This window comes from Glycine soja, chromosome 19 (assembly GCF_004193775.1).
Source record: "Glycine soja cultivar W05 chromosome 19, ASM419377v2, whole genome shotgun sequence".
NCBI lineage: Eukaryota > Viridiplantae > Streptophyta > Magnoliopsida > Fabales > Fabaceae > Glycine > Glycine soja.
The window spans coordinates 6,865,831-6,937,919 of NC_041020.1; the positions used below are offsets into that span (position 1 = coordinate 6,865,831).

Consider the following 72,089-nt stretch of genomic DNA (forward strand, 5'->3'; position numbering starts at 1 on the left):
CTAGTTAAGATAAGGATGTTAGGCAATAATTCTATTTTATGATCAGTCTGCAGCCACACAAAAATTTTGTTCACCTTGACTCCTTGAGCCTTTTGAAAGTATGTATCTCATTTATGTTTCTGTACAATGTCTTAGTAAAAGAGGGACATCATGTTCAATCCCCTAATTTATCTTTTAGAACTAAATGTTTTCATATTTAATGCGTGTTATGTATTTCCGAAATTTAAGATGAGTCTTATACTTAGAAATGTTGCAATTTGATGAACCTTCACAATTTTTTAGATTAAAAGACATCCTTATTGAATAACCAAGGTTAAGGAAAAAATATCCTGATTAACCTCAACAACATCTTGATTAATATTATTTATCAAAACCTTGTGAAAGAAAGAAAAAGCTTTGAAGCAGGGGAGAGCGGCAAAATGGAGGCAGGATAACAATAGAATATAAACAAGGCTTACTTTAGTGTTATTATTTTCTTTAAAATTTATTTTAGCTTACGTGGCTTTTGTTGTACGTTTTTTTTGTAAGAAGCGTTAAAGCATTTGTTTTGTACTAACTTCTAAGATATTTGACATTCAAAAAGAATACTAATTTAGATGACAATTTTTTTTTTATAAGAAATATGAATTTATATTATAATGAAGGGAGCACTAGGAGTACTCCAACCCATTACAAGAATGTCTCAGATGAGATAGTTTCAAACTTTACTACATAGAAAAGGTGAATTCCACCAATCTGAAATATTCGATCCAGTTACCCCTCCTACCTTTCCCATGAACCAGGCCCAACATATGTGCTTAATTTGATTGATAGTCTTGGGAATGTCTTTTTCCTCCTCCTTGAAGATGCTATTATTGCGCACCTGCCAAATGATCCACAAAGTAGCCAACCAAAACATAAAGGGCACCTTGTTTCTGCTAGTATTGTATTTGAGGAGCCTATCATATTCCCAAAAATGTTGAACTCCCCCCACTGTTATAACATCGACAATCCCAATCCAGCTCAAAATTTCTTTCCAAATACATTTAGAAAAATCACAGTGAAAGAATAAGTGTACAACATTTTCATCACAAGAATCACATAGAGAGCACCTACTATTATTAATGACCACATTCCTTCGAATTAAATTATCATTGGTTGACAATCGATCCAACAATAACCGCCAACAAAACAAAGCTACTTTGGATGGCACAGGAACTTTCCAAACTATAGATAGTATATCCAGTATATCGCTATTCATTTGTGTTTGATTTACCAAAGACATGGCAAAAGAATAGCAAGAACTTACAGTGAATAATTTGGAGTTGTGTAAGGACCACTTCCACCTGTCATGAGATTCTGCCACTAGATGCACATCAACCAGAATGGTCTCCAAAGAGTGAAGTGACTCTTCCTCATTCGGATTTAACTGTCTCTTCCAAGTCAAGCCCCACGTCCATTGGTCTCTCCTCCATGAACCAGATGACAATTAATTTTGATACCCTAAAATTTACTCAGTAGATATATGTAAATCTAAAGTCATGCTCATTATCCTTATTTTAATAAACCTAATGGATACAATATCTCAATATACTGTCTATTAAACTAATAGCACGTCAATGTTATTAAAATACTAATATTGGAAAAATCAATAATAAAAAGAACAATTATTAAAATAAAAATATATAAACTAAAAAACTTACAAATATATTCCAAGCTTGTCTTTTGGATATGGAAAATAAACTTCAATATTAGAACACATATAATGTTAGATATTAGACGATCCATCACTAGATGACTCGGACATCTCTTAAGGTGTTAATTAAAACAAAAATATAAATTTGTGTTAATCATTCTCTTATATGTAAGTCCAACATGTTTGGTGACTCGAAGTAATACCAGATGAGACTTATCTAATAATGGATACCTCGTCCAATGAAAACAAGAAGTACTTGTCTAGTTCACCTGTAACATCCCATTTTTTTTTCATAAAATAAATTAAAAATGATTTTATTTAAAATAAATAAAATTTTAAGAAAATAATAAGCTTTTTGTAATTAAATAATTAAGAGAAATAGTTTTATTAATTAAAATAATAGTTTTTAGATAAATAAAATAAATATATGTTTTTAGAAAAAGAAAATTTATTTATTCATTTGACAGGGAGTAAAATAGATTTTCTTTATATAAAATGATAAAATAAGGAAAAATAGAGTAAATAATAGGCCTAGGGTACCTTAGGTATAAATAGAGGCATGTCACTTTTTACATTGTGTCTACGTTCTCTCTTTCTCACATCCATTTTCCTTGTTTCTTCTCCCAAAACCATCTCGTTTTCCCGCATATACTCAAACCTGTCTTAGTAAAATGATCATCCCAAACTCATTAACCGTTGCATTATCGTTAAATTTGAACACGAGGTTAGGAACTTATTTTTGCACATACCCACCGTTGGAATTTTCGAGATAATGTTTGTGGTAGAAGAAATGTCCCTCGCACTGAACTTTCTCTTTTCTCGTATACACCCAAACTTGTCTTAGTAAAACTACAATCCTGGACTCGTTAAGCGTTGGATCATCGTGAAATATGGACACCACCTTCGGAAACCATTCTCTCACATTCTCACCGTTGGGATTTTTAAAATAATGTTTTTGCAGAGAGAAATTAGTCTCGCACGTTGACAGTGAAATGGAGGCTACAATCTCTTTTCCTTCTCTGTAGTACTTTGGAAATCCTAGCAGAACAATCAGAGGAAAAACTTGAGGAATCTTAGAGAACCACTAAAGATGTCGCTATCACTACCGCACTAGACACGTGAGCTCGCTTAAAAGTAATGGATGAGTTTATCACAATTTGGGTTAAAATGAACATGTGTAAGGATCCTTAGAGGACCAAATTTGGGTTTATTTTTGGATGTTTATTGTATTGAAATTCTTCCTATATGATTATGTGAAATTGTTTGAGGGGTTTTACTCCCCATGTTATGAAAAACATTTCCGTATAATTTATTTATATTTTGGACAAGAAGTACTGGATTAACATGCTAAATTGTTATAATGAGATTATAACATTTTTGTTGAGATTGAGCATATGTACAAAGTTGAACATGTGTTAATTTTTTAGATACACGTAAACATGTGATGATGGATTGTGACGTTGTGATATGTTAAAATTGTGGATATGAAATTTGGTTGTGAATAAGTGTGTGGTTAGCACTTGATGTGATAATACTTTATGTTGTAAGCTGTGAATTATATAATAACCCAACTAGTGTTTACAATGAGAAAAGTGTTTATGCGTAATGTTAAAGGAAAAGTGTAGGATTTCTAGTTAGAAACCCAAAGTGTTAAATTGTAACACAATGTGTTAAACGTGTTTGAAACATGAGTGTGAGGTCATGGGTATTGTATAATTCAATAGCAGTGTCTGCGTGCAAAAATTATTTTAGGGGTTGGACCTAAATCAAGAAGGTGAGACCCTAACGGATTCTTCGGAGTCTAGGCCTTGGGTATTGTATAATTCAATAGCGGTGTCTGCGTGCAAAAATTATTTTAGGGGTTGGACCTAAATCAAGAAGGTGAGACCCTAACGGATTCTTCAGAGTCTAGGCCTTGGGAGTAAAGACACTCCGTTTGAGTGCTCCTTTACGCCTATGTTGATCCTATATGATTGGAGCATTCTCGCAAAACAGAGTGACCCTGATTGGTCACCTTATGATTTTACTTAGTGAGAGTGACCTGACATACACATTATGTGGTGTGTCTTGTTATGTACTTTAAACGCTTCAGTGTAGTTTTTCACTGACAAGATATTACATTTCATATAGGCTTGAGTATTAGTATAATTGTTGCATAACATATGCTAATTGTTTATTATGAAGTTGGTGAATGTTATTACGTCTTGACCCGAGTGTGTGATTCATGTGTAATGTGATTGGTGATTGAAAAATAAATTTTAAATGATAAAGTGGTGAAGTGACGTGGATTGTATTAAGTTGAGCTATGTTATAAATACTTCTATAATTTATTTTGATCATGTTTTTGTTTATTTGTACTTTTTTTTAGAAATGTGATAAATCACTCCCTATATGTTATTTGTGCTTAGATTTTATGATGATCTCGAACCTTGTGTTTATGGGAGCAGATGACTAGGTAGATGACTTTAAAGAATCTCGTGCTAGAGGACGCTGGAACACAATGCTCTGATAGGATGTGATATTGGGGATGAATTTTATTTTAATTGCATGATGTCATTTTATTTTATTTTACTTCACTAATTTAACAAAAATTTTTTTGTAAACTTTGATGACCTTGTTCTGAGTCGAATATGTTTTTAATAAATTTTATTTGATAATAGTGAAGTGAATGTGAACTTTTTATCCACATGAATTTGTTTATTAGTATTTTTATATGTTTTATTTATTTATATGTATGTCGGGGTAAAGGATGTCACATCATCCAAGCAAAAATTGGAATAAACATTCCATTTGAATTATTAATTTATTCCAGTTCATATGATTTTATTTAAAAAGAATATATTTGCGAACCTATCTTTAATTTCCTTTTATATGTCTAATGATCATATTGAGTTATGAAAAATAAATATGGAAAGTCTTGATTCTATTAGACAAAAATGCACAATATCATCTTATTTCAAGAAACAAGATCAATATGCATAACAATCATATTATTCAATTTTGAAGATACTCTCCATAATTACGAGCTTCTCCCTACCTATAAATATACCATCAAAGATTGAAGAACGATGACGAACAAGAATAGAAAAACAAGAGTCATGAATCAAGAAACAAGAGAAAACAAAGACATTAGTTGAGAAATACACTGAGCATAAGAGAGTCAATTCTTTGTAATACACAAAATACTTGTGATAGATTAGAATCTTATTGTTAATTTACTAGTTGAGTGTTATAAAGAATCTCTGATTCTATATCAAACTTTTGTTTATGAATGTTAGAAGTGACTTAGTGACAAAACAATACTTGTGTATTCTTAGATTCAAGGAAAGTCTAAGGGTCGTGTTAATAGTAGCCTTGAGAATAATTGTAAGACAAGAGACACAGAAAAGAATACTTGTTGTAATCAACTTTGATTAGTGAAACCCTTTACCGGTTGGTAAAGGAGAATCGGACGTAACTCAAGTTGAGTGAACCAGTATAAAACGGAGTATTTTTACTACTCTTTTTTAGCATATCAATGTATTTTAAAGTTCATTGTTGACACATTTAGCACACAAGATTTTTACTAAAAATAAGTTTTATACATAACTAGACGACAATTCACTTTTAGTCATTGGACGAGAATGCTTATCAACTTGTTTATTATAACATCTTTCATTTTGAAAAAGTTTTATATTTTGACTAACACACTATTCAATCCCCTTCTGGTGTAATTTATTGTACAAAGAAGTTTTCATAAATGTCTTAACACAAAAGTTGAATTATCATCTTTTTAATGGATTTTAGTTTAGACTCAATGGAACAAATTAGAATTTTTAGTATATTATTAAACATGTACACAATTGATTTTTAATCATAGTATTTAATATTTTTTTCAGAACATATAATTTAATTAAATAATTAAATTTAATATAAAAAAAACTCTTATCATGTACTATGTCGCACGGATAATTTAACGTATTTTAATAAACTTAATTACTGCACCATATCTCATTATGTTTATTAAACTAATAAAGCATAAGTGTCATTGAAATACTAATATAAGAAAAAATAGTAAAAAAAAAAGAATCATTATTAAAAGTAAAATATAACTAAATTGAAAAAAAAAATCCAACCTTCAAACGAAGAAAATTCTTTTAACTTAAGTAAAGGGAAAACACATTGAAAACTAGAATCTTGTTTCTTTTAACTTAATTAAATTAAGAAAATCATATTGAAAACTTAGAATCTTGTTATAAAAACAATAAATATATTACACGAGTATGAGTATGCATAATATTTAGTATAACGTATTGATATCCACACTCGTACCTTTAAATTTTGTAAATAATTATTTATATACAAATTCAATTATTTTCAAAGATTTTGAACTGTGATACAGGCCATGATGTGAGATTTAGTCTTAGAATGCCAAGAATTAAATTGACCTACTTAGGAATATCGAGGGGACGTCACTTTTACAATTGGATGTGTCAATCCACATACTAACAATTCAAATCAAGAAAAATTACACTATGAATAATAATTACAATGAAACCTAACGACTACTTAGGTTCTATCATCAAAATGTTGGAAACTAAACATCGAATCTAGAAACCTAAGATACAAGGAATCAATATTTGTTTCTATGTTCTAGCATCATCAGCTGCAACTTCAGAATTTTCCTATATGTAGATTGTTGACCACAATAATGAAGTTCCTTTTGTACACAGCACTCAAAAAAACAGAGAATAAGATTCCCAGCAAATCCTGCAAAAACAAGAAAAAAATTTCCATGTTAATCATATCCAAGTCCAGAACAAATAAAATAAAATAATGTTAGCAACACTTTATTTTTAACAACATTATTATTGTGAGAAGTCCCATATGCAATTTACCTAACCATGAGTATGGTTGCTAACATTTATGTTACTATGAAGAATTAACACTACCTCTTGCAAGTTAGATATATACTTGAAGCAATAATAGATGTTGTCACAATTGTAAATTTCTGATCAAAGATGGCAATACTAACCAGAAACATCCTACACATTTGCTTCACTGCGAAAGCATGTAAACAACCTTGTGACCTTTAAGTCTTTTAGCCCTGCAACCAAGGTAAAAAAGAAATTTACTTAATTCGTTGCACTTGTTGAGCATCAATTTATAGTATGGATAACTACAATGTCATTAACTTAGCTATTGTATTCACAGATGTTTAGCCTCATGTTCCTTTCCCCTCGTTAAAGTATCTTAAGATGATTTTTTAGAATCCACTTTCAAATTTCATTATATGAGGAATGCCAGCAGCACTCTCACTAAAACTCTCTTTCGAATACTCTTTATAATTTGTTAGAATTTATTAAAAATCACCAATTTTGATAGATTTCACTTCTCATTTAATATAAATCGGGAGAGAAAAACATTAATTAAGAAACAAAACCTACTAAATTGGTGATTTTTAATAAATTCTAATCAATCATAGAAAATATTCAAAAGAGTGTCAGAGAAAGTATCACTAACATTCCTCTCATTATATATCTTAGTCAATAGGCAAAATAATTATCACTATAAAATGTATAAAAACTTCGTACCCCATTGCCCAGAGGCTCTTCGCTATGCGAAGGTATGGGGGAGGGATATATTGTACGCAGCCTTACCCTTGCATATGCAAAGAGGCTGTTTCCGGATTCGAACCCATGACCAACAAGTCACCAAGGCACAATTTTATAATTATCACTATAAAATGTATGTTTCATTATATTTCCCATTCTTTTTATGTTCGAGCATATAATGGGTGATCACTGTTCTCTCAACAACATATTCAACACATTCACTGAAACTGGCTATGGTCACTATTTACCATCATGTTCTTGACAGGTATAAAGAATGCAAACTCTCCAAAATCAAGTACCATATCTTAGATCAATCCACTTCAACTTTAATAAAAAACCTCACCTTGAGGAAATGTACTTATCAGCCTCATCCTTCTTTTCAGGACCATAAACAAACCATTTTTCATAAGGTGCAGTAGCAGTTTCATCCTGAATTTTGATATCTGCATATTGCTTTCTTTTAGAAAATTTGCTAAAGTCCAAATCACAACGGTATCATCATTCAGAAAAATTAAGCTAATGCATTTTGAAAATGACCTTGCAACAGAACAGCACATTCACCATTATAACTTTTTAACTTCCAAAACACCTGACCATTGTTGTCCAAAAACTCAGGCTCAATTCTCATAGCATCAGAACTATGTTTCACTGTAATATTAGAAGAACAATTGTCAACTGTTACAATAGCAGAAACAGTAAATTCTTGCAATATAGAAAATAACCATATGTACTCACTTTCCATTTTGGCCTCATTAAGAGCATTTATTTATTTACAAAACCAAGTCCTAGTCTGGATGTTATGAAAAATAAGTGCTCATGACACAAACAATCAATTTCTCATAAGAAATAGATGAATTTAAACCAACTGTAATTAAACATTTTACAGGATGTTGCATAAGTGAATACTATCGGGTGAGGAAAGAAGCAAGACATAAGATGATAATAGCATTGAAGATCAGTAAATAATGCAAATCTTGTAGGATCTAAGAGTAAGTATATGAAATGCCAACAGATATTTTTCATAGACGCAGATATTAGTTCTTTTACATGCTAGTGTAATCATTAAAAAATCAGTTTGTTGTAATTTTCCTGTGTTAATTATTACTTGTTTGCAACATGGATAGTCTTTCAAATTGCAGAATGTTGTACCATCAGCTAAATATTCTGACTTTAGAGAATGAGATTGAAGAACTTCAGGCATGATAACATACACAATGCATAATTCATAAACATCACAATTCATAACATACCTTTTGGAATTGTTCCCTTTAACTCGAGTACCTCAGCATGAGCTTGAGCCACTTCACTTTTCATCTTTTTAAGAAGAGCGTCATGCTTCTCCATTTTAAGAGGAGTCGCATTTGACAGAACAGCTTTAACCGTCTCATTCTGCAACTTCTGCCTAAGACCCTTTTCCTGTAGATAACATGCATACAAAATTATGAACACAAGGTAACAGCAAGGACAATCCCGATACAAAGAACATAACACCTTGTTTGCTGTTACCTTTTCCTTGGCTGCAGCAATCCTGGTTTTTGCTTCCTTTACTTCTTCTACATGTCTTGAATTTTTATCTTCAATACAACTCCTCAGTTTACTGAACATATTAAGCAAGTTTCCAACCACTTTAAACAAGATTATGAAGACAACAGAGAAAAGAAAAGCAAAGATAAGGATAAAGAGATGAAAACAATAAAACAACAGCAAAATACACGATAAAACTATTCTAATTGGACTTGAAATACTTACTCAGTGGCTAAAGCTTCATCACAAAGAAAATTCAACAGTGTGAGCTTTTTAGATAAATCCAAATTGGAATATCCACTAACGCCTTCTTGAAGCCAATCCAAAGGAAAATCTTTTAGTATATGATTAGATTCAGTAATTAAATCCTCCAGTGGTTTTAACCATGAATTATTTCCATTGCTAGTAGTCAAGGATGGAGACCTACAGCAAAGTCATCCATATGGCTACCTTAAGTATATCATATAAAATTATCTCCCTCAAAACTATAAAAACAAACAAATTAAAGCTGTAAGGGATAACTCACTCATTTCCTGAATCAGTTAGTATCAAGGTCAACACTCTAATTTGAAATTGAACCACTAAGGTGTTTTGTCCTCGACGCAAATTTTGTTTACGTACTAATTCTCGTAAAATGGCATCAGCTTCTCCCTTCTTGAGATCAAGAGCCTGATTAAATTTATACACAGGAATAAATCTTAAAAAGCACTTGATAAAGCAATTATGAATGGCTGAGAAAAACTTAAGAGAAAGTTAACAATAGAGTTAACATGAAGGCATACCTTTCCAAACACTCTGCAAAACTCTAAAAGCTGCAATGCGTTCCCAATATCTTCAGGTGGGAGCTCAATGTCCAATATTTCTGTTAACTCAGTTCCAGGGGGGAAAGGAATTTCCTCTTCAATTTTTTGCATCGCTAAATTCATGCCAACATTTGGGAACGTTGCTATTCCTACTTGGAACTTGGCACCAGCATTACCATCTACAAGTACAGTGTTGTTCCAATTATCACCAAGCATATGTTTCATATCTGGATGTTTAGAATTGAATAAATAATGTTTTGGAGCCAAAGTCACAGCAGGGCCAATGGAATCATTTGCAGGATCTCCAAAAACAGTGCCATGATTTCTATGTACTTGTGTTTGCACCTCAGAGAAAGGGTTGCCTTTGGCAACTTTCCCAAACAATAAAAGACCATTTGCAGCCTGAGCCTCTGGACTGTCCATCGATACATGAGCAGTATCATGGTTGCTGTCTACTTTTTTCTTTTTAGAGACTCCATTGCAAACTTTAGTGTCATCATTTACTTTTCCTTTCGCTTCCTCACTTGGAACTTCTTTGCAAATTTTAGGCCTTTTCAGGCTCTTCTTTTTGCCAGCACTACCAACATTGTTCTCATTAGATATTTCCTTTAATTCTTCACGCTTTGTTTTCTTAGATTTTTTAGTTGATGTCTTCTGACTGGTCACAGGGTCAAGCTTTCCATCTGAAGAATTTTCCTTCCCAATTTCTCCTGAGAGAACTACTACAAGCTCCTGTAAGAGATAGCAAACAAGAACAACAACCAAAATCCATAAGAGCACAAGAGGCTATGATGCATGGTTAAAAGTACAAGTAGCACACTAGACCCAATGCTATAGGTAAATATGAAAATCTAAATATAAAAAATAAAGGAATATGGATATGACAAAATGTATTAAATAAAATATAATTAAATTTATAAATATTAACTCCTCTCACTAGATACACCACACACGCACTCATGCATATAAACCCTATGCACCAATGAGTAAAACTTATATGCCAATAACAAAGATAAACAAACCAAAATAAAATAACTATGGTACCTTCTCTGATGCAATTTGCTTCATAGGTGAAACAGCTGTGCTCACAGGAACCTTACCAGAACTTAAATTATTTACACATTTTTGCTTCTGTCACCATTAACAAATCATGAATTTGCATATGTGAAGAGAAGGTTCTTTAACCAGCAAACATAAGTATATTTGTCAACCACAAGATATATGGGATAGAGGATGGGGAGAAAAGTAGCACACCTTTTCCTTAGTAGTTTCCTTTGAAAGCAAAACCTTATTCACCTTGTTCAATTCCAAATCATTAGATTCAGCAGTCTTTGAAACAAGCATTTCAGACACTGACTTGAAACCAGATGCCTTGGCTGTATGAAATAGTTGACCAGTAGGTAGTTCACCTCGTTTTTTCCTTCAAAGATCGCTCCTCTATTAGAATGAACTCACAGATACAATACAATACCAACTCAAAACACACACACAAAGAAAAAAGAAACAAACTCACCGGCAAAAACTGCAGTTGCAAAAGTTTCTACATTTTGGACATGTCCAATCACCCAACTGCTGCACCTCTTCTGCATTCTCCCCATACCTAATTCACCACAAAAATATCCTCAAAAGGGAAAACACATACAAATATACACCAAGTACTTCATCATTATATTCTTCAGATTTTTTTGTTTGTAACAAGATTATCTTCTAGTCAACGGCCATAGACTAATTCCTTCAAGAGATAGATCATGTTTGATCACTCGTTAGGAATGTGGTTCTTCACATTTATAAAAAAAGATAATAATAGTTTCCATGTTATTAGAAAAATTGACATGGTTCCTCGCTTTGCAAGAGTGTTCAACCATACATGTAAAAATCACCAAGTTTGTAAAAATTAATGTCTCATGTGAGAGGCATGTGACTTAGGTAGAAACTAATAAAAAAATAATTAATAATTAAGGACTAAATTGTAATTGGATTAAATAAGAAAATTTTCTAGAGATAGTTGCCATTTTATGAAAATAATGGTTATAAAAGGAATTAATACCCACTAACATGAAATAAGATCATCTTCCTAATAGAAAAGTATTTTCTCTAACTCCTAGTCATCACAAATGTAGAGAGACAGGAAGAATAATCAATAAAGTGAAATCTTGTTTCTCTCCTCTTTCAAGAAATCAAAATACATCAAAAAAAAGTCTCACTATAAAAAAGATACACACTATTTATTTATTATATTTCAAGATCCTATTAATTTCCTATAATTGTTAATCTAACAAACCCTTAAAATTTACAATGTTGTCTTCTTTTATTGGCACATAACCACAATTGTCCTCTAGAAAGAGACACTCCTACTCAAGTTCTACTATGAGCAACAAAGCTCATAGTGATCTTACCCAGTTCAAGTAAAATTGCCTCCATTGGAAGAAACCACCAGTAGCCTTGTAAAAGTAACATAAATAAAGACAACACATTTTGGTGATATCTACATGTTGTTTGGACTTTGGATACTCGTTGCAAAGCAGTAAATCTTTGGACACTCTTGCAAAGCAAGAAAGTCTTTGCCATAAACATGGCCTAAAATATGCTTAACAAGATACAATAATTCTGAAAAAAGAAAACTCAACATTTGTATTAATGAACCTAACCTGTTTAAGAGGCACTTGTGGCAGAAGTTAATGGGACAAGGTTTCCCATTCTTCATATTCTTACAAGAAACAGCAAAATCCCTGGTTTTTTGCCGACACTTCAATATGGAAAACCAAGCAAACAAAAATTTTATCATCCAAACAAACCTCAAAATCTAGAAACAAAAACAAGCAGAAACTGAACAATACACACAAAGTAAAAGCAAAATCACAACGTCATAAAACATCATCATCACCATACAACCCCATCAATCAAAGTCCATATTTTCGCACAATCCCCACATACGGATTTCACCCTCAATATCCAGTGTCTAACAACTGGTTCAACAGAATCAGTTATCCATGACATCAAGTTAGTTTTCCTGCTCAACAAATTTGCTATTCAGTTTAAGGAGTTACCGATTAGACTTGGTATAAATACCAAACACAGTGTAATAATTCATTTTGGAATGAATCATCTTGATAGACTTCAATAGTTCAAAGTTTTCTCTGGTTTTTCTCTTCTCTCTTCAACTCTAGTTTTTGCTGATATTCAATGGAGTTTCAGAACTTCGAGCCCTCTAGGCCTCTCTTCAAACCACCACACCCCACAACATAAAACGGAACAAAACACAAAGTAAAAGCAAATCTACAACATCGCAAGCATCGTCATTGTTTTCTCAGTACAAAACTACATATATCCTCTATAAAAAAAAAAAAATCCTACTTACTTCACTGAGTAACAAAGTTCTCCGTCCAAAAAATTAACCCAACTACACACTCAAAACTCAAACTTAAGACTACTCGTTCAGCTGAAACAACTTCATACAAGCTAATCCACACGTTCAACACTAACAACAATCATTACTATATAACCCCACACACATCAACCAAAGTTCCCATTTTTAACGTAATTGCCACATTCCCTCACATACCCACATTCAGATTTAGCCCTCTCCACACACCGGCACACCCCACAACATCAAAACAGATAAAAAACGAAATGGGTATTCTCAAAATCTCAAAAAAGAAAGAAAAGTACCTGGTGACACGTTTTCCCATTAGCAGAATCGTAGATCCTGCTTCCCACTATTCGAACTCCGCGAGAATTGGAGCGCTTCGGTTTCACGCCTCCGGCAGCAACCTCGTCCCAATTCTGAGTCGAGTTTGAGATGGTTGTAATAGCCATTATTACAGTTGGGAGAACTAAGAAACACCAGTCTGAACTTTTTTATTCTTACAATGAGACAGCGGAGATTAATAAACGTGATGTTAGAGAAATTTTCTAAACGCTCGTTTTGGGAACTTTTGTTTTCCCTCCTTCGATGGTGATGTGGCGGGAAAAGGGAGTGTGCGAAATGAATATGGATTTTGCGTGGCAAATTTGAATTTCGCAGTTTTCGAAGGGGTTTCACTTTTTCAACGTTTCGATTCACTCTCTTCTCTCTCCTCCTTTTTGATTAAAAAATGAAGGGTTGTGTCCTTTGAAAAACATATGGAAATGACTATGGCTTATTAGAGAATAAAAAGAGAAAATAAAAATAATATAAAATTCTTGCTGAATCACGAATTAAGAACTTTCCTTTTGCTTCATTTATTAATAATTTTAAGATAAACTTTAGGATTTCTGCGTAATTCAAATAATTCATTTATTTAAAGTTCAAATTCAAAGTAAAAAAAAATTTCTCCTCAGGAATTTCATTCACTGACTTGGAATATATACAATGTACAGTCGTAATCTTAGAAAATTAGGAAATTAATAATACTGGAAACTTGAAAACTAATAATATAAGACATATATTTTGGAAACTAATTATATATTTAACAAACTAAATATATGTTTACCTAAAATACAATAACAAAATATATTCACATATATCTTAACACACTCCCACAATCGAAGCAGGAGGACGATGGACACTGAGATTGTCCCTAAAATTATCAAACAACACACACGGAAGACCCTTAGTAAATATGTCCGCGATTTGATATCGTGAAGGCAAATGAAGAACTCGAACTTGACCACGTGCAACCTTTTCCCGTACAAAATGTATGTCCATCTCAATATGTTTGGTACGTTGATGTTGCACCGAGTTGCCCAACAAATAGAAAGCACTAACATTGTCACAATACACAATAGTAGCCTTGGTAACCAGACAATGCAATTCCAATAACAAATTTTGAAGCCAACACGACTCAAAGACCACATTAGCAACACCCCTATACTCGGCCTCTGCATTAGACCGAGAGAGTGTAGGTTGACGCTTGGAGGACCATGACACCAAGTTGTCACCCAAAAACACACAGTAACCCGAGGTAGAACGTCTCGTATCAGGGCACCCACCCCAATCAGCATCAGTATAAGAAACAAGAGATGAGATCGAAGATGAATTGAGATGAAGACCAAAATCAAGTGTACTTGTAAATACCGGATATCATGTTTGAGAGCTTGCATATGGTCCACCCTCAGATCGTGCATATATAAGCACACCTGTTGCACCGTATAAGAGATATCTGGCCTGGTGAGAGTGAGATATTGTAGGGCCCCAGCAAGACTCCTATAAAGAGTGGGATCCTCACAAGATGCACTAGAAGTAGCACCCACCTTAGCGTTGGTGTCAACCGGTGTTGGAGATGACTTCCAAGAAGACATACCAGCCCGGTCAATAATTTCTTCGGCATATTTGCGCTGTGAAAGGAACATACCACCCTTATGACGGGTCACTACAATGCCAAGAAAATAGTTCAAAGGACCAAGGTCCTTCATAGTAAATTATGAGCTTAGAAGGCTCATAATAGACAACTAGAGAGCATGAGAAGAGGCAGTAAGTATAATGTCATCAACATAGAGCAAAATGTAAGCCATGTGCGAACCCTTTTGATAAATAAATAATGAGTTGTCACATTTGCTATTGGAGAAACCAAGAGACAAGACGTAATCAGCAAACCGCTTATACCAAGCACGGGGCGCTTGTTTAAGTCCATATAATGACTTACGCAAACAGCACACATAATCTGGATGGGTATGATCACGATACCCCAATGGTTGATGCATATAAACTGTTTCTTGTAGCTCACCATGAAGAAAAGCATTTTTGACATCCAACTGATGAATGGGCCATGCCTTTGAAAGAGAAAGAGAAAGAACAGTGCGAATCGTAGCCGGTTTCACTATCGAGCTAAAAGTTTTGCCACAATCAATGCCAACCTGCTGAGTTTTCCCATTACCTACAAGACAGGCTTTATGCCTCTCAAACACACCGTTAGATTTTTCTTTATGAGCAAAAACCCACATAGACCGAATAACATTAATATTAGGTGGACGAGCACCAACTCCCACGTCTTATTTTTAATAAGAGCATCATATTCATCATCCATGGCCATTTTCCAATTTGGGTCACTAAGAGTCGCAACCGAGTTATGAGGTAATGGAGACCGAGTAACTGAAGTGGCTAAACCATATTCATCATCATATTTTTTATTTGGCTTAAAAATGCCCATTTGGCTTCTTGTGACCATACGGGGCTGTTGGATGGGAATAGGAGGGGAAGTTACTGTTTGGGTCGTTGGTGTGGAGATAGGAGTAGAGGATGGGCTAAGAGAAGGAGAGGCGGGTGGGCTTGAAGGGAAGTGTGGGCTAACGGTGTCTGGGCTCACGGGATTTGGGTCAGTATGGGGGTGGGCTTGTATTTCAGGTTGGTCCGTGTGAGGAGCAGAAGCATTTGGAGATTGATTGTGAAGGTGATGCATTGTATAGACACTCATATCATCACTCAAGAAATCATAAGCAGTAGAAGAAGGGGAATGCAATTTCCGAAATGGGAAAACATGTTCATCAAATAAGACGTGACGACAAATTATAATTTTAATAAAAGATAAATCATAACACTTGTAGCCACGATGATGCGAAGGATAACCCAAAAACACACATGGGGTAGGTTGTAATTTATTGATTGTGGTGGATGGAAGGAGAGGATAGCATAGACACCTAAACACCCTAATGTGAGAATACGAGGGATCCCGTTGGTATAGAATTTGAAGAGGAGAAGTGTTTCCCAAAACCTTACTTGGAAGTATATTAAGAAGATATGTAGCCATTTGTAATGCATGATGCCAAAAGGAAGGAGGAAGAGAGGCATGAGCAAGAAGAGTACGAGACATATTATTGATAGTCCGAATTTTCCGTTCTGCTTTCCCATTTTGAGGTGAGGTATGGGGGCAAGAAAGACGAAAAGACATACCATTAGTTTTACACAAATCCCAAAAAGGTCCATTGTCAAACTCCCTCCTCCCATTATCACATTGGAAATTTTTTATATTATGTTCAAATTGAGTGAGAATGTGGGCTCGAAAAGCTAAGAATTTCTCAAATACATCAGACTTTCTAGTCAACGGAAAAGTCCATAAATAATTAGAATAATCATCCAAAAATAAAACATAATATTGATGTCCCATTGAACTCAAAATAGGGGATGTCCAAATATCACTACGAATAATATCGAAAGGCATAGACGTACTCGTAGAAGAGGAAAAAAATGGCAACTTAATATGTTTTCCAAAAACACAAGATTGACAAAGACTAGAACTAGAAAGATGATTACAATCAATGCTTTTATTTTTTCTAAGAAAATCTAAAATAGGAGCACTTGGATGACCCAAACGATCATGCCAAAGCTTAGGAGAAATGGCGGCAAAGGTTGAAGGAAGAGCTTGATGTTTGATAGGAGTAGTAAGAGGGTAAAGATCACCCTGGCTATCATATCTCATTAGTGGCATCCCTGTCTAAAAATCCTTCACAGAAAAACCAAAAGGATCAAATTCCATAGTCACAGAGTTATCAGTAGTGAATTTTCTAACCGAAATAAGATTTTTTATAATTTTGGGAGCATGTAGAACATTTGTGGGAGATATGGGAGGATTAGGGGAAGGCAAGCAAGTATGACCATAGCCATGAATCGGGATAGTATGACCACTACCAACAATAATACCACGATGATTGCTCAAATTAAAATAAGACGAGAAATTACCATTGAAAGATGTCATATGAGAGGTAGCTTCGGTGTCCATGTACCATGATGGATCCGGGGGACTCAGAGACATAATATGCATTGCCGCTTCAATATTTGTAGGAACATAAGGAGCAGACTTCCCATTTTGAGAGGCCATGTAAGCCTGTTGTGGTTGTGGCCCAAAAACGCCGGGCTGTTGTTGTTGTCTCTACGGTGTTGGACCCCAGGCCCACCCTTGGTTTGGATATGGGCATGGAGGAGCCCATTAAGGCATCCAACCCCAAGGTGGGTAATTCGACCAAGGTGAAGGCCCCCACTATGGCTACTGTTGTGGACTCCCATGGACTGTTGCAGACCACCATTGCTGCCCCCTACACGGCTGGATTTTCCATCATTGAACCCACAATCACCTCCACCGGATTTTTTTTCCAGAATTTTTGTGATATCCAGACGGCTTCCCACGATGTTACTGGTCTTAATGTGAGGAATTTGAGTAAGAAACAGATTGTGAGATAGCCACTATTGCCGACTCCGAACCCGTGGTAGCCTCCTTTGTCAATCTGGCTTCCTCAAGTGTGAGCATCGACCGAGCTTAATAAAACGGAGGTAGAGGATCACTTTGCCGAATTAACGTCCCTACGCCTCGATATGCACTTGTGAGACCCGAAACAAGTTGAATGACAAGGCGGCTCTCTAACATCAGTGCTCCAACATTTTTCAACTGATCAACAAGGGACTTGAGACGTTGACAATATGCTGAAGCATTTGGAAAATCCTCCATCTTAGTATTGGAGAATTCGGCCTCAAGAGTTACCACACGAGAATGTTTGTTGTCTTGGAAAATATCTCTCAACCTATTCCAAGCATCCATGGTCGTGGCATCGGGTTCAATAATTGTATGCAACAAGTCATTGGAGATGGTTGCATAAAGCCAAGAAAGAACTGTAGCATCAAGAGTCGACCATAATTCCTTTTCATCCTCAGTCGTAGGTACCTTTGTTTTGCCGTTGGCAGGAGGAATAATGTGATGAAGGACCTTATGAGAATGTGTGGTAATTTTAAAAAGCTTCGCCCATGTAGAGTATTGGACATTCTCTATTTCAAGAGTGATGGAGATATGGTTCCATATATTGGAAACCGCAAGAGTCGAATGGGAAGAACTCTTGTTGTCTATCATGGCGATGAGAAGAAGAAGAAATAAGAGAGATGAAGGGGAATTGCGATTTAGCTTGCAGAATGAAGAAGGAGGATCGTAATTGCCCTAGAAACCTAATACCATAAAAGAATACTTTCCCCTAGGGATTTCATTCACTGACTTGGAATATATGCAATGTACCAGGTGTAATCTTAGGAAACTAGGAAACTAATAATATTGGAAACTCGGAAACTAATAATATAAGGCATATATTTCGGAAACTAATTATATGCTTAACAAACTAAATATATGCTTACCTAAAATACAATAACAAAATATATTCACATATATCTTAACACAGAGTTAATACAAAATCATGTCTAATGCAAGACAACTCTTTAAGAGAATCACTGTTGAGAAAATTTCATGTTAGGGGTGGAGATTGATATAAGAGTCCACAAAATTGTAAGAAGTAAGAACACAAACGCATACAAAAGACTCTTGTTAGTGGTTTCAAACTAATTTTGATTTTTTTCTTACAATAAAACACTAAAGAAGTGCATAATAGGGGTTAAGGAGTGAAATTTCAATGGTGATATAGCAAAAACACCAAAGAATGTGAATGATAATTGGATTTTTATGGTCAAATTTGAATTTTGTAATTTTAGAAGGATTTCGTTCATTCTCTATCTTCCTTTAATATTAAGAAATGATGAGTATGAGTAACATTCTTGGTAAAAATATGGAAATGATTATTATAGGAGAGAATAAAAATATAAAGGAACTTTATTAATTGTGACCATAAATGTATTAAATCTAAATCTGAAATTTAAATAAACGTCTTATTTGAACAATATATAAATGTTGGTTGGTTTCAAACTAACTTCCATTTTTTTGGAATAAGACACTAAAAAAGAAAATAATAATAAAAGTGATGAGGTGAAATTTTAATGTTTGTTTTGGGAAAAAGTTTCCTCTTTCAATTGTAAGTCAGCAGGAACACAAAAGAGTGCAAAAGACATTTTGATTTTTGTGATCAAATTGTAATTTTGAAAGGTTTCGTACACATATTCTCTCTCTTTCACCATGAATAAAAATATAAAATAACCTTATTTATTATGAGATAAATGTATTAAATATAAATCTAAAGGTTAAATTAATGTTTTATCGGGAGAATATAAAAATATAAAATTTTTCTTAAAATTAATGGAGTACAAGGGAAGTTATTAATGAGATTCTCAATGGAAGACATTAGACTAAAGTATAATTTTGTTCCTTATCATTTAACTAAAACTTGTTTTCGTTCTTTATATTTAAAATATTTTTTTATCTATCAAATATGGAACAATGTTGTCCTTCCAAAACACTGATCATTGTCAATTTTGGACATAATTTTGAACCTTTTTATGATAGATATAAGACATGAAACTTATCTTGTTAGATTCACCTACGTGAAAATTATACATCCCACCTAATGTCAAAACTAATTAAAAGGTCATAAATATGGTGAAAATCATGTGAAGAGTGTGTCCCACGAGCAACCGACAAAAAAAATTTAATATTAGATTTTATTAGTTTTGTGGGAGTCACTTTTTACCATGTTTATTACCTTTTTTTTTTTCAAACATTAGTTAAGTTATGTAGTTTTCAAATAGGTAATCTATAGTTTTCAAACAGATCCAAATTTGAGAGATAAAAGAATCTTTTAAAGATAAAGAACCAAAACAATTTTTAGTAAAAAGATAAGGAATAAAAATTACATCTTATTTTTACATCTTTCACTCCAAATCTTATTAATAACTTCCATTTTACTCCATTAATTTTAAGATAAATTTTACATTTTTATATCCTCCATATAATGCATTTATTTAATGTTTAGATTCATATTTAATACATTTATGGTTATAATTAATAACGTTATTTTATCATTTTTATTCCTAATGGAAGAGAGAGAAAGTAGTACGAAACCTTTCAAACTTGTAATTTGATCATAGTAGTCTAAATGCCTTTCACACTATTTGTGTTCCTACTACCTCACAATTGGAGGAGGGAAATGTTTTTTTCTACAAAACAAGCATTAAAATTTCATCTCATCACCCTTATTAATGTTTTATTTTTCAATGTCTTATTGCAAGAAAAAAAATTCAAAATTAGTTTGAAACCAACCAACATTTATATATTCTTTAAATAAAGCATTTATTTAAATTTCAGATTTAGATTTAATATATTTATGGGTGCAATTAATACATTTTCTTTATATTTTTTTATTTTCTCCCATAATAATCATTTCCAGATTTTTTTCGAATGATGTGACTCATCATTTCTTAATGATAAAGGAAGAGAGAGTGAAGAAATCCTTCCAAAATTACAAAAGTCAAATTTGACCACAAAAATTCAATTGTCATTCACAATCTTCTTTTCCATCACATTAGCATTGAAATTTCCCCTTCACCCCTATTAATATGTGTTTCTTTAGTGTTCTTATTGTAAGAAAAGAAAATTCATAGTTTGAAAATCATCAAGAAGAGTTTTTCGTGTGTGTTTGTATTCTTAATTCTTACAATTTTGTTAACTTTTGGGTTGACCTCCACCTCTAAATATTTTATCATATTAAATATATTTTAAGTATTAATTACAAAAGATAAATTATTTTAAAGTAATGTACTAATGGTAATTGATATTTTTAGAAGATAAAAAATTATTTAAATAGAATTCAATGATATCAATATATATTAAAATTTATTTAATAAATAATTTATTAAAATATACATGCATCCTTTTTTTTTAAGAGGTACATGTATCCTTTTTCAATTATCTTATAATTCTTTTTTAATAGCCAAATGAATTTCATTAAAAAAGAAGCTTAGTTAAGAGCACATGATGTGGCTTAACCAAGCTATAAAGTATTATAAAGCAAAACATGTTATGATATGAAAATACAAAGTTGTTAAGTCGTAAGACAAATCAAGTCCTTCAATTGTTTTGAATTGATGTAAATAAATACTAAATCAAAAAGATTATGTTTGAAATGCTAATAGACAAAATGTGTTGAATATTTGTTTGAGATATCAATCCGTTGACAAATATTGCCGACATTTGTGGCATTAAAGACCAAGTTAATGCTTTATGTATTTTTTATCCTCTATGCAGAAAATGTCTAAATATCCTTCATAGGATATGTCGAAGAGAAAAGTCAAATAGTAATGCTACCAATTACATAAAAAGATGCGTCCAAAGCAAAAGACAATGTACTTTATTGAACAAAAGGTTATTTGATTTCTAACTCTAAAAAATGAATTTACATCCTCCTTCAAATAAATAAGAAATTAAGAATGTAATATATTTATAAAATAAAAATAAAAAAACACTTGCAGCTAGAACATCTTCATGTACATAATTATTGTATGGTTAGGTGCAAATGGCTTAAAGAGATTTCCTTGATTACAAAGTACTTCCACTCCATTCTGAAAGGTAGAAGGAAAAGTGATATGTTGAGAGGAATTACAATCAACAAAGAATGAATTGAGGAACCAACAAGAGTCAAAACATTTATTTTAAGATAGGTTCAGAGGCATGGGGGACAACATGTGAGGCTTGATGGGGTGACATTTAGAATCATTAGGTTAGGGAGAATAAAAGACTTACTACTATGTTTTCAAAAGAGGAAATAAAATAAGTTTGTGTGGGAATGTGATGGGAATAAAGCTCTTGGTCCTAATGGCTACAATTTCCATTTCATTAAGTCTTGTTGGGAATTCAAGTGGGGGGGGGGGGACATTGTATGATTTGTGAATGCCTTATTTGTTTCTATTTTTCAAAATCTGACAATCCTTAAAGGTTAGGTGAGTTTAGACCTATTTCCTTTATTAGATGTTTGTACAAGATCATTGCAAAGCTATTACTTAAGAGAGTCACATCTACCCTAAGTGGGGTTATTGATGATTGTCAATTCATGTTTCTGGGTGGTAGGAACATGCTTTGATGGGGTGTTGATAGCAAATGAAGTAGTGGACGAGGATAAAAGAAGAAGGAAAATCGTCATTGATTTTTAAGGTAAACTTTGATGAGATAGGATTTCTTAATATATGATGAGGAGGTTGGGTTTTGGAAGCAAATGAATAGATTGGATAAGAATTTGTCTTTTATTGTCAACAATTTCCATATTGGTTAATGGAAGTCCAACACAAGAGTTCTTAGTGAGCAAGGGCTTCATAGGTTGATCCACTAATATCCTTTATATTTCTTATTGTGGTGAAAGTCTTAAGTGGATTGATGAGTGAAGTCGTGACAAATGAGCTATACATTGGGGTCATGGTTGGGGAAAAGGAAGTTAATATTTAGTTATTGTAGTTTGTGAATGGTTGATATGGATGAAGTTGTGGCAAATGAGCTATAAATTATGGTTGTTGGTGTTTGTTGTTGTTAATGGCTTTTCCTTTCTCCAGCACAGTTTTGCTACTTCAAAAAAGTAAGTGTTTTGCAAGTAAGTCTTCCTCCTCTTTCAAATCGTTATAGACTTCTTTGAGATTTATTTTCTTGTTTTAGGTTGCCTTGTTTATATTGTACTTGTAGTTGGTGACTAGCTGTCTTATCTACAAGATGATTCATGTCTTTATAAGGCTTGTCACTTCAAGTAACAATGTCTCAGTACACTACAACATGCATGATGTCTTCTTCAAAACTAAAGATTCCTTTTGTGCACTTGGGGTTGCCTATGGGAGAAAATCCACGATTGGTAGGGACATGGCATCCAATCATTATTAAATGAAAAAGTGCTTATCAATGTGGAAACAAAGACATTTATCTTTTGGTTGTAGGATTTTTTTATTAAGTCAGTTTTGACAACTATTACCCTTTTTTTTTGTTATTGTGCTTCAAACTCCCTAAGTTGGTGGTGAAGACCATTAATAGAATCCAAAGGAAATTCACGTGAGGTGAAAAGAAAATTGACTTTGGTTAGTTGGATAAGGTATGCTTGCCAAAACAAAGAGGTGGTTTCGGAATAAAGAACATAGAGACTTTCCATGTGGATTTGGTAGGGAAATGGAAGTGGATGATGTTGGTGGAACAAAATAGCTTATCGGTTCGAGTGTTCAAATCAAAGTATAAGAGCATATCTCAGGGCAAGAATGAAGGAAATGTTAAATTTGGTTCCATTTTGTGGCATGACATTCAAAAAGTGATGTGGGAAACCATGAGGGGTGGTTCTCAAATAACATCCAAAGAGTGGTTAAAAAGGACAAAGATACTAGTTTTTGGGAGGAAACATGAATGGGAGGGACACCCCTGAATATGGCTTTTAATAGACTTTATATGAACTCTAAGCAAAATCATTGCAAGATTTTTTAAATGGGGTTTTAAAGGGGGGTAATGGGTGGGATCGTTTAGTTGGAGAAGGTGGTGACATAAATGCAAAAAAGCAATTCTAGAGGATTTTGAAAAACTAATTTTTGGTTTTATGAAAAAAAATTGGGATGCATGGAGTTGGATAAGGGAAACATCTGAGGCAAGGTAGGGACAATATATGATCAGATTATTAGACAAGAAACAAGTGTTGTTGACACAACAATGCTTAATGTTAAGTGGAAAATACTAATACCAAACAAAGTTAGCGTTTTATGTGGAAACTAGTCTTGAATAGAGTGCAAGCAAAGCAAAATTTATTGACGAGGTGCAATTTTAAAAATGATATTTAGATATTTATATGATGATTATAATGAATTATTTGGATTTCAAGCAAAATAGTATAATGGTGTGGTGCTATATATAAACATGAGTTCAATGTTGGGAAATATGATGCCTGTGAGAAAACATGAGCAAGACAAAGAGCAAATCTAAAATAGAAATGTAAGCATATACTAAGATAGGAAGTACTATGCCAAAGTAAAAAGGAAGAAACTTTAGCCACATAAATCCCTTTAAGCATGGACTAAAACAATCTTGTAAGGAGATACATATTTACCTATTGGTGGCTAGCACTACTGTTCTCAATCTTCAATATCATTATTGGGTATGGAGATTCACTCGGTGATAGTCTTGGACAGGTAAAAATTGAGGCCCCAAGATGATGCTTGATAAATCGCCAATTATGTGTCTGCATAATCATAGTACATTGCAAGACCAAATATGGATAACCATTGTTGAAACAAATACACATTAATAATTAAAAAGATTTTTTTTTACAAAATGATAATAAAAATTCCAACTTTGGAAGGATTCTTGCTGGCAAGGACGAGTGGGAAAACATGAGAAAACCACATGCACATTAACATTACACTAACAATGAATAAGGACACAATAATAAATTCATTCATTTAGAAAATTAAAAAATATTTATTTTTAAATAGAAAAGAAAAAAATGTTACGTTGCATGCTCGAGAAAGTAAACACATTTTGTATTCTTGAAAGTAACCTCCTGAAAGTAAATACCTATTTTTTTTAGTTTGAGTAAAACATCTCACAGAAAAAAATATCATGATCATGAAACAAATATAAAAAGAAGGATAAAAGAAAAACAAATCTAACATATTAGATCATAAAAGAAAAAAAAACACAACAACAAACAAATTAGATCATAAAAGAAAAAACCACTGCATATTAGGATCTCACTTCATAAAATAATTACTGACTAAAACAAATCCATAGAAAATAAGAAAAAGTAAGTATATACCATGAGCCTTGATGATTCACAGAAATCCTCAGAATCCACCTTTGATTCCAAACCCTAAGGCACAATATTCCTAACTTCTGCAAGTCAACATCAAAAATGAAAAAAGAATTCATAAATCTAAAGAAAACACGATTTAAATGGAAACGATAAGAATAAATCAAAGATGAAAATAAAAAAGTACCTACATGAAATGGTGAACCCAAAGCACAAAGCAAAAGCTACGACTTTACGGTCTCCATTTGAGTGAACAATGACAAATGAATGAAAATATGAGCTTGATGGCGAATCAACAACAACTTGTGCTTGATTTGAGAGAGCCACAACGACGCTAGTTCTTAGGGTTTCTTCTTCATGATCGTAAGTGAGTGTGAATCTGTTATTATATGAGTTGGTTTTAGGGTTAAGCAATTGGATTTGGGCTTAGTCAAATGGGCCTAGCCTAAGTTTATGTTTAACTAAACACCTTAAGGTCAAGTCATGTTATTGACGGGTCAAAAAATCACAATTGTTTATGAGTGAATATAACTATCCTAACTTGTTTTCCTAATGAGTCTTATTCGTTGACTCGCTTGAAACCACTCAAAATGCAAAAAAAATAAAATAGTTTGATCGATTTTGGGTTGCGTTGGCTCACCTTACTTACCCCTAATTTTTATAATAATTAGTACTTTAATTAAAAGTGAGTGTGATTTTATTTATAATATATAGATTGTTGAAAGGGATTCACTCTCTCACTTTTTAATTTGAAAATGATTTGCATATCTTGAATTTCTTTTCTTTTCTACATGTATTTTTATTAACAATCTTATTAGGAATAAGGTCATACACTAAATATATAATTAAGAATAGTAATTAATTTTTTAACATTGAGATAATTTTTGGTACATATTTTTGGTATTTTTTATGAGAAAAAAAATCTACTTGAGTCCCCTCAAAGTCTTTAATGCAATTACTTAGTTAGGACTCGAACTTAAAGTTGTATGGTTGTTCAGAAAATTAATATTATTTTCTAGTTGCTGGTGAAACTCATTTTTTTACACAATTTTCATCATGTTCATGTCTCATTTTGGTTTGAACATCATTTGGATTTATAATATTTATGTAAGTAAATCTAGTGGGAAACCATGTTCCAAATTTCCTTACATCTTTGATTAGTCAAAAAATGATTCAAAATTGAAAACATTCATTGGTTTGGAAGAATTATTTTGACTTACTTTTTAAAACATGAATAGAATATTTAGACCATATATATAATAAATTAATTATTAGAAAACATAAATCCAAAACTGCATGTTCATTCTTCACTTTTGTTCAATATCTTTATGAAAGCACTGCTAAAAAAAAAATGAGCTTTTCACAACAGTTCTTTGACACATTCAAAGACGATTTTGAATCGTCTTAAAAAAAATCGTCTTAAAAAAATTATAATTCTATTATGAATCTCATTAAGAATCTGATCTAAAACCATATAGTAAATAGATAGTCAAATGATTGTTTGGTTATATATTCAAAGAGAAAGTTTTGACAATATTAAAAATGAAAAAGTTTATTCAATGTTTTCAAAATATGAAAACTTGTAGACAGTAACAGTGTATTATGTTTGTACTTTTAATAACATTATATTATATTATTAGCCTTACAAATTTATACATATGTATTGTTCCTACAACTTAAAATTTCTATATGTCTCAGAATATGAATTGGAGACTTTGGAATGTTTGTACTTTTAATGACAGTATATTATATTATTAACCTTACAAATTTATACATATGTATTGTCCCCACAACTAGGTTTTTTAGATCTGTCACTAGGAGATGAATTGGAAACTTCGGAACAATCAGTGAAAACTCTGAGGCATGTGCTGACAGCATCACACACACAAAAAAATTATGTCTATACAGCTCATTTACAATAAAATGGACTAAACTATAGCACATATTAATCTCTCAATTGTGGAGTGTGTTAAAATGGAGGAAAATAACTTTCTATTTTAAGCATCTATCAAGTATGAGAATTGTAATCTAATCTTGAAAATATTAGTGCTTGTGCAAAACTTAGTTTATTGGGCTGGGGACTGAGCTTACACAATTATACTTTTGTAACCCTATAATATTTATATACTAGAAGAAACAGTAGAGCCTAATCTCAGTAATTAGTGCCTCTAATGCATTTCTCACTTTTTACTTCCTTTTTTACAATACATGTCTTTGTAGGGCAGTAGCGACTGCCTTCCTTCCAAGGTATAAGTCCTTCTTAGGGCAGAAACCTTATGACATGTTGCATCAGCCAAATATCAACATATATTCCAAGGCATCAAAAGCTGCTGCATTGACAGATGCCAGTGCATTAGGTGGGGGCTCCATGAAGAAAAGGAAGGAGCTTAAAACAATGATGAACATTGTGAATATCAATAGTGATTTGCAAGAATCACCATATTTTCTAACAAGTTTGAGTCCTTCTTCTTGACCAGTTCCTGATGATGAATCATTCAACTGAAGTATTGGACTAGTTAAAAAGCCATATGCCATGCCTGAGAAGGCTGCTCCAAAGTGTGACCTACAAATAAGTCAGCCACCAAATAAAGGTTTCCATTTTACAATTTAAAAAACCTTTATATATATATATATCACTTTGTTTGTCCTCTATTTTTGGAGAAATTATTGTATGGTCTGACACCAACTCGTGTCTATGGTCCTATGGTCCTGATTAATCTCCACGTGATGTATAACCGAATGTTTCAAATTATGAGAAAATGTTAATAAAACTTGGTTATACATCACGTGAAAATTGGGTGGGACCATGGTGATCCTCTACCATACAATAATTTCTCCTATTTTGACTCTCTGCATATTATTGATATAACAAGCTTAACTATTTCATATAACCTTGATATGAAAAGTGAACTTGATCTCATCCTATGAGATCAAATCATTTACATGCTTGTCACTTTTCTTTTGAAGTTAAAGTTCCCTTCATATTTTATTGAGTTTCATGAGTAAACTGCGTTCTCTGAATAATGTATGGAATACCATTCGTCAATTGGACCAAAGTGGCTTAATATGAAAATAAGAGCTGTCATAATAACTGCCTTCTGGAACAGGTTCTCTGAAGCATCACTTGCAATAACATGCTTGTTTTGAATTTGATACATGAGCCAAGCACCAATTATTGCAAATACAGGTCCCTGAGTACAAGTTGAAGTTAGCAAGAGAGTTGAAGACAAAACAAAACGGATCAAACAGAAAGAAAGGTGTTGCAAAAGTTAATCCACCTTCACTAATCATTTGCAGAAAGTTTTGCATGAAATTTGGCATAGTATATGTACTTAATTTAACAAAAGAGATCAAATTTGGCATAGTATATGATTCTCACTTGATTTCCTTCATACCCTAAGAACTTGTGCAAAATTATAATTGGAATTTGGGATTAATCAAATTGATGCAGTATCATTGTTCACAAACATTGAACATTATGGATGAACAACAAAGTCTTCCTTGGTTTTAGAACTCACATTAAAATATAATTCTCTAGTCTTCATTTTAATTGAAAAATGAAATATTATTGCATAGTCACTAAAAGAAATGTTGAACCAAAAGGACAATGGTTTAGAATTTTAGCATGATACTTACAGTTCCACCAACAGTGGGATCTGATGTATGTAGAAAACTTGTGAAGTTGCAAGCAACCCCACCCAGTATGTAGATCAAGAAAAATGTAAATGAACCATAGCCTTTGCAAACTTGAGGCCCAAATGTTAAAAGGGCCCAACAACTGACAGCCATGTGAAATATTCCTGCATGCTGCATATAAAAAAATACTGTGAAGCAGGCATAAGAAACCTAGTGACAATGAAATTAATATAGAATCTGGTACAAAGTATTTCTCTTACACAACAGACAAAGGAAACTTTTTCACTTTGTTTTGCAAAGTGTTTCTAGATATCAAGATTACATGTGTGATGGATAATATCCACCGCTACTCATCATGATTCTTCATGATAGTTTTAAGCAATGAGTTCCATTCTTTCCATGCAGGAAGTATATTCTAGACTGAAGTATATTCTAGACTGTAATGGTTGTATCTTAATGTTGTTAGTTTGGAAGTTAGAATTTTAAAATAAAATCAATTCCCAAATGTAAATGTAGTGTAAAAACAAAGCAAAAATTTAGAGTTTAATATATATTATAGTCTCAACCAATATGACAGATTTTTGTTTGCCTTTCAATTGTTTTTGTTAATTTAGGTCCTCATAAATTAAGTACTGAAAATGGCTCTTATCACCATTTACTAATGACATGACATGCATCTAGACATGTCTTGTCACATGTTATCTCAGAGTAGTCGCTAACATGACTTGTCCATATGCATGTCATAAAAATTCTTCATATTTGTGAGGATGAAAAACATATTTAACCCAAAAATTTAAATCAAACATCAGAAATTAAAGTATGTGATTTTGCCAAATGATTATGAGTATCATGTAAACAATGCTCTATATCGCAGAATGGAAACACGGACCCAATTCTCAATTGTGTACCAGAAACATTGGTGTTACAAGCCTCCACCATTCTCCAACCATGATCAAATGATTTATCTTTGCTCCATATAGTAGTGGAATAGAAAACAGCTCTAAATCAGAAGTCCTTATAGGACTTGCTATTTCAAATAGAAACACTGCAATGTTTACAGAAGCCAATATGCCACTGCACCAAAGAGAAGGATTAAAGAAAGTTATTCATAATATGCCAAATGTTAAACAATTAATATGAGGAAACAGGAAAGTGAGTATGATAGCATCAACAATAGTCATTGAAAGGACAAAATGAGAACTGAAACAGAGCAGGACTTACATTAGGTAGAGACTGGAGGTTTCAACTTGCTGCTGTGAATCTATAGCAGACCTTGGATCATGTAAACGTTTTAGCCTTCTTATATCCACAAAAGCATTTTGTTTCCTAAAGTTTGATCTTTCAATATCTTTGCTGAGAGATCGTTTTGGTGCTAAATTTTCTTCACTATGATTCTCAACATACGATGGCACACAAGGTTCTTGGTTTGCTTCTGCATATAAAAATACTAACACATTCACCTTTGAAACAAGCTTGCTCTTTTCTCAGTTAACACAAGGTTTTAGTGGTTGAGATTTGAGAACAACCAGTCAGCTAGAAGAATAGAAGGATAGTAAATGAGAGTAAATAATCTATGCACTGATAGTGTAAAGGGTTTTTACACAGTTACATTGCCATTCAATCACAAACTAACATACATGGTAAGTTTGTTGACTTTTATATAAGTTATCTTAAAAAACATATTAATAATGGTTTCTGATTAGTTACTAGAGTAAATTTTTTTTACGCTAATAGTGCATAGAAATTACAAACTAAATGAAAAGGCACTACAATAATCAAAGTAAGTACACTTTACCATGATTTAGTTTGCCAAGATACTCCTCAAGAGATTCCAGTCCAGTTTTTGATCTAGCTTGACGATCTATGTGATGCAACTGTATCACCTTGTGTGATGAATCAAATGTACGCAATTTTGCATTATCTTGGAGTTTTCCAAAATAAGAATCTAATGACCTTAGTTGCTTCTCAGTTGAGCTAGAACCTGCTGAACACCAAACTCTGGAAAGGTTTTCTGTCTTTGAATAACATTCCTTAATGAGGCTTAGGTGACTGTCTGAACCACAAAGTTTTGTGACATTCTTATGCAAAGAGCATCTGCCATGAAGTATGCTCCTAGGAACATTCCTCTCTTTTGTGTTTGATTTTGTGAGGACATTGTTGACTTTGTTCCATGGTTGGCTACTCCTGCAAATTTGACCAGGAGTTGAAGAGATGAACCTCTTCATATTATCACACTCATACATGAACCTCTTCTCATTCTGCCTCATTACATTTTGGGTTGGCAGATTTTGGTCCTTGTAAGGCGTTTTGTAGAACATAGGAAATGCAGCCATGAAAACCTGAAGGGAAACAAAAAGAAACAAAAGCATAAGCAACTTCTAAAGTAAGAAAGCATTGTTGTTATCTTGAAAACTACAATATCTGAGACAAACATTACACTTTAACATGATCTTCATAACATTACAGGAATGAACCACAATCAAAAATAGCCTTTGGGGTTATACCAGGTTTTTTTTGGTTTGAAAACTGTTTTCAGCAATTACAAAAGTGTCACCTTGCACTCACTTTGTTTCCTACAAATCTTTAAAAACAGAAAATAAAGTGAAAACAGAAATTTTCTATTTTCTATGGTACGCTTGACTTCAGCATAGCCGCTTTTGCATTATTTTGACATGAATTTCTCATTAATGTGGATCCCATATTGAAGCAAACACGCATTTAAACAAGAAGCACTGAAACTGTCAGATAGCAAGAATGAAAACCATGTTATTGGGTCTGAATGCATAGAAAGAACAGTGGAGAGAAATCAATCATCACAGTACTGAAAATCTGAGAATCACAATAGTAACACACTTTTTTCAGACTATTAACGCTTGTTAAGCACCCCCAAAATATTTACACTTATACCATACATGTAAAATTGTAAATATATTTCCTAATTCAAGAACAGTTAAAGTATTGTTCAAAGTTTGCTCTAAAATTACCTTATGCAACCAAATATAAATAGCCCTCTCTAGCAAACATAAACATATAAACTCCTAAAGCAACAGAAGGAGATTTCCCTAAGGCCATGTTTTATCGTTTTTAAAATGATGAAAACCAACGTACTGAAATGATGAAGAAAGAAACAAATACTAGACAAAATGAAAATTAACTTCCTCCCAAAAAATAGAAGGAGAAGAAGGTTACTTGTTAAAATTACAAAAGTGCAAGAAATGGTAATTAGAAAGAAGCCAGAAACTGAAAGGCACAAATGAAAAGGTTATTGGACCTACCCACCTGAGTCAAATAAGGTTCTACTACTACAATGCCAAGTTTGTTTAATTAAGACTTATATCTAAGCTTGAGAATTGCATAGGAGATCATGGGGAAGTTGTTACTTAGTACTTCCATTAATGGTGGCTTCATGGTTGTTAATTGAAAATGATGTACAATGACAACTAATTCTCAGTCATTGTGCCTTATCTGGCTTCAGCCATTCATGGTTTGCAACAAGAGATATGTAAAGTTTGTGAGCCAATAAATGCAACTAGTAGGATTCGGGTCGGACCCACTTGTCACTTAAATTAATCTTACACGTTTCGTTCTTGGGCACCTCAAACTTCGTTGGGATTTCAATTCAATCATGAATAATGTATGGTCTTGAGCTTCTTTATTGGGGAAAATTAAACGTAATGCGCAACCAAAATATCTGAAAAAAAGGTTGAAGCATGTGGTCTAGTCTTAATTGTAATTTCAGTTTCAATTCTCAATATATTATTTTATCCTCCTATAAAAATGTTTAAAATTCATCATAAAATTAAAATGTATTATTTTTTAATTTTGAATAAGTTTTTGACATTTGAATATATATAATTTTTATATCGGTTATATATCATAAAAAATATCATATTTTATATCAGTTATATCTATAATTGATATAAAAAACTTCACATTTACATTGATTATATATATAAAAAATTGTACAAAATTATCATTGTAGATTTAGATTTATAAAAAAAAAATATACATTTTAACTGTGCGAAAACTAAAAACATAAATACAGAGACAAATTCTGAATATTTTTATATTTATGAACACAAAAACATGGGTTAGCTTTTTTGTCCGGTGACAATATATAAAATCCTCTATAAATTCTTAAAACATGTTTAATATTTATGAACACAAAAACATGGGTTAGCTTTTTTGTCCGGTGACAATATATAAAATCCTCTATAAATTCTTAAAACATGTTTAATTTCAGGTCTAACTTTCTATACACGAATTCGAAGACAAGATTCAATAGTGTGACGCAAACTAAACACAAAGGAAAGAATAAGAATGCTTTTCCAAACTTGATTTTCACCAACGTTCTTGGCCAGGCATATTCAAACATACACTTAGTCCTTACTTTTTAGTAAATCTAAATCTCAATATATAAATTTTCATGAGTTTATTTCTATAAGAAGATAATTCCAGCAAGGAAAATGGGTCTGATGCAAAATTTGATGATTGGACGATGGTTATTGACCTGTAATAATTCTTTCAACAGCCAATAGATGGCATATATAGATGTAATAACACATCTCTTGCAAGCAACTTTAATTTATAAATAACAACTTATTCGAAATTTAATATAAACTTTATTTTTTAATATTTTAAATTTAATCTGACCAAGATTATTTTGTTCAATATGTTGTGGGATAATATTTTAAGAGTACATTTGAATTTTCCAATTTTACAGAAAAGAAAAAGGGAAAATCAATGAATTGATATACAGATTACGACGACTTACCTTTTTTGGCATTTTAGTTACCGTCCCGTTTGGTATGAAAGGAAGGTGCGATAGGAATATTCGCATTTCAATATATTTATTCACGTTTTTGTATTTTTTTTTACTTTTATCTTTATAAGGTATTTTTAAATAAAATTCAAAATCAATATATCTAATCACGCTTTATTTTTATTTTTATTTCATTTAGGAATTTACCTTTTTAATTTTTTAAGCAAATAAAAGCATTATTTAAGTTTAATTCCTTTATATATTGTATGAAATATTAAATGAAATTAAATACAAATAATAAAAAAATAATTTTTTATTTTTCTAATAACATAAGAAATTTATAATTGAGAGAATAATTTAAAGAGTTAATTACACTAACCCTCGTCCCCATGTAATTTACTCGTGTTACACCTAATACCCCTCTATTTTTTTCATCCTACCCCCCTAATATTTTTAATAACATGTCCAACAAATGAATATTATATTTGATGATTATATTACAAACAATTAAACTTGAGAATAGTTATTTTTCGTTCATAAAATTATTAAATGTAAATTTTACAATAAAATAAAAAATACAAGCATGTTAAAAAAATTAGTTAATAAGTTAAAATTAAAAATGGATTTGAAAGGTTAGGGAGAAGAGATGAAATAATTAGTTTTTCTTTATATAATATATAAAATAAAAAAATTAGACAATATTTTATTTTTTTATCTTGTGACTACTAATTTCAGTAGTACCAAATTTTTTTATAAGAAAAATTGTTTAAAGGCTAGAAAACCAAAACAAAAAAGACATGAAATCTTTTGTTAATTAATAACAAGTTAAAACAACTTGACAACAAAAATTTAGGATAAATTCTATGTAGTAATTTTACAAAAAAACAAGTAATACTGAACACCTATGGTATGGGTACCTTGATATTTGCTCTCATCCCACCATATACAAATAGTAAAAATATATTTAAATTATCAGTATGTATCCATATTTTATTTTTATAGATTTTATCGGTAAATATTTACATGTATGAATATTTTTGAACGTCCTACCTGTTAAAATTCCTTAAAACATGACAGGATTATTTCAGAGTGACGTTGACATGGGAAATTAATATGAAAATCAACAGGTAGCGGATCCTTCGCCGTGAGAAATTCACATTGAGGCAATAATGTTGACGAATCTCAGCCATCCATATCTTTTAAAAAACAATCAAAGGTTGAAAATTAAAACACTCAACATTTAGGTCGTTTTGAGATTTTGACATTTTCTCGAAAAAAGTTTAATAGACACCCCAAATTCCTATGCGACCCTTAGAAAGAGAGTGAGTAAAATATAGACATGATAAGATTTTTTAGGTGATAGGATGAGAGAGTTAAAGAAAAAAGGAGAAGTGCTGGTGGGATGTAGGAGTGAGAATAGGTTAGATCAGACTTTAAAAGACTTGAGCTTAAATTATGATGAATTTTTTAAGCCTGAGTCTGACCTATAGTCTACCAAAGGCTTATATTTTGACTCCGCCTCACCTTTTTAAAAATCTAGCGTGGCCTGATAGTCTTCTCTACATTAAACCTTTAATATTCCTATAATAGGCTAAACAAGGCCTTAATATATAATTTGACTTAATTTTTAATCTAACGTTAATTTAATTGGTAGTCCTACAAATATATTAATAATATAAACTGAAATCACCAGATGATATCAAATCATCCAAAACAAAAGAGAACGTCATACTTGAGGTAGCATCATCCAAGTCTATCAAACCAACATATTAACTATTACAAACAAAAAATAAAGTCTACATCTCCATTCCATTTGAACAAAACTGGTACATAAAATATCCACCAATTAATAGTTATAATGACATGCAAAAAAGTATTGATAAAAATCATATATCACCAAGTAACAAAAAATGAATAAGAAGATGAAAGAAAAAAGGACAAGATTTTGAAGTTTTACGTCTATCAAAGATTGAAGTGAAAAAGATACGATTTTTGTTTGCTCTGCCATTTTTGTTAGTTGTGTTCTCGAGTAAACATAATAGGAAAATGAAACGTTAAAAGTAATAGGAAAACAAGCCAATAAAAATAATGAGGAATGTAAAGGGAATGAACCGAATCTCTTAAAACTAGTAAAAAGAATGAAACGACAGTCAGCACATGACTCACACCACTTAAATTGTAATTAAAGTCTTACTTGATTATAAAAATGGAAGTTATGGAGCAGTAGTGTGTAATCAAAGTCTGCTAGTTCAAAAAAAATATATTAATTATACTGTGTGTTCTGTTCAATGCAATGACACATATATATTGGTACAAAAAAAATAATATAAGTATATATATATAGGCAGACCTATCAGACTTATAAGACTTTTTAATAAGGCTAAACTTGGTCTATTTAATTTAATAGGCTTTTAAAAAATTTCGAGCCTAACCTTTTAATTAAATAGGCCAGTTTAGGCCAGACTTTATGTAGGTCAGGTCGTAGGTCCCTGTAAATCGGCTTGACCTATTCCCACCCCTAGTGGGGTGTTTAAAATAGAGAGGTGTTTTGTTGTAGTTTGATGGATATTACAAAAAACAAAATCCCACATTACTCGGGATAGTTTTGACTCAAGTGTTTATATATCATTTTGTGATATGGACTTTTAAAGTGGTTAGGAAGAAATGAAAGTCTCAGGTGCATGAATTTGAGTTACATGGGCTTGTCATAGTGCAAAATCCATTTGCCCCATGTGCGTGTAATAATGGATCGTGCAAAGTTTTACAATTTGGATCAATTGTTTTAATCCTTGCCATAATCACTAAATCAATTACTGTATTAAAATTCAAATTATATTATCGTTTTTCATAAATGAGTTTTATTGTTGATTTATTTGTTCATTTCTTTTTTTTCAATCCATTTTGGTGCTCCCTTCTCACCTTATAAATACCAGTCTCCAAATTGAGTTTTTTCATACCAACACATTCTTCTCCTCTCTCACTTCGTTTTCTTTTTTCTGTTCCGAGGTTTGAATTTTCATCCTTACTGATTTTTGTAGCCTCAACTTGACTAAGAAGTTCATGTTGTATCTTGGGGGACTAGTGTGAGATACCACAGATAAGTCCTTTAGGACAATGTTCATACACTCTTTAGAAAGACATCGTTGGTGATCTTCAACATCGGTTCCAATAGTGTTTGTGTATCATCGTTTCCTTTCATGAACAACCATCGCCCACTAGGCCACCATAGTGTTCTTTCTTGCTTCACCTACATATTTGATTGACATGCTAACTTTCTTGAATATTTCCTTGGTCTTAATCGATTTATTTTTGATTTTAATGCTTGAATTTCTTTCATTTCATCCTTTGTTTGAAATTTCAACTTTTTGATTTGACATTTTAAATTAATCCATTTTTACACATGGTATGGAAGCTTGGACATATGTTGTTTGCTATAGCATTTTAATCTATATTTACCTGTTTGTGCTTCTGCTTCAAAGCTTGTGTGATTTGCCAAATTTGGAACAATTAGGAATAGAGATTTTAGTTTTAAACAAACTACAATATATGTATAAAAAAATGTCTTTGCTCTTGTTTTTTTTTATGTTTCTTTTGTTTCAGTTACATTGATAATTTAAAAGAAAAAAAAGTAAATTATGAGAATTCAAATTAATGAGATGGAAAATTTTGCATGACATTTAAGATAAAGAATATTACATTAATTGGGATTCAGTTAAAAAAAATAAAAGATAAGACTTTAGAGAATTTAACAAAAGTATTGTGAACCATGTGGGCACACATAATAGTTAATTTTCAACTTTTTTCCATTCCCATAATGATCAAATTTTACTTTTGATCACACGATTATTTTTGTTAATTTTCTTAATTTATTTTATTTTGTAATTTTTTAATCTTTTTCACATTTTATTAGTTTTTAACAACAAACAACTATAAAATTTGATACTCTAGTTACTTTTATGGAAACAATAGCAATAATCTATTTTCCATTGTTGAACAAGTTTTTCTGCCCCAAGATTACATAAAAAAGGGGGACTGAGTATTGCCTACAAAGGAGGAAGAATGAGACACATAAAGAGGGATTTAAGGAAGAAGGAGGGAAATCATGAATCTTAGGGATGAGTGAGACAAGGGTCAAGGAATGTTGGAGGCAAAATGACTCTTGGGGAGGGAATTTGTGTGAAAAATACGTGTTTTACGGTTGGTGAGGATGACATGGAGAGGTTTGGAAAAGCACCAATAATTTGCAATGCGGGTAATAAGGTATTTGGATTGGGCTGTAACCAATATGGCCCATTAGAAGCTGTAAGGGTCCTAAGTAAAAAAAATGGTGACCCAAAGAAGTAAGGGCGCTGCTAGGTGCACCCAGCAAAATTGCTGGTGCACCCAGCAATTCAATGAAGTACCAATATTACCCTTCATTTAAAAAATAGAAGATAATATATTTTAAAAAAGCCTTTCTTCTTCCGCGCTTTCTTCTTCCTCCGTTGGCCGTGCACCCAACAATCTTCCATTTCAAATTTGCTTCCCATCTGACTTCTTCTTCCTCCGCGCCCTTTGTTTCTTCTCGTCTGGCTTCTTCTCCTCCGTGTTGGCTTTCGTTCTCCCCGGCTTCCCCTCCATTGGCATGCTCCATTGGGTTCTTCCTCCGTTTGTTTGTTTCCTTCCGCCATCCAGGTTAGTGCTCTAACCTCGTATCTCTGTGAATCGCGTAAATGGTCATAGGATAGACGACTGTGTGACATGTGTGGTGCTTGAGGTTGAAGATGAAGGTTCTTCTGCGAGAAGAACCTTCTTCCGCGGGATCCTGCGGAAGAAAGGTGAAAAGGTTCTTCCGTGGGTTCCAGCGGAAGAACGTTGTCTTTCGCGGATGCCCGCGTCTTCTCGCGGAAGAACCTTCTTCCGCAGGCTACATGTCCTTCTCGCGGAAGAACCTGCGGAACCTTCTTCCACAGCTACATCTCCTTCTCCCAGAAGAACCTTCGGAACCTTCTTCCACAGGCTACATCTCCTTCTCGCGGAAGAACCTTCAGAACCTTCTTCCGCAGGCTACCTCTCCTTCTCGCGGAAGAACCTGCGGAACTTCTTCCGTGGACCATGTTTTGTTGTATATTGGTTTTTTTTCTTGAAAATTATTTATGAACCACCAATTTATTGATATTATTAGTTAGTTTTTATTTATTTATTTGCTATTACAAAGTGTATATGTATATGAGAAATGAGAAATTAAAAAAACTTACACAAACATGACCAGTTACTATGATATTTGCCTTCATTCTACAAACACAGACCACAAAGAACATATCACTCACGGGACCACTTATAAAATGCAGTAATGCCCTACTAGCATGACTGCAAGAGCCATTTTTTTTCTCAAAAATATAAAAATAAAAATAGTTCTCAAAGAACATATTACTGATGTTTGCTCTGTCAGTCTGTCTGTTCCACCCGAACTTTTCCTAACTATAAATACGTCTATAGGCACTGTCATAATTCATAAACCCACCACACCAACATTTACCCTCCAACCAGAAATTCCTATGAATTTATGAACTCTGTTTTCACCTTCCTAATTTCACGAAGTTATTCCATGCCTTGATTATGACTTCACAATCACTTCAAGGGGCAACAAGCCTACACCATGCCAACTCACCAAATTTCCTTTCTACAACAATATTCAACTCTATATTCCTCCTAATAGTTGTTGTATTAATTAAACAAAAAATTATTAAATGCTTCCTACATTAAATATATTTGCTTTCATTCAATACTTTTCTTTACTAGGTATTGGAAGAATACTTTAAGAAAACGAAATATCCAAGCTCCATGTAATATAACCATTTTAAGAATAACAAAAAAAAATAGTACGATTGAAGGAAAAATGCTCAGATTATTACTATACACCCACAACCCCTCATTATTATATATATTTCACAAACATTAATGAGACTAAAAATCATGCTCCCATGGAGGTACCCATTTTGATATCGGTATATAATTCCTAATTGAACTCCCTAATCTTGATGCATCACCGTACTACAGGCTTTTAATCCTCCACATCTTGTTTTAGGCCTGTTCCTATGTTCATTTGAAAAAGTCAATTGTTAAATTCTTCTGTAGTAGCTTACTATGTTCATTTGGTCAATGGTCAATAAGTGCAAACATGTGGACTGTCTAAGTGCATAGACAAATTGTGTAAAATCATTAATCTTTATTTCTTCTCTTTGAATTTGTAGCACAAATATGTACAAGGACATCTTTGTTGTTATTCATTAAATTCGTTCAAATTTGTTTGAAAGGGATTTCCTCAAAAAAACGTAGTAAAGTCTTGAGTTCTTACCATAGGGTAAGGCCACTTGGAATGTGATTGCCACCAAGCTTTAAGGACAGAGGTCGTGTCACCAGGAAGTTTCCCAGCTCGTCTCTTACGTAAAATTTCCTCTCTTATGCCCACGATTTTATCTTTATAACCCTAAATAATAAATTAAAAGATAAAAAACATTGAAGTCAATCACGTGGGAAGAGATTCAAAATGATGGGACTTTTAAAAGCTATTAGTAACATTTAATCTCTAACCTGTTTCAATATGTGCTTCAATTCATGTCTTACACATTCCATGAGGGACCTCTCATTCTCTGTGGGAATAAGAAAAAAATTCAGTGTATATGTTGGAATAAGCTACAAATAAATGAATCTCCCAACTCTAGCAAATTCTTATGTGTACATTAGTGAGAAACATACAAAACATGTGTTTGAACAAATTAGTAATGACAAAGCTTTGTTACCAATTATTTGAATATTTAATTTGACCGAAAAAAGTAAATGTTCTTCATGATTTCAGATCATGGTTAGAACACGGGGTTTAGGTCGTGCGTTAGGAACTGGTAGAGGTAGAGGCATTAGTGAGGATGCGCATCAGGCTGATGTTCCTCGGCATCGCAGGCCTACTGCTTCAGCACGTAGGCAACGGGTTTGTGTGCGTGAGGACGTTACAGAGAGACATGAGGATGTGCCTTAGTTGCATGAGGATGTTCCTCATGTGTCTGATGCTACCCCAAAGATGACAGGTGCCACCGATGCTGTTCACACAGAGGGAATGGCTACTGATGGGAGCTTGGGGTCACCTGCTACAGATGAGGGCTTCCTCGATGGGCCACGCGACCCATCGGTTTTGACCGGTTTTGTTGAGCATGTCGCACACAACATCTGGAGTGGACAGGTACATACATTTTAATGTTGAGTAATTACATAAAAATTATTTGTAGTTGAATTGTTTTTTATATACACGTTATTATAAATTGTTATTCAATTTAGGAATGACTCAATCTGAAGTTGGTCTCCCATGGTAGAAAAGTAGATAAAATTGGGAGACCAACGCTTGAGATTGAAGGCATGATTGCTGCCACCGGATTGAGTCCATTGATCAGGTGTTCTGTTATCACCACTGATCTTGGACTCATATCTGCCTTCATCGAGAAATGGCATCGCGAGACTAGCACGTTCCACCTGCCGGTAGGCGAGTTGACGATCACGTTGGATGACGTGGTGTCACTTCTACACGTTCCCATCACTGGCGCGCTGCATAAGTTTGAGCCACTGGTTACTTCAAACGCGATTGGTCTACTAACGGAGCTTCTTGAGGGGAGTCATGAGGAGGCTACATGAGACACCCTCTACCCCTCACATATATACTAATAAGGAATAAAAAATTCAAATATTAATTAAAAGTATTTTTAAAACATTTTTTTTAAACAAGTGTTTCAAAGGGGAAAAAGGCTCACATTCATTTTCTTCTACATCATATTCAAATTTGTCCAAATAAATAATAAAGTATTCTCGACTCAACAAGGTCGTCTAAGCTTCATACAATTAATATAGAACCTATATCCTAATGTCACATCCTATCAGAGCGTTGTGTTCCCGTGTCCTCTAGCATGAGGTTCTTCATAGTCATCCACCTATTCATCTGCTCCCCCGAACACAAGTTCAAGATCATCACAGGATCCAAACACAACAACACACAGGGAGTGAGTTATCACATTCCTAGCTAATAGAGAAACAAGACAATTAAATATACATATTATATAAATGAGATACCACTTGCTTAAACATAGCTCACGTAACTTCACCACTTCGTCATTCAAAATTCACTTTTCAATTATCAATCGCATTACACAAGAATCTCACACTTCGATCAAGATGTAATAACACATCAATTAGCAAGCATATGCAATAGTTATGCTAAGACTCAATCCTATATGCAATGTGGTACCATGTCGATGAAAAACCACCCTGAGGCGCTTAGGAGTACATAACAAGACACACCACACAATGGGTTTGTCAGGTCACTCTCACTAAGTAAGATCATAGGGAGACCAGTCAGGGTCACGATGTTTTGCGAGAATGCTCCAACCATATGAGATCAGCATAGGCTTAAAGGAGCACTCAAACCCGGTGACCCCCAAGGCCTACACTCCGAAGAGTCCGTCAGGGCCTCTCCCTCCTGATTCAGGTCCAACCCCTAAAATAATTTTTGCATGCAGACACTGCTCATGAATTATACAATACCCACGACCTTACACTCGTGTTTTAAACACGTTCAACACAATTGCGCTACGATTTAACACTGGTTCCTAAATAGGAAACCTACATTTTCTCTTTAACATTGCGCATCAACGCTTTTCTCAAGATAACGCTGGTCGGGTTATTGTACAATTCATAGCTTACAACACAAGTAATTTCACATCAAGTGTTAACTACACACTTATCCACAACTAGAACTCATTCACAATTTCACATCTCATAGTGTCACAATCCACCATCACATGTTTACACGTATCTCACAAATTAACACATGTTCAACTTTACACTTATACTCAATCTCAATAACAATATTTTAATCTCAAAGCAACATGTTATTCTACAATTCATCACATACTCACAATTTGAATTATCATTTCATATCCTCAATATAACAATTTATATAAAAGACTATCACAACATGAGGACTAAAATCCCTCAAATAATATTACACAATTATATCGAAATCATAGGTCGAAATATACAAATATCAAGAGCACAATTTATCAAGCAATTTTCATCAGGACATCAATATTTTATTTATAATCATAAAGGAAAAATTGCAATTTAACAAACATCCCAAAATAAAATCCCAATTTAATCCTCTAAGGATCCCTACACATGTTGTCACTAATCCCCAACTGTGAATAACTCATCCCTTACCTCTGAGCGGACTCACGTGTCTTCAGCAAGTGATAGCAACATCTCTAGCGGTTCCCTGAAATTCTTTCAATTATTCTTCCGACTGCTCCGATAAAATTCCCAAACATCAGAGAGACGGAGAAGAGATTGAAACCTCCACTTGTACTGTCTTCATGCGATTCCTTTTTCTCCCTCCACGAAAATTATTTCGCAAATTCCAACGGTGGAAGCGTGCGGAATTGAATTTCGAACAACATATCCAAATTTCATGGAAATCCAACGGCTAACGAAATCGGGATCGTAATTTTACCGAGACAGTTTTTGGGTTTCTGCGGGAAATTAAAATGCTACAATGTTAAGGGTTTTCCTCTAAGCTCAGATATTATTTTGAAATTCCCAACGGTGAGAATGTTCGGAATTGGGTTGCGAACATGATACTCAAATTTCACGACGATCCAACGGTGAACGGGTTCAAGATCGTCATTTTTCTGAGAATGGTTTGGTGGGCTGCGGGAAAAAGAAAGGGTTTTGAGAGGAGAAGGGGAAAAACGAAAATGAGGCCAAAAAGGAGACAACTGACTTAACATAACTATTTATACCTAGGGTACTCAGCCTATTATTTGCTCTATATTTATTTATTTATTTATTTTTACTAAAAAGCTTTTTAAATTTATTTACGAAAAATTGGGATGTTACACTACAGCTGAGTCCCGACAGGCTGGTGGGCCTCATGTTCGGTTGGGGTGGCTTCAGGACGTGTATGAGAGCCAGTGCAGGGCCAAACAATGGGTTGTAGTAGCCTGCACGTATCTGCTCCACTTGGTGGGTTGTACTCTTTTCGCCAAAAGAGTTTAACCCATGTACATGTCGTGCACTTGGAGGCTTTCAGGGACCTAGCCTAGGTAGAGGGATTCGCTTGGGGAGCGGCTGCATTGGTCCACATGTACGAGCATCTGAACGACGCGTCGCAGGCCTCTACACGGCAGGTGGGCGGTTACATTAGACTTCTTCAGGTAGTATTATTATTGATAATTTAAATTGAAGTAGCATTGAATCCTTTTTTTTTTTGTTGATGTTCACTATGTGTTTGTAGTGTTGGATATACGAGCACTTTCCTACGGTGCATACATGCATCGTTCATGATGCTTATGATGAGGGGAGCCCACGGGCCTGCAGGTGGCTTACGGGTAAGGCTCATATGACGGGGATCAAGGGAACCCCATATTGGAGACGTATGGATGCCCTGACTGTGACTGACGTGTGCTGGATGCCCTATGTTGAGCACCGGGGAGTCAGGGGCTTTGACTTGATATCGTCATACACCGGCCAGCTCAGGTGGGGTCAGATTGTCGTGTACGTTCGACCTGAGCGGGTTCTTCGACTGTTTGGCTACATCCAGACCTTCCCTTTGCTGCCAATTTGTGATTCTTTGACGGGTGATGATATAGATGACCGGTGACTGCATTTTTCAAACCATTTGGTGCCTGCAGGGGAGCTCTGTGTAGTTCCTGGGCAGGTGGTGCCAGACTACATGAAGTGGTTTTTTCGGATTTCGCACCCGTTTGTCACGCGAACCGAGGAGACTATTGAGCCGAGACATCCGCCTCCCCCTCATGATGAGGAGTTCGTCGAGCCACCCATCCCCGAGGTTTTAGTCGCGTCCGATCTCCCTACGCATTCAGTGGTAAGCATAACTTGTGTAGTTTTTCATAATTTATTTTTTTTTAAAAATGTGATACTGACTTTGTTATTTTGACTGTGACAGGTTGACTGCGAAGGATGTCAAGGGATGACTGAGGATTTAGGAGCGATTGTTGAGGATTTGGAGCGGGTCATCAACCTCAGGATGGTCACTGAAGACACTGATTTATATGAGATCATGACTCGTTATCTGAGGAGAGCTAGAGGTGACGCCGTAGATGGAAGTCTTAGGCCGCGATAGAGACGCCGCATAGATTAGGATTTATATTTTTATTGTATTTAAATTATTAATTTTAGTATTTGTTTATGTATGTGATAAAACACATTTACTTACATCATTTATGATTTATGTTTGTCTCTCTATAAATATATGCTTTGAAATTTAAATATAAACCACACACATGAGTCATATTTATAATGGTATTTGAATATATAAAATAAAAAAGATAAAATAATTTAACAAGGAGATTTTCTCCTGCTTTGTAATTTAATATAAATATATAAATATTATTTGTTTTAGGAAAAGAAAAAAAATTGTCATATTGAAAATAATGTTATTCCATTCATTCAAATATGAAAAGAAAAAATAAAAATGATGACATCACAATTTTATTAAAGAAAAAAAATGTTAAACAAACTTATTATTTATAGTATTTATTTTAGGAAAAGATATGTAGTATTAGAATTAAAAATTATTTTTTTATAATATTATAATTATTTTAATATTATTATAGAAATATTGTTTTTTTATAATATTAGAATTAAAATAGTATTTAATAAATAAAACTAAGTTGTATCAGTATAAATTACTTTTTTAGTAGTAATAAATACATGTCTTTATAAAAAAATTAGTCACTGATAAAATTGATTTATATTTTAAACTAATACAATGTTATGGTGACTAAAAAACTTAAAAAAAAATCAAACACATCTATTTTTTGTTTTCAATACATCTGGTTTTTTTAGAAGAAAAATTGATGTAAAACTATTTTGAAAGTGAGGTAAAATTAATTTATCCCAATTTTGGTCAAATTTGTTTTGTTATTAAAATTTAATTTGTAATTTAAATGTTAAAATTTATAACTATTCTGAAATTATATAATTTAAATATATATACGTACAATAAAGAAATTTAAAAGTTGGACCTGTTAGAAACATGCCTAAGGATCCCTGTTTGGCCTTTTTTTAAAAATTATGTGGGAGTCGCTTGAGACTGTCGAAGGCCCCTATTTGTCATGTTTGCACGTCAAGGAACCAAAAAAAAAATTAAGGCAACATCCCGTTCCATCGAATCGCACCTCAAACCGAGGCACCAAAAATAAAAAAAGTTGGTTTTGGGCCTGTTAGAAACATGCCTAAGTACCCCTATTCGACCTTTTTTTAAAATTATGTGGGAGCCGCTTGAGACTGTTGAAGGCCCCTATTTTTCATGTTTGCACGTCAAGGAACCCAAAAAAAATAAAATCAGCACCCCGTTCCATCGAATCGCACCTCAAACCGAGGCACCAAAAATAAAAAAAGTTGGTTTTGGGCCTGTTAGAAACATGCCTAAGTACCCCTGTTTCATACATAATACACATAACAAATGGGTCACAAACATAACAATTTGACACACTAACACATTACATTCAGTTGAACATGATGGACACAAATGTAATTTGCACGAAAGACCACAACATATAACTAGCATTCAAAAATGCAAGGACGTAACCACCTCGTCATCATTTTCCAAAACCACTTTACTAAACAGAGCCAAAATTTCTATTGGCACAAATTGTTTCCAGTAATTGGACTCTAACAACACCTTCAGCACGTCGTCGTCAGATTTCAGCTCAATAATTTCAAATTTTAAAACTTTGTCAGAATATTCCAAATGAGCAGGTTGTCGATAAAACAAACGCCTTACAAGTTGGGATTCATGAATCCCATGAGGAGGATTCCCTTTAGGTGCTACTTGCTTGATTAAATCCTTCAGTTCATCTATGGTACATCCTTTTGGAATATCAAATTTTTGGGGATTTATTCCTGTGAACGCGTAACCCACAAAGTTGTTTTGGCATGGCATTTTCCACCTTCCGTTGTAATACAGAACCGCATCATGAGTAGGGATGTTGGGGCATTCAAGTAACTTTAAAATTGCATCTGGTGTTCTACCAACAGTGCATAACAACTCAATCGGTCCAACACATGAAAATTGATCATTACACATTAACATGGTGTTCACATCCATGTCATGTTTCAATTGCATACATTGGAAGTGAATGTTGTTACCTGTATCTTTGAGCGGTCCCCGGTAATGAATTTCATCCACAACTTGATTGTTGTTTAGCTGAAGGGTGTTATGTATTATGCTTTTAAGAGTTGAAAAATCGCACAGGCTTGGTACTCTCATGGGCACTGGAGTAGAACTTTGAAAATAAACCCCACACTCATTGTGAATGACGACTCCATTTGGAAAAATGAATGTCAACCTTGAGTTGACGATCGTCTGAGATGAAGTTTCTCCTAAGAATGCCATTGTTTATCGAAATTTCTTTTGACAGACTGTGAATACCACTTGCTATTGAGTACCATGGACATGCCCATGTCTCATTTATATACATGGCCCAGGCAGGTGCATGGCTTCACTTTTAACAGACCCGTGACCATTTTTCATTTTTAAGTTTACAAGTAAAGCATTATCGTGTCACGTCAGTAATTGGCCACTGTTTTGCCTTTGGATAGGAATTGCTTGACCACAACAACGCCATAGGCGATAAGGGACAATGATCTTTCAGATAAACCTGTTGTAAGTGAAATTATAATAATAACTTAAACGAACAAACCAAATCATTCAATAATTGAAATTATTTGAGTAAATGAATTTTCAATGGACCTAGACAAAATGACTGCCAAACACATGACCGACGCATATCATGCGGTGCATAGAAGAATTGGCCGGTGGTCAACTTCTGAGAGGGAAAAATGTGAAGCTCTGTTGTCGTGACAACGATACAAGGATTACATTATATCTTGACGCAACTACATATCCCATATCCGTTATATCCATCCATTTTTACACGTGTCACTCATGTAAACATTATTTATATAAATAAAAAGCATAAAACACATACCTTGGATAACCCATCCACGTGTAGGGACTACCTCAGCTGTTCATATCTCTTCGTGCCACCAAAGATCTTTATGTAGTCTTGCGACCATTTGCCATGTTCTTTAATCAATTCGTTACGCATCATGGCCCAACACTCTTCTCCCATACCTAACAAAGCGGAAACTGACCGATATCCACAATTACCATCCACTTTCACATCAACAACGTCCTCAATGAAACCATGCATAAATGGCGCAATTTGATCCAACATCGGGATCATCCTTGCTGGCTTCGGTGGTTCAAAAGATGATGCACTGGGTCTGACTGAGGTGTTGCTGTTTTGAACCGAATGATAAGCATCAACATACTCCTAATAAGATGGATCACGCTTTGTCGATCTTTCGCTTCTTTTCATTACTTTCTTCGAGGCACCTTTCATCTTAACCTTTGGCGGAGGAGGAAACATAGAGGTCTCATCGGGAAACGTGAATTCTCGGAGTTTACTCTTAAAAGTAACTTTCCCGCAAACATCAAGTTCCTTGAATCTTTTATATATTCTATCCATCTCTTCCTTGATGCTCACTTTGGCCTCACATAGCCCCTGGTCTGAAAAACTAAGTCTCTTCCAGTACATATGGACTGCATCCAGTGGGATGCTGCCACCATCATACCTTTGTAGCAAGCATGCACAAGGAAGACCTAGCGTGGTTCTCAAGACACAACCACAAGAAGAAAAATTGTCTTTGAAATGACGTACGCGCTCAAGCTCAACCGAAATTTCATTTAAAGCATACCTTGACACCATTCCCAGAAGCCTATTGTATAAGGTTTTCTTAAAAACATGACCAACGACATGCGTACCTATTTCGAATGATGCTCTAATTTCAGTGTGCTGCAGCGTCATCATGTTATTCATTGCATCCCAAACACTACAGAGGTCTCCAACGCTATTCTGTAATACCCTTTTCAGAGACCAATGAGCAGATTCAACCCTACATTTAAAACACACAACAAACAACACAAATTAATAACAATCATTTATACTAAAACAATCATTTAAACAAACTTGACAAAGATAATAAAACATGTAAATACGTATTTGTTGTTGTGTTGCCTAGGTGCATCACCTTATTCGTCCAGGCCGTGATAAACTTCTCCTTGTGTTAGACAATCCATGTCTCACATACGTAGTCAACGAACATTGGTCACGGGGAACACGCTACTTGAAACCTTTGAAGGTGCTCAGGGAACACCTGTTCTGAAGGACAATCTACCAAATTACCCCAGCTATCCATTACGTAGTCCCAGGCATTCTTCTGACCAATTAGCGATTTGCACTTTTCCTTCACATTCTTGTCTATGTGAAACCTGCACAACAAATTCGTACACTCCGGAAACACAACTTTCACAGCATTCATCAGGGCTAGGTCTTTGTCTGTGACAATAACAACAGGAAGGCGATCATTTCTTAAAAAAAGGCATCGAAACCGTTCCAATGCCCATACAAGATTGTTCACGTGCTCACCCTCCAGATATGCAAACCCAGCAGAGAAAGTCATCCCGGTTGGTGTCACCCCCACTAAGTGAAGCAATGGGAGCATGTACCTATTTGTTTTGTAGGTATTGTCTATAAAAAAACAAGATGACATGCGTTACATAACTTAACTGCATCTAGGTGACACCAAAACAAATCACGCACCACATCTTGATCCTTCAATCTATGCCAATGAATGTATTGGTCACGTTCAAGGAGCCTCATTAGGTGTTTCATTTCAGTGTCATCTCCTCTGATTAAAGAACGATATGCACTTCTTGCATTGTAGATTTGTTTGATTGTGGTGCAACTGTTGGCGTTGTGCTTCTTCAATGTTAGCAGGATGTTTCTTGGTTTCACATTCGACTTCGTTATATCAGCAATGATATTCTTCTCATCATCTGTCAATCTCCTAGCATATGGATGTCCAACTAAGGTCTTCGCCAATTCATGGTTGTGAATCCCACATATCTACTTCACCGTCCAACCTTCACCTCCATGCACTGGTTTTCCACGAATCTTAAAGGGACAACCACATTTTCTAGTGCATGTGTCTCTTCTAACAAATTCTTTCTTCCTACACTTGTACTTACCGCTCCTTTCACACCCAATTAACACAAATGAAGTTCTTCCTCTGCTACCAGTATATGTATCACACCTCATAATTACTGCAACAAAACCGTTTTCATGGGCAACCGTTCGAGCCCACTGCAAAACATCTTCTCGGGTTGCAAAGACCTAGGACACAACCACGACATATTAATTTTTACACAAATCATACATTAGACCAAACAACTCAAACTGATCGACATGATTACCTGAGAAGTATTAAAAGTGTCTGAACAATCAACATGTCCTTCATTCACACCACAATCTTGTTCATCTTGAAAATCCATATCAATTTCTTTGGACATCGTATTGTAATATGCCCATTGATCTTTGTCCATCTTAATTCAAACTATAACTATCACCTAATTCAACATTCAACTAAATAATTTGAACAATACAGCAACCCAAAAAAATTTACAAACTATGAATATCGAACTAATTCAACATTTGACAACCTCACACAAATATTTAATCTACATATACATCAATATTTTAATAACAACCAAATTCAACTTTTAATTACATAATTTGAAAATTATAACCTACAAAGTTCATTTAAACAAAAAATACTTCAACCTAGGCAAAAAAATCAACACTTCAACCAAGAAATATATTCTTATGTTTCACATAAATTACAAAGAGAATTAACCAAAATAACATTCAAAATAATCTTAAAACAAAATCATAAAACAAATTAATCTACGGAAGAAGCTGTCTTCCGCAGTTGTAATTACAGCAGTGGAAGAAATCTTCTTCCGTGGAATGTCGCGAAAGACATCTTCCGTGAGCTTCCACGGAAGAAGCTGTCTTTTGCAGTTGTAACTACAACAGTGGAAGAAAACTTCTTCCGTGAAATCTCGCAGAAGATGTTCTTCATTTGCTTCAAATCAGACACTTACACCATTCCACTACCCAAAATAAACAATGATACACAGAAAAGCTATGTACCTTAGTTGACAAATATCACACCAAAGTAGAGCACAAGCACAACCAGCACAGAGAAATATCGCACAACACAAGCACCACGGAGAAACAAAGAAAGCAACAATGAAAAAAAAAATAAAAAGCAGCTTTTTATAAAAGAAAAACGTTTAGGGGTATTTTAGGGTTTTTGAAAAATTGTTGGGTGCACCAACAACGTTGCTGGGTGCCCCTAGCAATTCCCAAGAAGTAATAATATATTGAGAATGGAAAATAGTCAAAGTGGGCTAGCAAATTATATTGATGGGCCTTCGACTAGACCAACCATTCACTCAACAATTGAGCTTGAACCAAGACAAGTGAAAGTAGAGAAGCCTAGTGTAGAAGCTATTGTCAACAATAACATTAACAATCCTAAGACTTTCCAAAAACAGTGGTTGTAGAGCTTATCCAAGTCGTGAGCAATAAGGTGACAAACAATCTTACTAACCAAGGTGAAGTTGTTATGAGAATGAAGCAGATGGATAAAGAGAAGCCAAGATACAATTACAGAGGTAAAGTTATTTCCAGAAAATTAAGAAAACAAAAGATGTTAGTGAGTAATCTTGCAAGCAAAGTGGAGAGAATGGTTCATCAAATACAAGCCAAATGAAAAGACATTTTGTAGAAATCAAGGAGAGGCATGACAAGAATATGGGAGTCTAAGGGGTGTAGTAGAAAATTAAAAAGATCCAAATAGATGAGGAAAACATTGTCTGAAAAATGTCACCAAACAAAAAAGGAGAATTTCACATGCTATGTGGCTAAAGGATGATCATGTGGAAGCTGATAATATGTGACACATCATGCCAAATGGGGGTCAAATATAAGAGGAAGAAGTCAATAGTTGAAGAAAGATTGGTAGAGTTTGAGAAAAAAAGACAATGAGAATATCCACAAGGAAAGGAAGCCAAAAGTTGTCCATGAAGATTGTATCATATAACGTAAGGGAGTTGGGGAGCCCTATGAGATAGAAAGCGCTCAAGAAGCGTATTTACTAGGAGAGGCCAAGTTTTTTGTGTTTACAAGAAATCAAGACGAAAAATGTTAGCAAAAAGGTTAGTTGGAAACAATCTCCGACTAATCAATTTGTTGGAGGATTATTGTCTCTTTTGGAGGAAGGGAAGTTTGATGCCATTGATAGGATAACAGGAAATGATTTTTTTTTAATCCAAGGAAAGTGGAATGGCGGTGGGGAAATTATCAATCTCATTAACATATACTCACCATGTGCATTAAATGAGAAAGTGATCTTTTGGGAGGAGATTCTACAACTAAAAAAAAGGATGGGGGAGGGTGCTTGGTGTGTAATTAGTGTTTTTAATGTTATTAGGAGGAGTAAGTAAAAGAGGGGACGGGGAGATGAGAGTCAACAAAGGTTGAGGGAGATTTTGGAGTTCAATATTTTCATTGATCATATGGAGCTTATAGAGTTACCATTGGTGGGTAAAAGATTTACTTGGTAGATCAATTTCAGACCATTGCCCTTTACTTGACAAGCATAAAAACATAGATTAGGGGCCTAGGCCATTCAAAGTCTTTAACTATTGAATGGAAGAGTTGGGTTTCTTGCATTTTGTAAATAAGACATACAAATCTTACAATATTCAAGGATAGGGTGCCTTTGTGATCAAAGAAAAAATCACGCTCTTAAAAAAATATATCAAAAAGTGGAGCATGGAGTGCCTTTGTCGAGTAAAATGGCTTAGAGGAGGGATGCAAACACAAAGTTTTTCCATGGTATGGTCAATTGGAGAAGAAGAAATAATTGCATAAAGGAGGTGAAGGTGGATGGTGTGTGGTGTGAGGAGCCTCTAAAAGTCAAGACAAGCAAGTATTACTAGAAGATACTTAACAACACTAATCTCAAAGGCTTTAATTGTTCTCTATATGTTTGGGGATTGGACCTAATTCACAACTTGATGCAATTGTTGTAATTGCTCAAGTGATCTATTCAATACAAGGAACCGGGTGTTTTTTTAGATAAATACCGGTATGCATTGCTACCTAGTTGAGTTGGTATTATGGATTACAAATGGCATTATTTTATGTGGGCTGGGGATGTAACTATTCTTTCGTGGGAAAGATCCTTCTAGCTTTATATTGGTGCTTTGTAATATGGTCACTGGAGGATGAAACTTCTTGTGACATCCTTCTAATACCTTTCTTATCAATAAAATTGTTTTGGTTGTTAAAAAAATATTCTCATCTCATCAGACTCACCCTTAAGAAGACCATTGTAGGCATCCTTATAAAGCTTAAGCTTCTTGTCTGAACAACTTGCATTCTCATGCAAGGCTTTGCTCACTGATGGATTGGTCATAGTGTCAACCTTAATTGAAGGATGCATAATGGTACAAAAACCTGTAATCACAATCATTTCATGTGAATATCAAGTGATATATATTATGATACACGTGGCATAAGCAGTATGCAGCTTTGGGGTTTACTTTGTTTTTTTTTTTTTATATTAGTGTAATATTTCATTAGTTTGTTAGTGAGGCTTTAAATTTGTATCTTAGGTTTTTGTGATTTATTGTTGTATTCAGTTCAAGTGTTGGTTAGATTTGGGGTTGGTAAGTTCTTAAGGCTTTTGAGGTATGCAAGTTATGTTGTGGTATTTTCGGTTTATGAGTCATGTTTGTCTTGGGGACTCTTTGTAATCTTCCTAAAATTTTGGCACTCCTTGTGCTGTTGTGTTAGGCTTTATCAATATAATTTATTTTGCCATTAAACAAAATGTGAGCACGAATAATATTTATTACACCAACAAAATATAGTCTAGAGGAAAAAAATTTGAAATATTAGATTTAAACAATAGTTCTAAAAAAGAACACTCAATCAAACCCAAAAGCACCAGAAATTATTACATAGTCCAAAACTATTATAACCATACTTCACGTGACATGTAACCAAATGTTACTTGTAAATTGAAAATTTTGATTACATGTCACTCGAAAACTGGTGGCTCGAATCATGTATTAATTTCTTCAAAACCAGTCTTACTACTATGACCATCTATAAAAACTCCAAGATACACTACCACACAAAAAATTACACCCTTTTAGGGTTGTTAACTAAAAGGTAAGGAAAATGTATATTAACTTAATTAGTAAGTTTTTCACATATAGTGTGTTTGGATGGAGTAATTTAATAGGAAAAATCATTTTTAGGGAATTTCAAATGATTATGGTAAAATAAATTGTTTGGAAAGAATATTTGGAAGGGAATTGAAATTTTGATAATTTATGAATCAATTTAATTAACTAAAGCAATGAATTTCAAATTCTCTCTAAATTAAAGAATTTGAAATTCTTTTTTCATAGGTGCTCACTCTCACTCAGGTTCTCACTCGTGACTCTCACTCAACACTCACAATTAAGGGTGGTCATGGTTTTTATGGCCGACATCAACACGAGTTGTTTTTCACCAACGTTGGCCAAAGTTTTTTTAATCAAAGGGATTTTTCGGGCGACATGGGATAGGTGTTTTTGCTAGGATATTTTTTTGCCAACATCGACCATGATTTTTTTTGTTGATGTCAGCTAGGACTTTTTCAACTAACATCAATAATAATTTTTTTGGCCAATGTCGACCACTATTTTTTTGGTCGACGTTGGCTAGGGTTTTTTTGGCTGACATCGACTAAAGCTAGTTTTTTCTCAACGTCGGCTAGAGTTTTTCGGCTTACATTAGCAAGAGCTATTTTTTAGCCGACATCAACTAGGGCTTTATTTTTTGTCAACATCGACTAGGACTTTTTCGGCTAACATCAGCTAGAGCTATTTTTTAGTTGCCAACGTCAACTAGGATTTTTTTGGCCTACGTTAGTTAGGATTTTTTTGGCCGAAGTTAGTGAGAGTTTTTTTAGTTGACATCAATTGGAGCTATTTTTTAGACGATGTCGGTTAGTATTTTTCTGGCTCCCATCAGCTAATGCCATTTCTTAGCCAACACCGGCTAAGGTTTTTTCAACCGTCATTAGGCTTAACTATTTGTTGCTGACATAAGCTTGGGGTTTTTGGTCGAGGTTGGCTAGGGTTTTTTCAACATCAACTAGGGTTTTTTGGATGACATCGTCTATGGCTATTTTTTTAGCCGGTGTTGACTAGGGTTTTTTCGGCTAACATCGGTTAGAGTTATTTTTTACCCAACATTAACTAGTCTTTTTTGGTCGAGGCCAACTAAGGTTTTCGGCTAAAATTGGCTAGGGTTTTTTGGCTAACATTGGTTATGACTATTTTTTAGCCAATGTTGGCGAGGGTTTCTTAGCTAACGTTAGCTAGGGTTTTTTGGCTGACATTGACCAATGTTATTTTTAGTCAAAGTCAGCTAGGTTTTTTTGGTTGACATCAGTTAGGGTTTTTAGGCTGACATTGATTACAATTTTTTTGGCCGAAAGAAAACCTAGCTAACGTCGACTAAAAAATAGTTTTAGCCTATGTTAGACGAAAAAATCATGCCGGCATTGGGGAAAAAATAATCATAGCCGATAAAACTATAATTGACATGAGTAAAATAACCCTTTTCGACAACGGTGAAAAAATTGCTCTAGTCAATATTGGCCAAAAAAACCGTAGTCAACGTCAACTAAAAATATCATTGGCTGATGTCGGCAAAAAAAAAAAGAAACCATAGTCGACGTTAGCCTAAAAACCCTTGCCAACGTCAGCTAAACAATAATTATGGTTGATGTTGGCCAAAATATCATAGTTGATGTTAGCTGAAAAATCCTAGTTGGTGTCGCTCGAAAAAACCTAGTCAACGTTGATAACAAAAACCTAACCAATGTTGGGCAAAAAATAATGTTGACTGATGTCGATTGACAAACCCTAGTTGATGTAAGCTGAAAAAACCTAACCAATGTCAACCAAAAAAATAACTCTAGTCGATGTTAGCCGAAAAAACCCTAGCCGATGTTGGCAAAAAACATTGACTGATGTGACACCCTTTACATCGACATACATATTTATATAATATCATACATAAAAATGTGAAATTAATTAAAATGATTTTATTCAATAAACATAAAGGAGCTCATGTGGGTAAAAGGTTCACATTCGGGCTAATCACCAAATTAAAAACTTATCAAATAAGGATATGAAAACATCTCTGGCCCAAAACAAGGCCATCTGATTTTTTAATAAAAGGAAATAAGTTTAGCAACAGAATAACATAAAGTAACATGTTCAAATCATTATGCAAATAATACATAAACTCATGTCCCAATGTCACATCTTATCAGAGCATTATGTTCTAGCGTCCTCTAACATGAGGTTCTCTATAGCCATCCACCTAACCATCTACTCCCACGAATACAAAGTTCGAGATCATCACATGATCCAAACACAAATAGCACAGAGGGAGTGAGTCATCACATTCCTAAGCGTTAAACAAAAAATATACTAAGACTCAATCCTATATGTAATATGGTATTGTGTTAGTGAAAAACCTCATCGGGCGCTATTCGGGTGGTCGGCAAGTGTACCGATTCACACAAGTAGTATATTAAAATTGTAAGACCGAGTATCATATCCACAAGGAATTTGTTTCACTTAGAAACTGTACTTTCAGTGAGCAAACATTTGTATACGACTAAAAGCGAGATAAATATCAAGTTGAGTTTTTGTTCTAAAATATGGTTAAATACAAACTAAATATCCAAAGTTTGAGAAGTAAAAAAATAGTCAAGTAAAAAGCATTGGGTCGTTCTACTAAATTTTCCTTGATGTTGTTATGTATTTTTCTCTATTTAATGTTATCCTAGTGTTCTTATGCTAAGAAATTACCCAAACCAAGATCCCTCTAGTGAATGAGCCTAACTCTCTTTAAACCTAGTCCTTGATCCCTCAACAAACTCAACCTAAAAGAGTCGCATTAAGTCTAAAACATAATATAGGCTAGATCACTGCAGTCCATTCCTAGACATACAGTTTTTTAGCTTGCCTTCTATTACGAGAAATGAACTCTCCATACAAGGAAGAACAAAGTTTAAGTGGAAGAAAATGGCTAAGAAGGGTTGAGGATGTCTCCTTCAACCTTTAGAACCCTAATCTCACTCCTATAACCTAAACTCTCTTGGTGGCTCAATTTCTGTCGCTTCAGCTTTTCCCTTGGCTCTGTTTTTCTGACTCCCTCTTAGTTTCCGCCAACTTCAGTGTTTTAAAGGCTACTTTGAAGTTTCAGCTTCTGAAGGCTCACTTAGCGAGGCTAAGCGAGAGTAAGTGAATTTTGGCTTAGCGAGCTAGGCGCGCTAAGCGCGAGAAGAGACAAACGACTCGCTGGGCGAGCTGGCGGTATGCTAAGCGAGCACATCTCTGACTGATCCTCTTCTAGGGTTTCCCCACACGCTAAGTGTAACGACCCGCCTCGTCGCTACGATATCACCACTCTAATAACCGGAAAATTAAATTCTTTTTCTTTCTTTTATGAAAACTCCTTTATTTTGCTTATGAAAATCATAGTAAATTTGAATTTCACACACACACACACACACACACACACACACACACACACACACACACATATATATATATATATATATATATATATATATGTTCCCAAACATGCACCATTGTTTAACCGAATACATGAATATTAATATAGTAGTTTAGTACACATCATACACATAATGAAGATTAAATCAGTTCGTAGATATAATTAAATATGTGATTTACATCCTTAATCCAACAAAAGAAATCATGGACCACTATGGAGGAGTTGATTAACAAAACACAACGCTCTCCCCAAAATAATCCTAACGTCATCACGTCGGCTTGGTAGCTCCTCAACAGAATCTCATCCCTGCACCCTACTGCTGTCATTCTGCTCCCACGAACAAGGTTCGCGATCATCACAGGTATCAGTCACACGATACAAAAATGCAAGGGTGAGTTCATTATAAAAAGAACCAATGTTAAATCCAAATAATCACAATTAGCAAAAAAACATAAGCAAACATCATGAGCTTACACAACATTCATTATTCAACACCCACATTCAACAATTATTCATCATACACATCATCCATCCATGGATCCAATCAAGACTGCTCAGAATGCTGCATGCACCTGACCTCAACTCTCAGATGCAATGCGGTACGTACCATATCCAATACCAAGGAAATAGCCCTAAGCGTGTCTACATGACACCTCACTTAGGAAACCATGCAGTATTTGTCGAGGCCACCCAGTCGTGCACCGTAACTCCCCCACCTAGGTGATCAACCTGGGGCCACAAGGAGTTCCCTACCAGGTGACACACCCCTTAGTACAAAGTACATACTACCACAGTTTATACTATTTCCCGTGTCATATGAGGTATGAACCATGGGCACCATCAAGTACAATGACCATGGATGGATTAAAGCTCTTAAGCATCCCCTCAGAAATGCTTAGATTCTTTAACCACTTTAGTTTCCCACACAAGGGACTTCCGACAAGGTCAATGCACCTCCCCATGAACATACACTACATACGACGTATGAACGTGGCCAAAAGCAAGTGCCAAAGACCATGGACCAATTAAAGCGCCTAAGCATCCTCTCATAAATGCTTAGATTCTTTAACCATGCTTGTCCCCCTCGAATGGGCCATTCGACAAGGTCAGTGCACTCCGCCCCCCACGAACATACACAACATGCACTTGTCAATGCATTTCCAACATCATTAACATTCCATTTCAATGACATCACCAATAACCACAACAAGGGACGCCTGACAAGGTCAATGCACCCCCCCATGAACATACACTACATACGACGTATGAACATGGCCAAAAGCAAGTGCCAAAGACCATGGACCAATTAAAGCGCCTAAGCATCCCCTCAGAAATGCTTAGATTCTTTAACCAAGCTTGTCCCCCTCGAATGGGCCATCCGACAAGGTCAGTGCACTCCGCCCCACACGAACATACACAACATGCACTTGTCAATGCATTTCCAACATCATCAACATTCCATTTCAATGACATCACCAATAACCACAACAACCTCATTCCATATTGACATAACCATCAATAATAACATCAATTCATGTTGACATGATCACCATTAACAACGTCATCTCAAATCAATATCATCGTAAATATCAACATCACCACATATCAATTAAAGTCACCAATAGTAACATCAACAATAAGTCGCATTCCGCATATAAATATATTTTTCATGCCTGAGGTCCACACTCCCCAGGTCTTCAAACAACACAAGTTTAATAAACAATAATGTTATTCATCAACAATAGATATATCACATCCCATTCGTTAAAAACATAGTTTTCTTGAAAGAAAATCAACATGCAACAAGGACATATAGATATTCTTATAGCTAGGTTCCCTGACCCTAACTATGGTGTCAAAACGGTAAATTTTTATAATAACTCCCCTCACCTATCGTGAGCTCTTCATCGGTTCCTCTTTGCATCACTTAGAGGTCTCTCTCTCGTTCATGCTTATCGGTGCAATGCAAGTCTCTGTTACGCCAAAACGAAAGGAATTTAGTATGGATTTCAAAAATAAGGTCAAAGGTAACATTCAAGGTCAAATACCCTTGTCAAAACATAAAGGGCTAAGGGGTGTTTTGGATTCTACAAATGGAAACATCATTTTGAAATTCCGATCACGCCAATGTGACCGGGGTTCAGTGAATGCCGCAAAAATAACCTCAATGTTATAAAAAGATAACTTTTACAATATCTCATTCTCTAGGGTTTTTCAAAGGAAGTGTAAAAACACCCTATTACAGTACCCAACACATAAGCGACACTAAGAGGAACTCAAACTAACTAGGAGAAGGTTTAGAAGTCAAGATTACCTCAGAGAAACTATGAAATTGAGGATTGGAGGATCTTCTCCACCAAATCTTCGAGGAGGATTCCGCTTCGATTAAAGTGTTCCTCTTGGTGTGAGGGTCCAATGGCAAGCAACGATGGCTTACAGTGGCCACCGGTGGTCTTGGGTGGTGGAAAATAAGGTTATAGGGTTTGGGAGACGTTTTTGGGAGAAGAGGAGAGTGAAAATCGTGTTTTTCACGCTGAGGACGTATTTATAACCTATAACTTTCACTTAGCGGGCCTGTTGCGCTAAGTCGAAGTTCACTTCTTTCGCTTAGCGCAAGAATTTAGGCTTAGCACAGGCCCCCTGCACTAGGGCTCGCTTAGCGCACCTTTGGGCTGCTCAACACAATTCCCCTCGGTTGGAATTGCGCTTAGCGCGCCATTCTTGATTAGCGGGAGACCAAAAGTTATTATTTTCAAAATCCCAACGGTCAGACTGTAGAAACATATCTTAGGGAGATCCAGACAAATTTGAAGATGATCCAACGGTTAACGAATCCGGTATCGCGATTTGACTGAACTAGGTTTTGGTAAAATCTAAAATCTCATAATTTCAACTTTGCTTAACAAAACTCCACATAATTCAACATCCACATCAAGAAATTCACACATGACTCATTCAGGGCATACTTCAACTCATTCAAGTCCATCGTATAGTCAAATAACACAATAAATACAATTAATTATCGATTTATAACTTATAATATCTCAGGGTGTTACAACTCTCCTAACCTTTTAGAAATTTCGTCCTTGAAATTTACCCGACTCAACAAGGATGGATATGCTGCTCGCATCTGACTCTTTAATTCCCACGTGGCATCTTCTCCTGATGTACCTCCCCAGATCACCTTAACCAATGGAATCTCTTTCCCTCTTAGGTGCTTTGCTCTTCTATCCTCAATCCTCAAAGGAAATGTTTCATATGTCAAGTTCTCTTTTACTTGTACATCATTCAATTCGACCACATGAGATGGATCATGGATATACTTACGGAGTTGAGACACATGAAAGACATTGTGAAGATTAGAAAGTGATGGGGGTAATACAATTTGGTATGCCACAAGACCGACTCTTTTAAGAATTTGGAAAGGACCGATAAAGCGAGGTGTGAGTTTTTAGGATTTCAATGCTCGACCAACCCTAGTCCATAGAGTGACTCTCAAGAATACATGATCACCAACCTCGAATTCCAGGTCTTTCCTCCTCTTATCCTGATACTTTTCTGTCTACGCTGAGCGGTCCTCATCCTTTTTTGGATCAACTTCACCTTCTTGGTGGTTTGCTGTACCACTTCAGGTCCTAAGGTGAGGTTTTCTCCGGGCTCTAGCCAACATAGAGGTGTCCTACACCTTCTACCATACAAAGCTTCATAGGGAGCTGTCGCAACGTGCCCTTCGCGGGCGAGCGAGGGCGAGGCTCACGGGTGCGCTTTCCAAAGGAGGAAAGATGCGCGGAGTCGCCACCAACGTTTATTTGTGGAAAACGTCGGAAAAACCGAAGGAAACCGGTCAAAAATAAAAGTTCTAAGTTCGGGAGTTGTATTTACGCTTGAGGAAGGTATTAGCACCTCTTGCGTTTGTCTTGAAAGACAACAACCTATTTTTAGAATTGTGGAATTGTGTTATCTTAACTTTTATTTCTTTTTATTTTTTGAGGTCGACAAAAGCGGGGCTTTTTCTCCTACGTACCCTCCTTTGGAGAGGAAATCAGACCTACGTAGTTCTTTCTTATGCGTGAATCAAGTGATTCTTTTTACTTGAAGGGTGATCATTTTAAGGCGTTGGACCTTAAAAAATGATCCTTTTTACTTAGTAAGAAACTGAAATGATAAACTTTCAAAAAATCCTATTTTTGTGGACGAGCTTGACTAGGTGAATTGATTTTAGCCTTAGTTTCACTTTAGTTATTAGTCAATTCAATTAAGAATGAGAAATCCCAAAGAGAAAACGTCCGATTGATCTTTCGCTTTTATTTTACTAAAAGGTATTTTTTATTATTATATTATTATTTTACCTCTTTTTTGATTTCCAACGTGGTTACGGCACGACCGAACGGTCGGAATTCATTTTAACCAAAATTAACGGATGATACAATTCAAACGATCGGTGGAAATTTATTTTATTTTTAGATTAAGCGAGAAATGACTTAAATAAATGGCTTAAGCACGTCAAAAGGGGGTATAAAAAGCAAATGAAAACGAGACAAAAAATACATGAAACGAAATGTGGACCACCACGGGTACATAGAATGAATTGAAAAGCTTGGTTTGAGGTACTTACCCGTTGAAGACTGAAGAAAACGAAGAACGAACGATGAATCTTGAAGAACGGTCGAGAATCTTCGCGTAATTACTCACGGAAAAGTTACGGAAACATTACGGAAGCGCCTCGGCTTGGATTTTCTTCACGGAACTAATTTTCCTCAGCTATTTCGAGAGAGAGAGAAGTGCCTAAGGGGCTGAACCCTTTTCTACTTCACTTCATCCCCTATTTATAGCAAAATAGGGGAGAATCTTGTCGCCCAGCTCGCCCAGGCGAGCAAGGTTGCTTCCTCCAGAAGCAACAGCCTTCTGGAGGAATCTTCTGGAGGGCCCAAACCCCCCTTTTTACTAAATGCATCCCCTTCTATATTTTTGTAATTCTTTTTCCGTAACGTTACGAAATTTTACGAATTTCGTAACGATACTTATTTCCCCTTCCGCAAGGTTATGAATCCTTACGGATTATGTATTTACTCTTTTTTAGCTTTCGAAGAAGTTATGGAAACCCACGGATTGCGCAAAAACACCTCTCTTCGACTTCCGCCACATTACGGAATTTCACGGATCGCGCAAGCCTGCTTCCTTTTGATTTCCGAGACGTCTCGGGACTTCATTTATTGTGCAACAAAGGACGCCAAGTATCTCAAAGCGGTTAACCAAAGGTTGCATGTCATCAAGTAATAATCCCCGGACGAAATTAGGGTATGACAGTTGCCCCTCTTTACTTACCTCTCATCGGAGATAAGAGGAAAGCAAAGATAGGACACTGATTTCGTCCGTCCTGCCATTTTCGAGATGACGACTCTCGTCTCTACTTCTTCTTTTTTTTCTTCTACACAAAACAAAATACAAACAACAACCAGAACAACGAATACAATACACATATACACATACTTGGCGAAGGAACCGATCTGGAAAACAACAGAATAACGTGCTTCCCAGTCACCAGAAGCTTCGCACTTGATAAGGGAGAACACATGAACAGCGCTAGGCAATGACATTCATGGTGCTCCGAACAAAGGTGGAGTATGGAGGATTGCCTTGAGGGTCCGCACTTAGGCAATCATGAAACTCAGCTCCAAACTTGAAAGTGGAGGACACATGAACAACCCTAAGCAATAACATTCATGTGGCTCCGAAAAAGGATGAGAATGGAGGATTGCCTTGAGGGTCCTCTCTTAGGCAATCATGAAACTCATCTCCAAACTCAAAAGTGGAGGACACATGAACAGCCCTAAGCAATAACATTCATGTGGCTCCGGAAAAGGATGAGAATGGAGGATTGCCTTGAGGGTCCTCTTTTAGGCAATCATGAAACTTAGCTCCAAACTCAAAAGTGGAGGACACATGAACAGCCCTAAGCAATAACATTCATGTGGCTCCGGAAAAGGATAAGAATGGAGGATTGCCTTGAGGGTCCTCTCTTAGGCAATCATGAAACTCAGCTCCAAACTCAAAAGTGGAGGACACATGAATGACAACGCAATTCATTCATGTGGCTCCGGAAAAGGATGAGAATGGAGGATTGCCTTGAGGGTCCTCTCTTAGGCAATCATGGAACACCGCTCCAAACTCAAAAGTGGAGGACACATGAACAGCCCTAAGCAATAACATTCATGTGACTCCGGAAAAGGATGAGAATGGAGGATTGCCTTGAGGGTCCTCTCTTAGGCAATCATGGAACATAGCTCCAAACTCGAAAATGGAGGACACATGAATGACAATGCAATTCATTCATGTGGCTCCGGAAAAGGATGAGAATGGAGGATTGACTTGAGGGTCCTCTCTTAGGCAATCATGAAACTCAGCTCCAAACTCAAAAGTGGAGGACACATGAACAACCCTAAGTAATAACATTCATGTGGCTCTGGAAAAGGATGAGAATGGAGGATTGCCTTGAGGGTCCTCTCTTAGGCAATCATGGAACACAACTCCAAACTCAAAAATGGAGGACACATGAATGACAACGCAATTCATTCATGTGACTCCAGAGAAGGATGAGAATGGAGGATTGCCTTGAGGGTCCTCTCTTAGGCAATCATGAAACTCAGCTCCAAACTCAAAAGTGGAGGACACATGAACAACCCTAAGCAATAAAATTCATGTGGCTCCGGAAAAGGATGAGAATGGAGGATCGCCTTGAGGGTCCTCTCTTAGGCAATCATGGAACACAACTCCAAACTCGAAAATGGAGGACACATGAATGACAAAGCAATTCATTCATGTGGCTCCGGAAAAGGATGAGAATGGAGGATTGCCTTGAGGGTCCTCTCTTAGGCAATCATGAAACTCAGCTCCAAACTCAAAAGTGGAGGACACATGAACAGCCCTAAGCAATAACATTCATGTGGCTCCGGAAAAGGATGAGAATGGAGGATTTCCTTGAGGGTCCTCTCTTAGGCAATCATGGAACACAACTCCAAACTCAAAAATGGAGGACACATGAATGACAACGCAATTCATTCATGTGGCTCCGGAAAAGGATGTTTGGCGGGACCGAACGGTCCACCGGGTTTTTCCACCTAAAAGGATAACATGCTTTTTGCAAAGAAAAATAAATCATTCGCGAGAGCACCACATCTTAGAGAAACAATATACTTGTGCCAAGGATAATTTTCCTTGTAACCGAGAATGAAGGGCAGGATGTCAACTTTTAGCTTTTAAATGAACATGCAGGGGAAACATCGGGCTAAGCTGAAAATAAATCACTCATGGTGTATAAAACTCACAAGGCAAGTGTTTTATCCTACTTCCAAACCATAACTGCACCATGACTCTATTTTGCACGCGACTTCCTATCGAATCAAGGATCAAACGTACGATCACGGACTAATAGGATTTTCTCGAGGTCAGCATTTTTGGAGAGGAAGCTGGGTGTTTCGGTCCTTTCCTCTTTGTTCATGTGGGGTGGGATATTGCCAGTCAAGAATGATTCTGAGTGGCAATCTGGCTTTGAAGAATTTCTGTCCTCTTTTTCATTGATCGAGAATTGCTTCTTTTCCCTTTTCATTTCTTTTCGATCTTTGATCGGGAATCCTTCTTTCCTTTCTTTTTTGTTCCTTTCTTTATTCTCATCTTTTTTCTTTTTCTTTCTTTCCATTTCTTCCTTTTCTTTCTTTTCACTTTTCCTTCCCCATCCCTTTCTTTGGGAAATCGGGTTTAGCATTCTATTTGCTCTCCCTTGAGGAGATTCCGCTGTCCTTTGCTTCGGGGAAGGAATGAGGATTCTTTTTTATAGGCCAAGGTTCAAAAAGTCTAAGGTTGTGTTTCAATGGGGCCTTTTATCGTGGGAACCCAATCTTGATATCTGGGGCGAAACAAATTTGGGTGTGAAGGTGTCGATTTCGGGCTGAACTTCCATATTGTTCCATAAGGCACGTGTGACAATGATGATTTGAAAACAACGTGCAAAATTAGTCATGGCTACAGCCAGGTGGGCACTCAAGCATTCTGTTTATGGCATTGTGATACTATGGTTGGGAATTTACACAGACAGACCCAACGTTTCCAAGTTATGTTCTTTCATCAGTTCAATGAATTCATCCATCCTAATCTCGGTTCATTCCGGAAAATAAACTCTTAGCATCAGTCCCTTGTTTCCAGAAGATACGTTTGCTCTTTACGAATGATTTATACTTCTTAACTATAACATGTCGACCTTCGCGGTCTTTCTTTCTCTTTACTTTTTTGTTTTATTTTTATATATGTTCACTAAAACTATACACCTGTGGTCCTCTATGAAGAAATTTTCCTTTGTACATCTACACTCTTATACATGACAAACGTTTTTTGTACATGCATTGGAACTCTCTCTCTTTACGTCACACGGTCAAACCCTATTTACATTCAAAGATCTTTTTCGTTTTTCTCCAATGCACACCTATAGTTCACACAAAAGTTTCTTCATGTACACTCGTTGCTCACACACACAAGAATTCCTTTCCACGCATCATTTACACACAAAGACCTTCTATACACATTTTCCTTTTACATACATGTATAGATAAAAACCTTTTTCTTTTCTTTATGAACACGACTTTATTCACAACGCTTCTTTCTTTTTATTAGGATTTTTGGTTCATTTTACTTTTAGGATAACGTTCCTAAATGAAAAACTCTACACGGTTCCGGAATTTCAACAAACACTATTGACAACAATGAAACAAGTACCAACGCAATAGTCCAAACAAAATATATGCACAAAACAAATGACAATCGCAACAACAAAGCAAACATTAGTCCCTCAAATCATAGAAACAAGATAACATAAGAATGATAAATGATGGAACATACGGATCTGGGGATCCCACGGTCATGTAACTCCGCATGCCCCCGGACTCTTGGATCATGGTAACAAAAGGTGGGGTGGTCGACAAAAGCAGAGCTTTTTCTCCTACGTATCCTCAATTTGTGATGAGGAACTCAGACCTATGTAGTTCTTGATAACTGTGAGACTAAAAATAGTCTCGGTGTTTTCTTTACCAAAATGTGAACATGCTTTAGTAAAGAGACAAAACTTCCAACTGATCAGAGCAACATATGCTTTTTGGATGAAAAACAATGTGTCTATCGGGGAAGGAGAGTATGCTGATGAAATTTTCTCATAACCGTAAATGAGATTTTGGATGTTAGCATTTCATTTCTAAATGACCATTTAGAGGAAGCACTGAGTTCAACAAAAATAGAAGAAAATCACTCAAAGTGTATCAATCTCACACAGGTAAGTGTTTTATCCTAATTCCGAACCATAGATATGTCATGACTTGATTTTGCAAATCATTTCCCATCAAATCAAAGATTACATGCGTGATCATGGATCAATAGGACTTTTTTCGGGAATGGTTTTTAGGTGGGGAACTTGGCTTTGAGTGTTTTTGCCTTTTTCCTTTTCTGTTTTTGTTTAGTGCGTGGCAAGAAAGTCGCTAGCGCACAAGATTTTGGTTGGCAATCAAAGGGAGAGGACCACTTTAGGTTGTGGTTTCCTTTTTCTTGTCTTTTTTTTTAGTTTATTTGGTGACAATTCTGTATTGTTCAGATGTTGTCTGGTCCAAAGACCTTTCTGCATATTTCTTCTGTTTTCTTCCGATCCTTGATCGAGAATTTTTCTTTCCCTTTTTTTTTTTGCTTTCTCCCACTCTTTCATTGGGAATTTTCTTTATGTTTTGTGTCTTCTCCCTTTCTTGGATTGGGAATTTTCCTTTCTTTTTGTGTCTTCTCCCTTTCTTGGATTGGGAATTTTCCTTCTCTTTGTGTTTTCTTCCGAGGGCAAGGATTGACATTCTCACCCTGGGTCAAGGTTTATGGTAAGCTGGGATTTTGGCTCAAGGCTTGTAGAACGGCTGGTCATGATATATGTCAGGGTTTGGCCAGCGGTTCGGGGATAAAGGGAATGTCCTACATTATTTCCATGATACACATGCAACAATGATGATTAGGAAATTTTATGCAAAACTGGTCATGCATGCACCTATGTGGACACTCAAGCATCAAGTTTTTATGGTCATGTGACACTAGGGCTCAAGATTCATTTTCCCTATTTTAAGTCAACCCAGGATTTCCAAAATATGTTCTTCTATCAATTTGTGCATTCATCCGAGTCTATCTTGGGTGTTTGAAAAAACTTTTCACAGCATTTACCCTTTAAATGTGTACACACATTTTTTCAAAAACTGGTTATGATCAGTGAATTTTTCAAAGAAAAGCTGGAAGTTATCTCTTTTCACAAGCATGTTGTTTTTTAGCTAGACAACCTTTACTATTTTTTTTCTTCCTTTTTATTCTTTTCTTGCTCGCTTTCTTTTTGCTCTCTCTTTTTTCATGAGGTATTTTGCTACCTAAACATACGTATAATATTTTTGCTATATACATGTATATCCAAGGTATCTTGCTACCTAAACATACATATATATGTTTTGTGAGATATTTTTGCTACATACATGCATATCCAAGGTATCTTTCTACCTAAACATACATATATATATTTTTTGTTAGGTATGACTACCTTCCGAGCTTGTGCTTGTTTTATTTAAATTCCTAGGATCATGAGCAACTAGGTGTGTCCTGCTATGACTTGAGAAACAAAAAGTGATCAAATAACAAGCAGAGATTTAAAAGGTACTAGGTTGCCTCCTAGTAGTGCTTCTTTAACGTCTTGAGCTGGACGCTTGATGGCTTGTCGGTCACAGACCTAGTATTTTGCTTACCTTTGGCTTTGGACTTGGTCACCTATTGGTCGGACATGGGTCGTAAGAAACGCTCTAACCTTTTTGAGGTGAACTCTAGAGGTGAACTCTAGAGGTGATGGCGGTGCGTCTGTTGCCCGCTGCTGGCCATCCGCAGGCTACTGTGGTGTTTCGGTCTGCGCCTGCCTGGGGACGTAGTACTTCTTGATGAAAACTCGATTAGTAGGGGGCCTGATGCCCTTGCTGGAGGTGACATGCACTCCGTAGAACTGACAGAGACCCGTAATTAGAGCTTGACAACTCCAAGACCCTGTTGGACTTCTTCGGGTCCACTGGGTGTCTTGCAGGCGCGATCCCTGCAAACAATAGATGAAATCAGAAATCAGTTGAGCGATGTGCATACTTACCTATGATGACGTGACCTTGCCGGGGGGAATGGGCACCCTGTAAGACTACAGAGGCCCGTAACCAGAGCTGGAAACCCCAGGGCCCTATTGGACTTCTCCGGGTCCACTGGGTGTCTTTGTGGGTGCGATTCCTGCAAACAATAGATGGTATCAGAAATCAGTTGAACCATCTGTATACTTACCTATGTCACGATGTCATGACCTCGCTGGGGGAATGGGCACCCTGTAGGACTGACAGAGGCCCGTAACCAGAGCTGGAAACCCCAGGGCCCTGTTGGACTTCTTCGGGTCCACTGGGTGTCTTTGTGGGCGCGATCCCTGCAAACAATAGATGACATCAGAAATCAATTGAACCATGTGCATACTTACCTATGTCATGACGGCACAGACCAACCGATCCATCTGCAAGGGGGAAACGAGCACCCTGTAGGACTACAGAGGCTCGCAACCAGAGCTGGAAACCCCAGGGCCCCATTGGACTTCTTCGGGCCCACTGGGCGTCTTGTAGGCGCGATCCCTGCAAACAATAGATGACATCATAAATCAATTGAGCCATGTGCTTACCTATGTCATGACGGCATAGACCAACTGATACATCTGCAGGGGGAGATTGGCATTGTGGTCGCTGGGTAGAATGTTGCTAAATAACAACGTCATCCATATCCATGTAAGAGTGGTCATGTTGGTGTGCATGATCCACACTCATCTTTTTGCAGCGGCACGGATGAAATCTTGCCCCGGTATGCATAGTAGATGTGTGATAGCCTCCCTCTCTGGATGTGTTCGCACAGTTGGTCGCCCTCTAATATCAGGGGGGTGGCCCAGGAACTGATAAAAGGAAACTACGAGCCCCTTAACCGGGAGCGCAAGTCTCGGTTAAGCATCTAAGGGAAAAGGACCTTATATTCTCCTAAGGTGTGGATATGGAGCACACTGAAAATGAGGACGCGTAGCCCTCTAAAGGCGAGGGCGTGCAGCCCTCTGCAGGCGAGGATGTGCAGTCTTCTGATGGCGAGGACATACAGTCCTCTAAAGGTGATAGGTACTAGTACCCAAGGGTCCACCTTTATGAGAAAGCAAGAGATCGACTCATCGAGAGGGCCGATCATCCAAAAAGATTGGACACGAGATGTAGGAAATCTATGCAGTTAACATGATTTTTAGGGATGCAGACGCATGCAACCTTTGTTGTGAAATTTGGTAATGCTGACCGCACATGAAACAATGTAATGCAATGGAAAGTTGTACAATGTTCATGACATTCTTTCCCTATTTTGTGATTTTGATTTTGATTTAATCTTTTTGGAAAACACAGATTGACTGTCCTTTTGAAAAAGGTGATAATTCATGCAACCTTATCCTATCTTTTGCAAATCTCTCTGGGAACTCCCTCAGAGTGTATGTTCTGTTTGATTTAGTCACTTGACCATTTTGGAGTGACGGGAATGGAGCCGTTTGACGTTTGATCAATCTATTGAAATTCCAGGGCTTGTCTCCCTTTTTCCTTGTTTAACAACATCGACGAGTGAGAACTTTTGATCTGCCCCTATGTTCACTTGAGGCTCATGCACGATGCCACTCATTGCCCCAGTGTAAGGCTGTGAGGTACCAATTGTTATCTTTCATCATGACCTTGTAGTTGGGAACCTATTGGGTGAAAACTTCTAATCTTCCCCTAGGTTCGCTTGAGGTTTTTGCATGGTGCCTTTCATTGCCCCAGTGTAAGGCTTTGAGGTACAATTGTTGTCTTTCGTCATGACCTTGTAGCAAGGAACCTATTGGATGAGAACTTCTAATCTGCCCCTAGGTTCGTTTGAGGTTTATGCATAGTGCCTTTCATTGCCCCAGTGTAGGGCTTAGAGGTACCAATTGTTGTCTCGTTTTCACAACCTCGTAGTGAGGAAGAAGCAGCTGATTCTTGCAAAAAGAATTTTCCAAGGACGAGAAATAGTTGAAGGATTTTTCAGTTGATGGATTAAGTCAAATGACTCCTATGTAGAAGCAAGATGTTTTGATGTCTTGATGATGCTAAAGGATCAAGTGCTTCTAAGTTTTATTCAAGACAAGAATCCAAGAAAATCAAGATATATGATCAAGTTGATCTGTAGAATCTTTAGGAAGAAGTTTCCAAATTGAAAACCAACAAAAGGTTTGACCAAAGATTTCTATCATTTCAAATTGAGATTTGCTCTCTGGTAATCGATTACCAGCAGTTGAAAATGTTTTAATTCAAATTTTTAAAACCTATAATCGATTACATAAGTCTTGTAATTGATTACCAAAGGGGATTTTCAGAAAATAATTTCCAAGAGACATATCTATTCAAATGTTTTATGAATGGCCATTCAAATGTTTTAAAGAGAGTTTTCATTGCCCAAACAGTTTTATCCTTTCGAAAGATTAAGAGTTTTTCTGAACTGAAATGTCTTATCCTCTAAAAAAGATTCCTTGGTCAACCACTTGCATATTCAATAAGGAATTTTGATTGATCTTCATTGTACATTCTATCTCTTTTAAGAGAGATTTCTTCTTCTCTTCTTCTTATTTCTGAAAAGGGATTAAGAGACCGTGGGTCTCTTGTTGTAAAGGATTCCTGAACACAAGAGAAGGGTTGTCCCTGTGTGGTTCAGACTTTGTAAAAGGAGTTTTACAAAGAGAGTGGAAAATCTCAAGTGGGTTGCTTGAGGACTGGACGTAGGCACGGGAAGTGGCCGAACCAGTATAAATCAAGTTTGCATTCCTCTCTTCCCTTAAATTTCTTTTATTTATTGCTATTTATCTTTTGCTTTAAAGAAGTTTATTTTGAATTGTCTTTTGAGTAATTCATGTTTAAGGGTACATTGTTAATCCGAAAAGAGAGAGTGAAAGTTTAATTGGGGAATAATCTTCGTATCTTAATTCAACCCCCTTTTTCTTAAGGTAACTGAGGCCATTTGTCCAACATCCTATTCTTGATAACTCACTTCTCTCTAAAAGAGAGACTTTCCGGAATGATAAAATGAGGTCACATGAACGTCTTGAAAACACAGTCAATCAAATGCTTTTTTTTTTTGATTTTGAAACTTATTTGTTTTGAACTTTACACGTTGTTTTACGGCGGCCCCACCAACGTGCAAGACGAGTAATCTCTGATTGAATGGTCTTGGAAGTCCAAACTCAGGAGCACAGGTCGCTTGAGCAAATGGACCAATGGCTTGCACTCAATTCTGGTGAAAGTTGAAAATCCTGATGAGTCATTAGAGACATCTAACAACAGCTTTCAAAATTGCCCCATGTGTGGCATCTCTTGTTAATGTCAGGATTTACATGCGATTCTCCTCAAATTTCAGCCAGCCCGCATCAATTAGACCTTGCACCTTACGCTTCAGGCCCCTACAATGCTCAATGGAATGCCCCGGGGCTTCTGCATGACAAGCACACGTTGCGTTCGAGTCGTATTCTCGGAGAAATGGAGGTTGATGAACCTTGGTTAGGGTTATGGCTACCATTGAATTATCAAGTAGATATGGGAGCAAGTCAGCATAGGACACTGGAATTGGGGTGAATTCTATAGGCTTTCTCGCTGCAAAATTCATTTCTTGGTTGGTGTTTTTGGATTGTGCTAAAGGTGATGTTCGTCATTGGAAGTGTGGTAGACAAACTTTGTGGTTGATTTAGGGATGACCTTTATGGATAACTGGGCGGTGGGTAAGGAGAAGGTTTGTTATTGGCTGAGTAATGACATTGTTGGGTTGGTGGGAAACTTGGCTGTATAGGAATGGCAGTCACAGCATGGGCTTCTACTTCATCCTCACCTTCTTCATTTGCCCCAGTTTTCTCATTCGTCCAAGCAGGATGACTAAATTTTCCTTTTTTCAGACCCA

The 72,089-nt window shown here is 35.5% G+C and overlaps 3 protein-coding genes, 1 long non-coding RNA gene and 1 pseudogene across 7 annotated transcripts; 1 reads left to right on the forward strand and 4 right to left on the reverse strand.

Annotated features, from left to right (window-relative positions):
* Positions 1-6,077: 6,077 nt before the first annotated feature.
* Positions 6,078-13,472, reverse strand: LOC114399030. Its single transcript, XM_028361125.1, has 14 exons — positions 13,266-13,472; positions 12,245-12,342; positions 11,110-11,196; positions 10,851-11,016; positions 10,641-10,727; positions 9,576-10,328; positions 9,320-9,462; positions 9,019-9,216; positions 8,776-8,866; positions 8,520-8,685; positions 7,807-7,917; positions 7,613-7,712; positions 6,690-6,761; positions 6,078-6,424 (listed from the first exon to the last, which is right to left on the reverse strand). The coding sequence occupies exons 1-13, from the start codon at positions 13,410-13,412 to the stop codon at positions 6,713-6,715; spliced, it is 2,196 nt and encodes a 731-aa protein (XP_028216926.1). The 5' UTR covers positions 13,413-13,472; the 3' UTR covers positions 6,078-6,424; positions 6,690-6,712.
* Positions 13,473-17,707: 4,235 nt separating this feature from the next.
* On the reverse strand, positions 17,708-18,409 carry LOC114398540 (annotated as a pseudogene).
* A 5,770-nt stretch (positions 18,410-24,179) lies between these two features.
* LOC114399992 lies at positions 24,180-25,363 on the reverse strand. Its single transcript, XR_003663881.1, has 3 exons — positions 25,223-25,363; positions 25,038-25,114; positions 24,180-24,461 (listed from the first exon to the last, which is right to left on the reverse strand). It is a non-coding gene; the product is annotated as an uncharacterized LOC114399992 (long non-coding RNA).
* Positions 25,364-26,910: 1,547 nt separating this feature from the next.
* LOC114400262 (RHOMBOID-like protein 9, chloroplastic) lies at positions 26,911-32,120 on the reverse strand. Of its 4 annotated transcripts, none has more exons than XM_028362616.1 (7): positions 31,947-32,120; positions 30,463-31,006; positions 29,889-30,099; positions 29,576-29,741; positions 28,668-28,838; positions 28,068-28,222; positions 26,911-27,594 (listed from the first exon to the last, which is right to left on the reverse strand). In XM_028362616.1, the coding sequence occupies exons 2-7, from the start codon at positions 30,998-31,000 to the stop codon at positions 27,321-27,323; spliced, it is 1,515 nt and encodes a 504-aa protein (XP_028218417.1). In that variant the 5' UTR covers positions 31,001-31,006; positions 31,947-32,120; the 3' UTR covers positions 26,911-27,320. The 4 variants fall into 4 exon arrangements, with proteins under 4 accessions (XP_028218417.1, XP_028218419.1, XP_028218418.1 ...); XM_028362618.1 differs by having other exon boundaries at positions 31,943-32,120; XM_028362617.1 differs by lacking the exon at positions 31,947-32,120 and adding an exon at positions 31,652-31,791.
* Positions 32,121-43,589: 11,469 nt separating this feature from the next.
* On the forward strand, positions 43,590-44,590 carry LOC114398541. Its single transcript, XM_028360724.1, has 4 exons — positions 43,590-43,661; positions 43,742-43,988; positions 44,139-44,332; positions 44,414-44,590. Exons 1-4 carry the CDS (start codon positions 43,590-43,592, stop codon positions 44,588-44,590), a joined length of 690 nt encoding a protein of 229 aa, XP_028216525.1.
* The last annotated feature ends 27,499 nt before the right edge of the window (positions 44,591-72,089 follow it).

Excerpts from the sequence above, each read along its gene's own strand:
- LOC114399030 (XM_028361125.1), bottom strand. The coding sequence starts at position 13,412 with ATGGCTATTACAACCATCTCAAACTCGACTCAGAATTGGGACGAGGTT. Across the intron at positions 10,728-10,850 it reads AGGAAACTACTAAGGAAAAG|AAGCAAAAATGTGTAAATAA; the intron begins GTGTGCTACTTT and ends TAATGGTGACAG. Across the intron at positions 10,329-10,640 it reads AGCAAATTGCATCAGAGAAG|GAGCTTGTAGTAGTTCTCTC; the intron begins GTACCATAGTTA and ends TATCTCTTACAG.
- LOC114400262 (XM_028362615.1), bottom strand. Across the intron at positions 30,100-30,462 it reads TCTTGGCAAACTAAATCATG|AAGCAAACCAAGAACCTTGT; the intron begins GTAAAGTGTACT and ends TTTTATATGCAG. Across the intron at positions 28,223-28,667 it reads ATCCCACTGTTGGTGGAACT|GGACCTGTATTTGCAATAAT; the intron begins GTAAGTATCATG and ends ACTTGTACTCAG.
- LOC114398541 (XM_028360724.1), top strand. The coding sequence starts at position 43,590 with ATGTACGAGCATCTGAACGACGCGTCGCAGGCCTCTACACGGCAGGTG. Across the intron at positions 43,662-43,741 it reads GTTACATTAGACTTCTTCAG|TGTTGGATATACGAGCACTT; the intron begins GTAGTATTATTA and ends ATGTGTTTGTAG. Across the intron at positions 44,333-44,413 it reads ATCTCCCTACGCATTCAGTG|GTTGACTGCGAAGGATGTCA; the intron begins GTAAGCATAACT and ends TGACTGTGACAG.